This window comes from Schistocerca gregaria, chromosome 3 (assembly GCF_023897955.1).
Source record: "Schistocerca gregaria isolate iqSchGreg1 chromosome 3, iqSchGreg1.2, whole genome shotgun sequence".
In the NCBI taxonomy this organism is placed as follows: Eukaryota; Metazoa; Arthropoda; class Insecta; order Orthoptera; family Acrididae; genus Schistocerca; species Schistocerca gregaria.
Window position 1 is genome coordinate 438,251,723 of NC_064922.1, and position 72,089 is coordinate 438,323,811.

The 72,089-nt window shown below is 41.7% G+C and overlaps 2 protein-coding genes across 2 annotated transcripts in view; both read left to right on the forward strand.

Annotated features, from left to right (window-relative positions):
* Positions 1-2,441: 2,441 nt before the first annotated feature.
* Positions 2,442-52,774, forward strand: LOC126355409 (phosphoglucomutase-1-like). Its single transcript, XM_050005713.1, has 4 exons — positions 2,442-2,903; positions 14,468-14,791; positions 29,833-30,065; positions 52,672-52,774. The coding sequence occupies exons 1-4, from the start codon at positions 2,442-2,444 to the stop codon at positions 52,772-52,774; spliced, it is 1,122 nt and encodes a 373-aa protein (XP_049861670.1).
* A 12,815-nt stretch (positions 52,775-65,589) lies between these two features.
* Positions 65,590-72,089, forward strand: part of LOC126354382 (uncharacterized) — a 10,343-nt gene continuing 3,843 nt past the window's right edge. The window contains exons 1-2 of the mRNA XM_050003983.1: positions 65,590-65,639; positions 68,280-68,457. Coding sequence (XP_049859940.1) covers positions 65,611-65,639; positions 68,280-68,457 — 207 coding nt within the window. The 5' untranslated portion in view covers positions 65,590-65,610. The remainder of the gene's footprint in view (positions 65,640-68,279; positions 68,458-72,089) is intronic.

Genomic DNA, 72,089 nt, shown 5'->3' on the forward strand with positions numbered 1-72,089 from the left:
GCCCTTTGAAATCAAAACAAGTTTGAGACAAGTTATCAGGGAATGGTGAAAAAAAAAAAAGAGTTAGTTCAACTTCTGGGTTACGGAAGAACTCACCATACGACCACCTACATTTCGCCCACGTTCGAATTCACTTAGCTCCGACGTAATGCATTCACAATTACACAGAATACTGTACTGACCACGACTAACTCTTGCAAGATATAGGGAACTTTGCACAGGTGCCGTTCGTGGTCAAATACAACAGCGCAACCTGCTGGCTTGGCTAGCATCCGCTTTTATGTTCGAGCAAGCATTTATCGCGGTGTTTCTACATTTTGCCCAATCCCAGTATCATCATGAAACTTCCTGACAGATTAAAACTGTGTACCGGACCGAGACTCGAACTCGGGACCTTTGCCTTTGGCGGGCAAGTGCCTTACCAACTGAGCTACCCAAACACAACTCACGCTCCTTCCTCACAGCTTAACTTCTGCTAGTATCTCGTCTCCTACATTCCCAACTTTTCAGAAGCTCTCTTGCGAACCTTGCAGAACTAGCACTCCTGAAAGAAAAGACATTGCGGAGACATCGCTTAACCGCAGCCTAGGGGATGTTTCCAGAATGAGATTTTCACTCTGCAGCGGAGTGTGTGCTGATATGAAACTTCCTGGCAGATTTAAACTGTGTGCTGGACCGAGACATGAACTCGGGACCTTTGCCTTTCGCGGTCAAGTGCCCTACCAACTGAGCTACCCAAGCACGACTCACGCCCCGTCCTCACAGCTTAACTTCTGCCAGTATCTCGTCTCCTACCTTCCAAACTTTACAGAAGCTCTCCTGCGAATCTTGCAGAACTAACACAGTTTTAATCTGCCAGGAAGTTTCATATCAGGGCACACTCCACTTGAGTGTGAAAATCTCATTCTGGAAACATCCCCTAGGCTGTTGCTAAGCAATGTCTCCGCAATATCCTTTCTTTCAGGAGTGCTATTTCTAAAAGATTCGCAGGAGAGCTTCTGTAAAGTTTGGAAGGTAGGAGACGAGATACTGGCAAAAGTAAAGCTGTGAGGAGCGGGCGTGAGTCGTACTTGGGTGGCTCAGTTGATGTGGTAAATAGGAAGTTCGAAACGAATCAACGGCGGCGCGCGATTCATTTGGCAGACACTCCACTACGTTTAGCCTGCGCAACTGTGGACACCGATGAACATCGTTTAACATGTAGTGGGACGGCTCCAGTGTTGCACTTGACGCAACAGATATTGGCGTTCCTGTTACGCTCCGCCCCTCACACAATTTCATCAGACACACTTTCCCCCCCCCCCCCCCCCCCCCCCAAGAATCTTATTTTCTGGTCCAAAAAACCAATGCAGTGACATGGTTACGGGGAATGGTGGTGGGCTACGTGTATAACGAATCGGAAAAGGACAACATTTATTTTTGGCATTTTCTCCTGGATGGACACACGAAGCAGCAGCAGCATAAGAAATATGGGCAAGACTTCGATAATTACTTGCGACTTACATTTACCGACCCGCCGGCCAGTGTGACGGGTGAGAGATGAGATAGACGAAGAAGCCGAGATAGACATCGATCACACTTACGGACCCTTAGTTAATTTCGAGAAGACGACCCAGTCTTACACAAACGTCTGGTGAACGAGTCGATAGATGGCTCTCTTGCTCTATCGAACGTCGGGTCGTGAGCAGGTGTCGCCCCCGACACGAATTTCATTTCATTGCTGCAGGAGCATGTTTGTTTTGTATTTGTACTATCCGCAATGTTTTCATGTCTTTCATTTAGTCATTTCCAGTTTTATTCATTTCCTTAAGTAATTAGTTTTCTAATTAGCCACTATTTGTCAACATATGGACATTGTAGACACTATTTATGTGGTAGTACAACAAAATGTATGTCACAAAGGTGGTAAGCCTGACATAGGAAATAAAAAAAAATAAAAAGATGGATAGAGCGTCAAAAAAATAAAAGAAAAAAAGAAAAAAAACGAAAAAAGTTGGTAGTGCACTTGCCCGCGACAGGCAAAGGTCCCGAGTTCGAGTCTCGGTCCAGCACACAGTTTTAATCTGCCAGGAAGTTTCATATCAGCGCACACTCCGCTGCAGAGTGAAAATCTCATTCCGGTATCATCATGTCTGCGCTATAATTACGTGAAATCGTTTTACAGGACTGTGCGGCATATCGTGTCGGTGGATACGACGCCGTACCTTGACCAGAATCCGGGCACCAGCGGCCTCCGAAGACCTACGCTGATATATCGCCAGGAAAACTATGCGGAGAACTATATAGAATGCATCCTGAAGGTCCTCGGCGACGCCGTGCTTGGGAGTACTATAGTCGTGGGAGGGGACGGTAGGTACCTGTGCGAGGAGGTGGCCCAGAAGGTGATCAGGCAGTGTGCGGCGAACGGAGTGTACAAGGTGATCGCGGCGCACAACGCGCTGATGACGACGCCGGCGATATCTGCGGTGATCCGCAAATACGGCGCGCTGGGCGGCTTCGTACTCACGGCCAGCCACAATCCTGCCGGCCTGCTTGGCGACTTCGGCATCAAGTTCAACGGCTCCAACGGCGGTCCGGCGCCGCTTCCCTTCACCAAAACTGTTCACATCACCTCGCGGCACATAAAGAGCTACAAGACCCTGAGCAACCTGACTGTCGATCTCTCAGACATTGCGACCCACTGGTTCAACGTCGAGGGGCGAGAATTCCTAGTGCAGGTGATCGACTCGGTGGATGACTACGTGCAGCTGGTAAAGGATATATTTGATTTTCCGCATCTGAGCCGGCTGCTAACGGAAGGTCTTGGAGGAGAGCCTTTCCGCCTGCTCGTGGATTGCATGCACGGATCTAGCGGACCGTACGCGCACAGAATATTCTGCGATGAAATGGGAGCGCCACCTGAGGTAAGTTGTACCTCCCGTAATTTCTTGTAGATTAGTATACACTGACTTTCCTGACGCGAACAACCACTCAGTGATCAGTTAGCAGTCGAAACCAATTAAGAAATCCTCAATCTTTCTTGTGTATGTCGATCTGCTGCCACGACAGATTGTATGAAATGCATACTCTTGTAATGATAGTCTACCAGAACTACTTTTTAAACATTTTTTTATTTACTGCTATCGATTTTGAGCATGGCTCATTTTCAGGCTGTACCTAGATATAATCAAGCTTTTATCAGTACATATACAGTAGCTATATAATTTTTTCTTACGCTGTAATTAATACTTTTCGATTACACTGACGGAAAATATGGCAACACCCCAGAATAATTATGTAGTGGAACGAATTTTCGGATGTACATTTGTCTAGGTAACATATTTAAGTGATTAACATTGCAAGATCACAGGTTAGTGAAAGCGGGAGATAAACAATTGGAAATGTGAAATGCTGGTACATTAACAACGGGTGTAACTACCAGAAAGTTGACAGCAAGCGTGCAAAAATGCGTATATTGTGTTGTACAGGTATAGGATGTCAGTTTGTGGGATGAAATTCCACGCCTGTTTCAATAAATCGGTCAATACAGGGACGGCTAATGCTGATTGATCCGCTGCTAGTGGTCTCGCGGTAGCGTTGTCGCTTCCCGAGCACGGGGTCCCGGGTTCGATTCCCGGAGGGGTCAGGGATTTTCACCTGCCTCGAGATGACTGGATGTTGTTGTGTCGGCTTCATCATCATCATTCATCTCCATTACGGTCGGAGGAAGACAATGGAAAACCACCTCCACTAGGACCTTGCCTTGTACAGCAGTGCGTGCCTCCCGCATCGTCCCCTACGCTCTGTCAAAGAGTATAGGACTTCTACATCTACATTTATACTCCGCAAGCTACCTAACGATGTGTGGCGGAGGGCACTTTACGTGCCACTGTCTTTACCTCCCTTTCCTGTTCCAGTCGCGTATGGTTCGCGGGAAGAACGACCGCCGGAAAGCCTTCGTGCGCGCTCGAATCTCTCTAATTTTACATTCGTGATCTCCTCGGGAGGTATAAGTAGGGGGAAGCAATATATTCGATACCTCATCCAGAAACGCATCCTCTCGAAACCTCGACAGCAAGCTACACCGCGATGCAGAGCGCCTCTCTTGCAGAGTCTGCCACTTGAGTTTGCTAAACATCTCCGTCACGCTATCATGCTTACCAAATAACCCTGTGACGAAACGCGCCGCTCTTCTTTGGATCTTCTCTTTCTCCTCTGTCAACCCGACCTGGTACGGATCCCACACTGATGAGCAATACTCAAGTATAGGTCGAACGAGTGTTTTGTAAGCCACCTCCTACGTTGATGGACTTAACCATCATATCAGTGCTGTTTGTGGACGACGATGAAGTTATCGTCCGATTATGTCTCATATGAGCTCTATTGGGAACAGATCTTGTGATCGAACAGGTCAAGGCAACATTTCGACACTCTGTAGAGCACGTTGAGTTACACCAAAGGTATGTGAGCGAACGTTATCCTGTTGAAACATACAATGCTTTTGTTGAAACATACAATGCTTTTCATGAATGGCAGCGTATCTTGTCGAATAACCAGACTGACGTACGAATTTGCGGTCAGGGTGTGTGGGATAACCACGAGGGTTCTTCTGTCATACGAAGTTGCACCCCAGATCATAACATCAAGTATATGTCCAGAGCGTCTACCACGCAGACAAGTTGGTCGCAGGCCGTCCATTGTCCTCCTTCTAACCAACACACGGCCATCACTGACACCTAGGCAGAATCAGCTTTCACCAGAACACGCAATAGACCTCCACCTTGTGCTCCAATGAGTTCTCGCTTGATACCACTGAAGTCGCATATGGCGGTGGTTTGGGGTGAATGGAGTGCACGCTGCAGGACGTCTGGCTCGGAGTTGTCCTTGAAATAACCGATTTGTAACAGTTCGTTGTATGACTGTGATGCCAACTGCTGCTCACATTGCTCCTGCAGATGCAGCACGATGCTCCAGAGCCATACACTGAACACAATAGTCTGACCTCTCGGTAGTGCCACGTGGTCGTCCGGAGCCCAGTCTTCCTGAAACCGTACATTCTCGTGACCATCGCTGTCAGTAATCATGTACAATGGCTACATTCCTGCCAGGTATTCCTGCAGTATCGCAGAAGGAACATCCAGCTTCTCGTAGCGCTGTTACACTAACTCGTTCAAACGCATTGAGCTGTTGATAATGGCGGTTTTGTCGCCTTAAAGGTATTCTTGACCAACATCCACTCAACACGCTCGACCTCAAAGGTAATTAACGCTCATGACCATTACAACATGTATTTACTGAAAACTTGATTTGCTTCCCCATAGAGGCGCAACTAGCGCCACTCTTCTGCGACTGGCGCGAAATTTGAGTAGACATCATATTTCACGTGTAGAAATACGTCTACCAACTTTCGTTTATGTCGCACGTCTTCTTCTTAGTGCTTCTATCAGCGTTTGCTCATAGAGGTAAAAATAAGGGGAGATGGCGCTGCAGACTTACGCTGTACGTGTTTTCAAGCCGGTGGCGCCGTGTTACATGCCCCAAAACTTTAGCAGACTATTGTTTACAAGGAGAATACGACTGCATTTTGTTCGTAGTTTCTGTCGTGTGCACGCGACGGTCGTTTTAAATAGTAAATATTATAGTGCTTGCGTTAATAACGTAGTGTCATGACAGCATTTTAAAACGTTTTTTAGTCTTAAATGTGTATTAGATCAACTAATACGACGCATTTGCCATATTAAATGTAATTTTTTTTCTTTATGCTGTTCAGATAACTAAGAAGAGAAGTATGTGATCTGAAAAGTATGCCTTCGTAATCCCATTAAACACTCTTTTACTGTATTTGCTACTGAAGCTTTTCCGAAAGCAATGCTTGTTAGCTTACTGGTACTGATCCTTATTCATTACATTTTCAACTTTCAAATCATACACACAACATTTTTATATGCATTTACGTCACATTCCTTCACGGTAAGATGTCACATATCAGTAACACATAGGTGGAGGCAGAGAACTGCTTAGGGAAGAAGCTGCATTTAGCCAGGTGGACAAAAAGACCAAGGAAATGACTGCACTGTCGAAGTGCTAATCTGACACAATTTAAACTCACTTGTGTGTTTTGACATTCTTTTCACTAGAACATGGCCTGCAAATAAAAATTTCTACAAATGCATATGTATGTGAAACTCATATCAGAGAATGATAGAATTTTCTGAAATCTTCCAAAAATAAATACGTAGAACATAATCAAATATCAGTTCTTCACTATGTTATTCAGCACCAGAAATGAAGCTTGTTACAATGACAGAAATATTTTATATCGCAATTTTAAAGGAGCTGAATTAAAAATTAATATTCAATATGTTACATGCCTTTTCTATGTGATACGCAGAAAAAATCGATGGCGCAGCACTTCCCCTAATACGGACTGAGGAAACTGATGTTTGGTCTGTATCCACTTCTCTAAAATCTTCTCTTCTTACAGCATTCGCCCAGAGAGCTTAGCGAGTTGCACTGACAGGAAAGTTGCACAGGTCACACAAGAAAGGAAATCGCAGTAATCCGCCGAATTAAAGACCCATATCACCGACGACGTTTAGCAGTAGGATTTTGAAATACGAATTGTGTTCTAGAATATTGACACACTGATGCAGAAAATATTGTGCTTGTGAAACACAACTAGCTCTTCATTCACACGAAGTAATTAGTGATATCGACAGGGGATCTGAAATTGATGCACATTTATAGATTCACGAAAGGCTTTTGACACCGTCCCTCTCAAGTGACAACTGCGCGCCTATGGAGCATTTTCTCAGTTGTGCGACTGATTTCCTGTCAGAAAGGTGGCATTTCGTAATAATTGACGGAAAGTCATCATGTGACATCGTGCGTTCCCCAAGGAAGTTTTATGTGCTCTTTGTTGTTCCTAATCTATATAAACTATTTAGGATGCAGTCTGAGCGGTCCTCTGATTGTGTGAGGGTGATGCTTTTGTTTGCAGTCTAGTAAAGTCATCAGAAGACCAAAACCAATTGCAAAATGGTTTAGATAAGATGCCTCTATGGTGTGAAAAAAGAAAATTGTTTCCAAGCAATAAAAAGTGTGAGGTCACCTTCATGAGAGCTAAAGGGAATCCGTTAAATAACGTTTACACGATAATTCACACAAATCTACATGTTTTCAATTTTTGGCACCTCAGGGTTACTATTACGAATAACTTCAACTGTAACAGTCACACAGAAAACATTATGGGAGATGCGATGGGCGGCGCTCCAGAGCCAGGTCTTGAAATTAAATCGACGATACATCAGTGAAAGCATCTTCGGATTCGCCATCAGAAACAATAGAACAGTCACAGATGGAAGCCACTGAGTCCTCTGGTAGTGAAAAGCTGATTCAAGTTTCGACCTAAAAGCTTAGGAGGAAAATTTCTGCAAGTAATAACGATGGGGGGCGAGAAGATGCAGACAAAGAGTCCACAACACCTTCCGTTAGTAACCAGCGGAAAGCGAGATGGAAGATATGGCAATATCTGACTCAGAAGCGATCTCCTATGCCAAACATCAATTGCTTATGGACAACAGTAAGAGAGGCAAGAAAGTACAGGAACTGCGGATTATGGAGTCAAGTAGAACAAAGCGGGAATATAGGGAAAGAGAGGCGAATCTTAATCTCAGTCCAAAATTACATCAATTACAAAATCAGGAACAACAAATGGGACACTGGAACTGAGAAAAAGTAATATACAGCAACAAAACACATTTATTTTTCTATTCCGCGGCCCATGGGTCTGCTCCTGTGAACTGCTTCTGTAATATAGGCCGAAAGCGAAGGAAGCGAGTAGGAGCAGGAGAAGTGAAGCTTTTCGGTACTGCATATAACTTTAACACTTTTAATAGAGTCAAAAAGACAAGTAAATATGAAATGCATACATAACTTTGGCTAGGATGAGCACGTAGGTGTGAAGCCATAGTCCATGTCTAATCCTGTGAAGCTAGGACGACTGTTCTATAAAATCTCAAAACTAACAATTACTCGTTGCTGTCCAAACTTTAACTGAACATAACTAATACAAAGTCTCAGTAGCAAGCTAGCCCACTCGGTAGTAGAAGCGGTATTTCCAGGCCGTCTGCCGTCAAGACGGCACTCCCTCAGCTCCACAGCGTCGGCCAGAGGGCGGTGTCGTCGGCGTAGTTAGTCATCTCTCGCAATGCCAACTAACGAGAGTGTGCACCTACGTTGTGGTATCGTAACTATCGACGCCACATTTATGACCTATCAAAATTATAAAATTTTTAATTTAAATATCAACAGAATATCACCCGAGTTCAAACTGACATGTATCCCACGGTTCTCACACGCGGCTGAAGTCGATATAGCATTATTGCAGGAAGTAGAAACCAACAATCCAGATGAAATTGCAAGGCACAACGTAATTCCCGACTGTTCTCAAAGTGCAAGAACGGGGATATTAGCAAAAGACGGAAATCAATTGCTTGATACCATGAGGCTGTCAAGTGATTGAGGAATATCAGCACAAATACAATATAGACTGTGGTGATAAAGGTCAAGAGATACCACTTAATATTGTCTCGGACCTCCTTTTGCAGGGCGTAGTGCAGCAGCTCGACGTGGGTTGGACTCAACAAGTCGTTGGAAGTTCTCTACAGAAATAATGAGCCATGCTGACTCAATAGTCAACCATAATTGCGAAAGTGTTACCGGTGCAGGATTTTGTGCCTGTACTGACCTGTCAATTATGTCCCATAAATATTCGACGAGACTCGTGTCGGACGATCTAGGTGGCGTTCGAACTGTCCAGAATGTTCTTCAAACCAATCGCGAACAACTGTGGGACGGTGACATGGCACACTGTCGTCCGTAAAAATCCCGACGTTATTTGGGAATATTAAGTCTATGAATGGCTGCAAATGGTCTCCAAGTAGCCGAACATAAATAATTCCAGTCAATGATCAGTTCAGTTGGACCAGAGGATCCAGTGCACTCCATGTAAACACTGTTCATACCATTATGGAGCCACCACCAGCTTGCAGAGTTCCTTGTTGACAAGATGGGTCTTTGTATTTGTGGGGTCGGCATCACACTCGAACCTTACCATCAGTTCTTACGAACTGAATGCGGGACTCATGTGACCAGACCACGATTTTCCAGTCTTATAGGGTCCAACCGATATGGTAATGAGCCCAGGAAAGGGGATGCAGGCGATGTCGTGCTGTTAGCTAAGGCACTCGCGTCAGTCGTCTGCTGCAGTAAACCAATAAATTCATATACCGCCGCACTATCTTAACGGATACTTTCGTTGTACGTCCCACACTGATTTTCGGCTATTTCACGCAGTGTTGCTTGTCTTTTCCCAAATGAAGCTGCTCTCAATCGTTAAGTGAAGGCCTTCGACCACTGTGTTGTCTGTGGTGAGAGATAATACATGGCATTTGGTATTCTCCGCACACTCTTGACACTGTTGATCTCAGAATATTAAAGTCTCTAACGATTTCCCAAATGGAACATCCCGGGCGTCTAGCACCAACTATCATTCCGCGTGCAAAGACTGTTAATTCTCGTCGTGCTGTCATAATCACGTCGGAAACCTTTTCACATGAATCACCTGAGTACAAATGACAGCTCTACCAATGCATTGTCTTTTATAGCTTGTGTACGCGATACCACCGCTATCTTTATATGTGTAGATCACTATCCCATCACTTTTGTCACCACAGTTTACAATTTTTGTAAATGTGCGTATTCGCCGGCCGCGGTGGTCTCGCGGTTCTAGGCGCGCAGTCCGGAACCGTGCGACTGCTACGGTCGCAGGTTCGAATCCTGCCTCTTGCAAGGATGTGTGTGATGTCCTTAGGTTAGTTAGGTTTAAGTAGTTCTAAGTTCTAGGGGACTGATGACCACAGCAGTTGAGTCCCATAGTGCTCAGAGCCATTTGAACCATTTTGTGCGTATTCCGTCTGGGAGAAGCTGTGAAGAGTTGAGGGCCGAGTTTTGCAAAAAGTTATATCTGTTTTATCAGCAACATGCAGCAGAGTAATATTTGGTGATGATTTTAACTCTGTTGTTTAAAAAAAGACAAAAAAGACCAAAAGCCAAACAGCAACAGATGCGTGAAATTTGACTACATGGTTGGAAATTTAAATATGGTCGACACACGGGAGGCAACAAAGCAGAATAGACCGGATTTACATATAACCAGATTTAGCATGTAAATTTTTCCGATCATTGTGATTATATTAGCAGAATCAATTTACAGAGGCAAATGGAAAAGAATATTGGAAATTAAATACTACCTGACTGAGACACGTGGAATTAAGAATTATGGCTCTGGAAACATGGAACGCCTGCGTCACTAACACAAGGAAATACCCCAACAAATTAAATTGCTAGATGAAGCATGAGAAACCCAAACTACTGAGATTGCTTGGACAGTGTGGTTACAACAAAAGTGACAGGGAAAAAAGTACAAAGAAATTTTACGTCATGTGTCCCAAATTAATCGAGAAATTCAGGGTAGTAAACGGACAATACAACGGTAGGCTTATATGAAAGGCGGAGTGCTGTATGCTGCAGTAGACGTAGACGAGAACCTCGAATCGGTTTCCGTGGATCATATCGACATTGTGCTGACAGAAGTAGACAACAGTTCCCTCAGCAAAATTAACAGAAGAGGTAGTACATGAATCTCTATTGTGAAGCACGAAAGTCATTAGGTATAGACGGCATCCCAACCAGATTTTGCCGCACTTGTTGGGATGTATTGAAAGAAGAGTTAGTTAACGTACGCTTTTGATGGCCCTAAACACAGTTGCGGTCGAACCTCTTAACCTCTTAACAACTCGCTCCAACGGTTGATCTTAGGATGATAGAAAATAGCATGCCGATTTGCAGATGATCTGAGCATGTTTGCGTCGGCACAAGACCCGATACCACATGCATAACATTTACTGACCATACATTGTGCAGCGACAGGACCCATGGTCAACTGTACCAGATAATGAACTTTGCGAAAGGTTTACTGCTGGAGGAATAACAATTGTTATCCATAGGAACGAAGATTCGGGGTCTGGGGCTAGATATGATGTAAGATATACAAAGGATGCAGACTAATAACTGGCGCTCGATGATGAATAAAGTTGACGCCAGCGTACAATTACATTCCCAGTGAAGTCCCGATATAATTCAGAACGTAAAGCTAGTGAACGAGTACATCTTATCAAATGTGTATTACATAGCGTCAATTTTGCCAGTACCAACACCAATAGCCAAAATTCTATCTGTCAGCGATTTCATATACCGTGGAAACATTTTCAAAATAATGTAAGGCATACTAACATTACTCTTTGAAGAAGATGGGATCGGATAAATATATAATGCAAAGCATTACTGGTACACAGAGACCTAAGACGATCAAAATTCGGCCCTACCAGTCACGGAAGCATACTTCTTCAAGTTGTTCAAGGACAGAGCTAAGTAGTACCTGTTAGTATTGGCAAAGGCATTCAAAGTTTGGCTACCTCAGGACGGTTACGTAACCCAGGAAGACAAAATGTGCAATGCAATGAAATGGTACCGCGATACTAAGAAACGTTCAGGTCCTAACAGAATGGACGCTAAATAACCTCATGTCACTTGTCTTAGCTGTGGAAGAACATTCATAACACAGTCATAACAAACAGCTTACGTCTGGCTTAGGACAGAATAGTATAAAGTCGTCATTGAAATAATTTCAGTGCGCACAAAGCTATACTCTATTCATCCTGCGGATTCACAGAACTATGAAAAGTGTAATGAAGCGGATACACATATACACTGGTTCACATGCCACCATGCACATGGAATCTGGGAATGGAGTCAGGATAAATTTGCAACACTACTGCGTACTTCACTGCAGTATGTCAGCAATCAAGAATCACATAAGATACAAAAGGTTGAGGTGACACCAGACCAAAAGCGATAACTCGGTCAGAAAAACAATATGGTAATCTGGCTGTTGGGTCGATTCGTACACTACGTGATAACACCAGAAATGCCGAATTGAATGATATTTAAGTTTAAACTGACAACATTACTCCATAACTGCGGAAGAAACTAAATTATCGAAACAATTTCGCAAACTACACAAGAGCATGGTATCCCTGCAAAAATGGCTCTGAGCACTATGGGACTTAACATCTAAGGTCATCAGTCCCCTAGAACTTAGAACTACTTAAACCAAACTAACTTAAGGACATGACACACATCCATGCCCGAGGCAGGATTCGAACCTGCAACCGAAGCGGTTGTGCGGTTCCAGACTGAAGCGCCTAGAACCACTCGGCCACACTGGCCAGCCGTGGTATCCCTGCATCTGAGATATTAAGACCAAGTGTATAGATCGCCGAATCGGAGATTTCGCGCATAAGTTTACCGTCTATGGGGCTCTATTCATTTTGTCCGCTTTTTACCGTAGACGACTTACGGGATTGCGAGGCCTTGTTGTTGTGTTGTAAATAGTCTTCACGGGTTTACCGCCGGATCCAGGATGTCCTACAACAAATTTCGCATTTTCCAATCGAAGTTGCCCAAGAAATAATATGTTGCATTACTTATTGAACGGCCGTCGTAGTTACCTTACTGTGCTAAACCTGTAACATAATAGTATCTGTTAATGAGTAGATTGTGAGAGCGTTTCAAAATTTTAAATTCTGTCCTTCACGATACGAAAAATTGAATATAAAGTTGCCTTTGGTCCTGGAAGTAGTTAGATATGTAACCTGTAATTGGGACCGGGTTACGTACCCTCTGCCAGTTGCTTAGCAATATCGACTTTGTGACTCTCTCATCCCGGCGGATGTGTTGTAAATAATCTTCACGGGTTTGCCGTCGGATCACGTTGTGCAAATTCCACAATATTTCCTCGGAGCAAGTGTTCAACATCTTCAGGTGGTTCAACCTTGCTGATGGCTAGGTACGACTGACGGTATGCGCACGTCGACGCCCCGCGAGAGCCGCTCTGCATTTTTCCGCAGAGGGAGTTTAAATATGGAAAATCATTGCGCATGCGCGATTTCCGCAGTTGCGCATTCCTCGCGCGCGTGTTCTATAAGCGGGGCGTCGACGTGCGGATACCGATCCTCTGCGACCTCATTCCTTTCCCCCATCTGCTCCTGTTCGTCGAACATAACATATCCGCATACTCTACACCTCCCGCCGCCTTGATACCCCTCACCCCCTGGTTGCCCCTCTCCTCTCCAGTCCCCGCCCCCTGCGACGCCTTCACTGTTGTGTCCGCCCTACCCTCCATCTCTACACCCTTCATCTCCTTTCCCAAGGTGGCTTCCATCAACTCCCCCTCCCGGATGATGCCCTTTCTTCCTCCATCTATCCCTCCTATCAACTCTGATCCCCACCCCCTCCTTTCCTCCGTCCTTTCCCTGGGCTCCCTCTTCCCCCCCTACCATCCTGTTTTCTCCCCACCAAACCTCTCCCTACCTCCCTTCTCTCCTCCCACCCCAAGTCCTTTTGTATTCCCCTCCTCTGCCTTCCCCACTCCCTGTCACATCTGCCCAGCACTCCCCACCCCTCTTATTGGTCCTCATCCTCAATCGGCTCCTTTCCCACCTCCCCCCCCCCCTTCGCTTTTCCTCTCCTTCCCCCTTTTTTTATTTTCCCATCATCTGTCCAGTTCCCCCCCCCCCCCCCCCCCCCACCTATTCTCGACTGTGGTATGTCACATTTGCCAACTTTGCAATGTTCCAGTGACTGTTCAGTGTTGTTAGTCTTTCTCGTGTTGCGCACAGAAACCATGCTGTCACTAGGTGTGAATTTTATGTCTTTTGGGAACAGAAACCAGACTCTCGCCGTGTTTTTACTTCTCTGTCTATTGTTTTACCTGTCTGCTTCGTATGTATTTTATTAGCATCATCATCGGTCTGTTCTATGTTTTACGTTCCACGATGTTTTTTCGCCATATTACTCTTTAAGTCTCCGATTTTATCGCCTGTTTTTTATTATTTATTTTCTTCATCTTTTTAACGAAGTCTGTAGGCTGAAGAGCGGCATACTAAGTTGCTGCCAGCCTGCCCCCTTTGGGGGGAATCGAAATTCAATAAAGAAAAAAAAAAGAAAGAAAGCGGATACCATCAGTCGTGCCTAGCCATCAGCAAGGTTGAACCACCTGAAGATGTTGGACAGTTGCTCCGAGGAAATATTGTGCAATTTGCACAACGTGATCCGGCAGCAAACTTGTGAAGACTATACAGGGTGTTACAAAAAGGTACGGCCAAACTTTCAGGAAACATTCCTCACACACAAAGAAAGGAAATATGTTATGTAGACATGTGTCCACATAACATCTTTTCTTTATTTGTGCGTGAGGAATGTTTCCTGAAAGTTTGGCCGTACCTTTTTGTAACACCCTGTATACGACATCGGCGTTATTCAGCGCTAGTGCTCTAGGCTGTCGTTTGTTGCGGGGCCGCTGCAGACGGTGATGAACGCGAAGCCGGTGGAGGACTTCGGTAACCACCCGGCGGACCCGAACATGACGCGCGCCAGCCAGCTGCTGGAGCGAGCGCGGGCCGGCGCCTGCGACCTGGGCGCCGCGCTGGACGGCGACGGCGACCGCTGCCTGCTCGTGGGCCGCGGCGGGCTGTTCGTGCCGCCCGCCGACTCGCTGGCCGTGCTGGCCGCGCACCTCTGCTGCATCCCCTACTTCTACAGCCGCACCACGCCCGGCTTCGCCAGGAGCATGCCCACCGCCGCCGCCGTCGACCGCGTCGCCAAGGAGCTCGGCCTCGAGTGCTACGAGGTGCGTCTCTCATGTCATTTTTAAGCTAGTACCGCAGGAACCGGTCAAATGTTTCGAAATTTCGCCTGTCCATAACGTCTATATTTTGACACGTTTTTATCAGATCGTAATCTTCTCTGTTTCCTCGGCGCAAATTTTACAATTCATTTTTATACTACTGGCCATTAAAATTGCTACACCAAGAAGAAATCCATATGATAAACGGATATTCACTGAACATATATATTATACTAGCACTGACATGTGATTACATTTTCACGCAATTTGGGTGCATAAATCCTGAGAAATCAGTACCCAGAACAACCTTCTTTGGCCCTAATAACGGCATTGATACGCCTGGGCATTTAGTCAAACAGAGCTTAGACGGCGTGTACAGATACAGCTGCCCATGCAGCTTCAACACGATACCACAGTTCATCAAGAGTAGTGACTGGCGTATTGTGACGAGCCAGTTGCTCGTCCACCATTAACCAGACGTTTTCAATTGGTGAAAGACCTGGAGAATGTGCTGGCCAGGGCAGCAGTCGAACAGGACCTGCAATATGCGGTCATGCATTATCCTGCTGAAATGTAGGGTTTCGCAGCGATAGGATGAAGGGTAGAGCCACGGGTCGTAACACGTCTGAAATCTAACGTACACTGTTCAAAGTTCCGTCAATGCGAACAAGAGGTGACCGCGACGGTAACCAATGGCACCCCATACCATCACGCCGGGTGATACGCCAGTACGGCGGTGACGAATACACGCTTCCAAAGTGCGTTCACCGCGATGTCGCCAAACACGGATGCGACCATCGTGATGCTGTAAACAGAACATGGATTCATCCGAAAAAATGACGTTTTTGCAACGTTAGTCGTTGAGTACACCATCGCAGGAGCTCCTGTCTGTGTTGCAACGTCAAGGGTAACCGCAGCCATGATCTCCGAGCTGATAGTCCATGCTGCTGCAAACGTCGCCAAACTGTTCATGCAGATGGTTGTTGTCTTGCAAACGTCCCCATCTGTTGACTCAGGCATCGAGAAGTGGCTGCACGATCCGTTACAGCCATGCGGATAACATGCCTTTCATCTCGATTGCTAGTGATACGAAGCCGTTGGGATCCAGCACGGCGTTCGGTATAACCCTCCTGAACCCACCGATTCCATACTCTGCTAACAGTCATTGGTTCTCGACCAACGCGAGCAGCAATGTCGCGATACGATAAACCGCAATCGCGATAGGCTACAATGCGACCTTTATCAAAGTCGGAAACGTGATGGCCTCCTTACAGGAGGCATCAAAACAACTTTTCACCAGGCAACTCCGGTCAGCTGCTGTTTGTGTATGAGAAATCGGTTGGAAACTTTCCTCATGTCAGCACGTTGTAGGTGTCGCCACCGGCGCCAACCTAATGTGAATCCTTTGAAAAGGCAATCATTTGCATATCACAGCATCTTCTTCCTGTCGGTTACATTTCGCGTCTAGCACGTCATATTCGTAGTGTAGCAATTTTAATGGCCTCTACTGTAACTAACTTCCCGATGAGCTAGAGAACGTAGCTCAGAATTGGATTACAATGCAGTATTACATGAATGCTTGGCGTCTGTTCTTTTGGACATGTCCGAAAGAACGGGCACCACCCATTCATATCACTGAGTCACTTCGATGTGCTCTGAATCCGCGACCTTCAGTGCAAATGCACGGTCACGTTCGACCTCCTGTGGGAATCTCAAACTAGCGAGCAAGAGGTACGGCGATGGGGGCTGCAGATACATGGCGCTATGGGGAATGTGGGTCAGCCGGGGGGGTACCGAGATGGTCCATGTAACTGCGATGTGTCGCAGTGGTTAGGGCAACTACCAAGAAAGCAGGAGACCCATACTCTAATCCCGATCCGCCACACAATTTCACTCACTGCCACTGACTTTGCCGAAAGTCCCAACGCAGCTGACATGATGAATACCTTCCCTTTCTCCTCCCCTCCATCTGCATACAATGCGGTAAACTCGCTTTCTTGTGTCGTATTTGGCGGAGGGTACTTGGTGTACCACTGCCGTTTCCTCATTTTCCTGTTCCAATCACAAATGGTTCGTGGTAATAACATTTGCTGGTATCCCTCCGCATGATTCTGTCTAGTTTTTGGATTCACCATCTTTTTTCGAGATGACATAGGAGGAAGGAATATGATTCACGTGCCCCTAACACGGGATTTTATGCAGCCCGCAACGCCTTCTAGAACCAGTTGTTATATATTCATATTCTCTCGCCCACTGCGTGCAAACTATTATGCTGAAAAATTAGGGGGACATTGAAGGAAATTTAACATACTTAAATTTTGTAGTGGGATACGTTATAGCTAGAGGTAATTGTTTTCGAGTTATTCAAGATAAATGCATTTAAAGGTCACATTTCTATGTTTTTCTTCCATAATTCGAAAACTGTGGCCTCTGGCAGAAAAGCATGCTGGTATACCCAAACCTAGCTGCATTAAACACGCCGTTCGGAAATTTACCATATGCATCTGTTCTAATCTCGTCAAAATGTTTGAAATCGATTGAAAAATTTCGCACACAGAAAACTAAAAAGCAGAATGTAGTTATTTCAATAATAATTTGTAATATAACATTTTGTCTAACGGACTGAAAGGTATAAAATAATTTCTCCTAGCCGCATACTGATCCCCAGTCTCATACCGATAATTCTGAAAATTTGTGCTTGTGAATTTTTAATTGCTATGACAATACTAGTAATTTTTTTAAAAAAAAATGCAATGCAATAGATAATAGTAAGGAGTGTGGAGAAGAGCGGTCGTTGAGAACAAATTACAAATGAATTCCTCTCATTTACAGTGAAACTAAAGTGTTAGTGATTTACTTAGGCCACTCATGCATCAGTTATCTATTACCTGCGCCCCACGTTTCTCGTTTTAAATTTTCATGTATTGTGATAGTAACTAAAAATTCAAAAGTCCAAATTTTTAGGACTATCTGTATTTGGTTAGGAATCAGTAAGAGGAATTTTATACTTTTTAGTCCGTTTTAGAAACGTGTAATATTAAAAAGGTTTTCATTTAAATGGAGACTTTTTCGTAAACCTTTGAAGTTTTATGCCTTTGATTTCTTTCCAAACAAGACTGCACAGCAGAAGGTATCTAGTTGTTGCTATGATCACTGCTTTTTTGGTCATTATATACCTAGAACTGTCCACATCCGTAACTCAGAGGTCAACGTCTCTGGCTGCTAAGTAGTAAGTGGAGAACTCTGGTTCGATTCCCGGCACTGCCAGGAAATGTTCCTTGCTAACACTGCCACATGTGCACTCACCCTCGTGATGGCAATTGAGGCGCTACTCGACAGATTAGTGGCGGCTCCAGGGTCACTGTAGGGACTGTGGTGTGCTGACTCCATGCTTCTCCATACCGCATCCATTGGCAGAGGATGGCAGGGAGGACGGTCCCTACCGACTGGACCATCAGGGATAGGACACGGAGCTTTGGATCTAATTGGATATAACTAGAAACACAGAACCAGTAATTTTGACCAGTTACGAGAGCTGTTCGGAAAGCAAGGTCTGATTGGTTGTAAAATGCAAACCACAGTGCAAATAAAAAATGTTTTATTTGAAACAGTTATAACTTCCAGCTACTCCTCTAATAATCACCGCTCCGACTTAAACGTTTGTTGTAGCGCAGTAGCAACTTTCCAATACTTTCGTCATAGAAGGCAGCCGCTTGTGGTCTCTAACACCTCTCTGCTTTGGTCTGCAGCTCGTCTTCTGTGCCAGAATGTTGTCTTCATATCTGTCGGTTCATGTGTGCGGAGATGAACATCAGAGACAGCCAAGTTAGGGTTGCATGACGGGTAATCAAACCTTGCCATCGGAAACGCTGCAGGGACGTCCTCGTTGCCCCTGCAATGTGCGGCCGAAAATTTTCGTGAAGGAGGAAACGCTTGACAGCTACGTTATGTGGGCTGTATGGAGTCAGGCGAAAACTCTCAGCGGGCACCCATGTGTGGCTGGAGACATTATTGTACTAGGCATCTCTATGTGCTCACTGCATTCTCATAGCTGAAAAGAGCCAAGTAAGAAGATTTACAGGCATACTAGAGACACTGCCCGACCACCTCCGTGCCGCGCTTCATCGGATTTTCACTGCGTTTTCATTTAGTGACTTATCGGACCTTACTTTGCGAATATCTCTCTATATCCACCTATGTTGCTTGAGAGCACAAAAATGCAACGTTGCGTTGCCTGTCAGTACAGTGGATGTGAAAGCTTATGATGTTTATTGCTTTGCGATATACTTAAAGTGTCAAGTTTTGTGTTAAGTAGTGATAAAAGACAGGGTGCTTCAGTTGAGCTGTTCATCTCAAATATTTCCGGAACCACTTGACATATTGTAATTATGTTTCACTCAAATAAATTATTAAAAAGTCCTCAGTTAACGACGTATACTCTCTCTTCATATCTACATTAATTACAGAAACAGAGGAAAGTGGGGTAATGTGACAAGGCTGGAAAAACTGGGCACTGCATGATTTTTTATCTGAACGGAGCTAGTGTCTGCGTAGAATTGGTCAAACTAGTTCTAATGTACACAGTCAGTGAGTCTGAAAAAGCAAGCTTCTTCTCTTAACTTTTCTGATTTTCAGTCTTCTTATGCGAAATTAGCCATTAATTTCGTACCTAACTTATAATTAACAATATCAATCTTTAAACAACGCCTTTTGACTTACAAATGTAGTTAGTTTTGTTTCTTTCGGGTGATAGTTGCACTTGCGAACCACTAATGCCGACATGGCGTTTGACAGGGAGAAGTGTGCACACTTTTAGTCGAGAAAAGTGGCAACGTGTTTACCACAATAAGACCTACTTACTTCCACGTATCATGCATAATACTACGCACTAGATTGGCTTCTAAACCATTTTATAAACGAAGCTATCATCCGCTATTCTATCCCTTTGTGACGATTTTGAATTGATACATTTATTTTACTTAAAACCTCTCTGTACTGTTATGGTCATCCTAATACGGAAATACGTTTGAAAATGTTCTGCTCAATCCGTTAGGTATTGTTCCAAATACTGGAGCATCTAGATGCTTAGAAAATATATCTGTGAATCAGAACAACAAACATGGGATACTGTCGCGATGCCTCTGGCCGTATTACCCTCTTTGAGTGGAGAAAACAAGTCACTATGTAAGCCTTCAGGAGAGTGCATACAGGTTATGTATAATATTTTATTTTTCACTAGAAAATATTTGGTGTGATATTTTATAATACAGAGATACAAAACGTGTTAGCGGCAAGCTTGTACCAATATCCATGATTTCATGAAAGTTTTCCTTATGGATTCCACTTCATGCTACCTTCCCCTATCTGTCTCAGCTTCGCTTTTTCAAATGGAACTCTAGTAATTTCTGTTGCTTGTGTTGTGGTTCTAAAAGAAACAAAAACCGATTACTAGTTTCGGAGTCATTACAATATTCAGAACTTAGGTGACACCTAAGTTAGAATGAACGGTCAAAATCGCCTTAAATTCGTTTATTAGCGGGTTTCGGCTTATGTAAAAGCCATCTGACTGAGTCAGTCTACGATCGTGGTATCACGAGACAACCGAGGACTCGCCATCACCAGCCATAGGGGGCCAAAAATTTTGAAGATGGCTTTTACGTAAGCCAAACCTGGTTAACAAACGAATGTTGTTGCGATCTTGACTGTTCATAGTATCTTAAATATAGCATCAGATCGCTGTTTCTCCATTGACTTTGTTGTCTAAATTTATTAGGTGTCATCTGTTCAGAATGGGACTGTTGCGTCAGGTGCGTGAAGTGTGCCAGCCTGACAAATCTAAGAGAATCTGCTTACGAAAGCAGAATGGTGGAGAAATGTTTAATTTACAATTGATCCTTAGCACGCTTGGCTGCGTGTAGTTGGATCGACAAACCAAGGCATTTTCTTGATTATCACTACAGCTTAGTATGTTTTTTTTATCACGCTTCCACTTCCTACTTCCCGTTGACACTTAACTGGCGTTTATAATCTCAATATTCAAATCAGAGTTATTCACAACTACCATCGGGGTTTCAAAACAAACTGCACAAAAACTGCATTAGGTAAGAAAGATACACATCCATATACCATCTCACGCGCCGTGATATAATTACACTAAGGGGAAATTGTTACGACAAGTAGACGAATCAACCGCTCCGTATTGTCACACCGAATTATGCTGAGGTGGCAAAAACTGATGAGATACCTCCTAATGTCGTGTCGGACATCTTTTTTCCCGGTGTAGTGCAGCAACTCGACATGACATGGTCTCAACAAGTCGTTGGTGGTCACTGCAGAAATATTGAGCCATGCTGTCTCTGTAGCCGTCCACAACTGCTTAGGTATTGCCAATGCAGGAGTTTGTGCACGAACTGACTTTTCGAGTATGCTCCATAACCTTTCAGGGGCATTCCTGTCGGGCGACTTAGGTGGCCAAATCATTCGCTCGAATTGTCCAGAATGTTTCTCAAACCAATAGCGGACAATTGTGGCCCAGTGGCATGGGGCATTGTCATCTATAAAAATTCCATCATTGTTTGGGAACATGAAATCCATGAATGGCTGCAAATGGTGTCCAAGTAGCGGAACATAACCATTTCCAGTCAATGTTCGGTTCAGCTTGACTAGGGGATCTAGTCCACTCCTTATAAGCACTTAACACTATTATGGAGACGCCACCAGCTTGCACAGTGTCTTGTTGACAACTATGGTCTATGGCTTAGTGGCGCGTGTGCCACACTCGAACCCTACTATCAGCTCTTACGAACTGAAATCACTTAAATCGGGACTCATCTCACCAGGCCACGATTTTCCAGTCGTCTAGGGCCAACCAATATGATAGCGAGGTCACGTGAGGCACTGCAGGCGATGTCACGCTGTTAGTAAAGGCTTTAGCGTCAGTGGTCTGCTGCCATAGCCCATTAACGCCAAATTTCGCCGCACTTTCCAAACGGATACGTTCGTCGTACGTTCCACACTGATTTCTGCGGTTATTTCACGTAATGTTGCTTGTCTGCTAGTACTGACAACTTTACTCAAACGCCGCTGCTTTCGGTAGTTTAGTGAAAGCCGTCGGCCATTCCGTTTTCTGTGGTGAGAGGTAATGTATCAGTTTTGATATTCTCAGCACTCTTTCGACACTGTGGGTCTTGGAATATTGAATCCCGCAACGGTTTCCGAAGCAGAATGTCCCATACGTTTAGCTCCAACTAGCTTTCCGCGTTCAAAGTCTGTTTATTCCCATCATGCAGCCATAATCACGTCGACACTTTTTCATAAGAATCACCTGAGTTCAAATGACAGCTCCACCAATGCACTGCCGTTTATACCTTGTGTACGCGATACTACCGTCATCTCTGTGTGTGGCATTTCGCTATTCCATGACTATAACCCCCTTTGTGTACGATTTCAGTATTCAATACAGGGTTATTCAGAAGTACCTCAGGGGTTCGAAAAGACACTGCACGAAAACTGCAAGTGAACATAAACCTGACATACATTAGTGGATACAGCTTGTCTCCAAATTTTGTCTCCAAATTTCAATTCATAATATGCGTCGTGGATTAGTTGTACCAATTGGCAGGTGTGTCAGAACATGTGTCGAATCAACCGCTCCGTATTCTGTTATCAAATTAATTCATGCCCACAGGTAGGCAACCCAGTGAATAGATTTCCAAAATGGTGTGCTGCTGCTCCTTCCCAGACATTCGTATTAGCCACTTCTACATCTACATAGATACCCTGCAATCCATCTTACGATGCGCGGCAGAGTGTACCCCGTACCACCACTAGTCATCCCCTTTCCTTTTCCACTCGCAAAAAGAACGAGAGAAAAACGACGGTCTATATGCCTCCGTATGAGCCCTAATTTGTTGTATCTTATCTTCGTAGTCCTTACGCACAGTGTATGTTGGAGACAACAGAATCGTTCTGCAGTCAGCTTCAAATGCCTCGAAAAGAATGTTGCCTTCCCTCCACGTGTTGCCATTTAAGGTCTTGAAGCATGTCCGTAGCTCTTCCGTGCTGTTCGAACCTACCAGTAACGAATCTAGCAGCCCCCCCCCCCCCCTCTCTCTGAATTGCTTTAATCTGACCTGGTACGGATTCCAAACACTGAGCAGTACTCAAAAATAGGTTGGACTAGTGTCCTTCATGCGGTCTTCTTTACAGATAAAGCATACATTTTTAGAATTCCCCCGATGTACTGATGTCCAATCGCCTTTCTCAACACAATCCTCAAAATCTCGTTCGGTTAAGCCCAGATATTTAAACGACGTGGCTATGTGAAACAAGACACTACTAATGTTATATCCGAACGTTACAGGTTTGTTTCTCCCACTCATCCGCATTAATTTACATTTTTCTACATTTAGCTACCATTCATCATACCAGGTAGAAACTTTGTTTAAGTCCTCTTGTATCTACCTGCCGTCGACGACAACATACTGGGTTCCATAACTTAAGACGTCTTTGAGCCACTCACATATCTGTGAACCTATTTCAAATGCTCGTACCTTCTTCAACAGCCTGCAATGTGCACCATGCCAAACACTTTCCGGAAATGTAGAAATACACAATCTACCTGTTGCCCTTCATCCATAGTTCTCAGTATATTATGTGAGAAAAGAGCGAGTTGAGTTTCATATGAGTGATGCTTACTAAAATCATGCTGATTCATGGACATAAGCTTCTCGGTCTCAAGAAATTTATTATATTCGAACTGAGAATATGTTCAAGAATTCCGTAGCTAACCAGTGTTAGCGATATTGGGCTGTAATTTTGCTGTCAGTTCTTTTTCCCTTCTAATACGCACGAGTCACGTATGCTTTATTCCGGTCGCTTGGGACTTTGCCCTGGCGAGAGATTCGCGATAAAGCTATGTAATGGGCCAATGCCGCAGAGCAATCTTGAAAAAACCGAATTGGGGTTCCATCAGGATCTGGTGACTTATTTGTTTTCAACTCCTTGTAGTTTCTCTATGCCAGGGACTTTAATGAATTGCGTGCACATATTGATGTTTTCCAGGTCGGAAACGGTGCCCATATTGAGCACCTGTAATGTTAGTTGAAACTTGGAGAAATAGTCTATCTATTGATAAGCGTCTATTTTTGTAAGTCTTGCAGTTTTTGCACGGTAGTCTTCTGAAACCCTAGAACTGCGATACATATGAATAACCTATGTACCTTTGTGTCCCTCGAAGTTATCTCTACCCGCTCACATACCACGCTTCCGTTCTCGACTCTCGGCTGCTGTACTGTGTTCATTGTAAGCTTAACAGGGAACTAAGCATTGTGCTAAGTATTCCTCCACGTTTGTTTTTACATCGTTGGAGTCTCCTTCCTATGTGTTAAGTACAGTTGATTGAGCATTGCGTTCTGTGCGTATTGTCAGCATTACACTGAGAGTGTCACGTGATCTCGGGAACTGCTGTATGCATGCGCTTTTCGCTGAGGTCAAAACTGTCATATGAGACGTATTCACTGCGTTTTTGTCATTTGTTTATTCGCAATATCAGCAGTGAATTACTGTTGTTGTTTGTAACAGATGCAAAAGACAAAGGTGATAGGAGAAAATCTTAGTGTTTTAAGACTGTTAAATGTAGTTTCAATCAGTCGGGAAGCTAACTGATTGGCCGTTGTCGATGGATAGAACCTTCTCCTAATGTTTCATCTCAGACTGCCGAAGACATCTTCAGAGGTAAAGTGGCGAACTACAACCAGAACACCGGGGAGCGCCGAATATATGGGCTGTGTTGAGAGCACCACAGTTCATTGAGAGCACCACAGTTCATCACATGACGTCGGCTGCGAGATTATCTCCGGTATTGCCAACATTATCGATTGAAAGTAATCGATCGTCGTTCTCACGTTGCAACGATGACATTCAAATTTTATCTAATTACAACCTTTCTCTTTCTGTAAAAATTATTACGATGTTTATAAATCTCAACAGCGCTCAATACATGCGCCCATGATAATGCGGTGTTTTTAGTATGACGCTCGTATCACTGAGTCTTATTTCATGATCACCCTCTTGGTAAACATATTCTTCAATGGCCGATTTATCTGTATGTCCCAGACGGCAATTCGTCTTGTGTTCAACCAGACGGGTTTTAACACTTCTTTTCGTGCTACCAGTATAAAACGGTCCATAACTACAAGGAATTTTACATACACCGGGCGTAGCCAAAGGATATCGTAGATCATTTGCCGATCTTAAACATTCTTTCATCTTACCGCTGGGTCTGAAGATCGTTTCCACACCATATTTTCTCAACACTTTTTCACGGCGACCTGCAGGCTTACTAATGATCTGAAGGAAAACTTACCCCTTGGATGGCCGTTGTTTCTCGTTGATTCTGATTCCATTCCTAGCGCGAACTGCTCGCTCTATATCCTTGGTAGCGTAACCATTCGTCTTGACTGTCGACTGAAGATAGTCAACCACCTCTTTTAAATAAGTCGGTTCACTAACTTTGTACGCCCTGTCTACCAAGTTTAAATCACACCTCTTTTTTGTCTGGGGTGGCGGTTAGAATTTTTATGAAGGTAACGGTCAGTATATGTAACTTTTCTATATATCCTATGGCCCATATCCTATGGCCCACATTGGGTGTCAACACTACACGGTAAGAGTGATATGATCGATTATTTTCACTCGAGAATGTTGGTATTACCAGAGATAATCTCACAGCTGACGTCATGTGATGGTCTGTTTGCTTTTTACACCGGCTACATGTTGGCGCTCCCTCGAATTCTGGTTGCAGTTAGTCGCTTTGCGTCTGACGAAGTCTTCCGCAGTCGGAGATGAAACATTAGGAGAAAGTTTTATACATCCACCAAGGCCTATAAGCCCAGAAGTTTCATGTAAAGTCTGTTCTGAACGTGGAAGCCTACATTGTATGGTTAGTTTTAGTTCTGTCAATATACATGTTATATGTGTAGTGTTGCTGAGCAATGCGTTTGGCACCTGCAGCAGTCATTTCTAATAAAGAATTCCACTTTGGTGTTCATGTGCATAAAAGTCAATGATTATCCACAACTTGAAAAATCACTATTTCTGTCGTTAGTGGTGAAGCTCAAAAGAGACTCTGTGGGAGGTTCGCTTTTTCCCTCTTGGTACATTTCTAATAGTTCACACCTGCATTATTTATGGTCAGATATGTTGCTAAACTAGACTGTACTTATTATACTGTATTGTGTAATAGTTATGTGCCTAATTCTAAAACAAATTATTTTTGAAAGAATAGGATGCGCAGATGAGAAGAAAAACCGAGTCTGTGGGGGGAGGGAGGTTGCAATTAGCATCAACTGATTACAGTACAGAAAACTGAAAGCAAATAAAAAGTTAAATATGTACCAGTAACAAAGTACAATGGAGACTTGTGAAGTAATTAAAAACTGTAAAGTTCAAAATGTTGTATTGGATGAAATTTATGTATTTTAAATTTATTATTTGTCCACCTTGATACAGAACACCTCGTTTATTTTTATAACACTAGTATCCTCAGATCTAGGTTGTATATTCCGCGTTGAACATAAATCAATAAAAAATTAAAATGTTGGATTTATATTGCAATAATGAGAAACTGATATCGAACAAACAAAAAAGAGCAATAGATACACATGTAATCATTTTAGTACAAATTCAACTGCTCTGATGAAGTCTGCCTTCAGCTTACTGTCATGGCCATTGGCTGACAGGCATGAAATGTTATTACATGTGAATGCCAGCTAACTCCTTCATGTTTGTCGTATTATCCACCTTCTCGATGCTCTTGTAATGGTCTATGACTCAACGGATGACACCAAAAGACTAAAATAACTTTTTCATGGGGTATCTGAGCTACAGTGCGATGTTGAACCCCCTGAAATCGTGACTGTAGTGGCAAAGTATTTTTTTCAGAAACTGCATGAGTATTATCAACTAGGAAAAATAATTAAACAGTTTTTAATTAGAAATAGCTGTGTAGAGATTTGGGGCGGCAATCTTAGCACATTTTGTTTATTCATACCATATAATGTATGAAGTATAAATTTTATTGGGAAACTCGATGTGGGAATGTCGATCTAAGTTGGGATATTAGACTAGTAGATTCAGATTGCCTGTGTTGGCAGCCTGATGTTGACTTCCTTCCAACGGCTAACTAAAGAGACCTTGCTCAGGACTTTGTGAGCTAGCTATATGTATAGTCTGTGACTCTTGAGAACTCATGCGCAGTCAGCTCAAAAAACTCGTATTGTCCAGAGGACAATGCCCAACTACTGTTTGTCTCCAGAAGAACTTGTCACAACCGTATATATGGTACCCGTACACCGTCCACTTTCTAAGCCCAGCTTCTTCTTCGTCAAAGAGAAAGTTTAGATACCTCACCTCTGTAGAAGATCTGTAACACATCATAAAGGCTTTCTGTTTTGCAGCCATGTGAATTTGCGGAAACGGCAGGACGTTTCCATGAGTGTCACTCTAATCATATTCTGGCGAAGAGAGAAGACAGAAGATGATTAGAGTGACAGTCGTCGAAACGTCTCACTGCTCAGACGAATCCGTTCGGCTGGTTTTTTATTGCTATTTCATCCCTCTTGCGCCATATGGGCGTGGAGTGGGCTGCCAGAGGCACCATCAACCGCCAATCAGCAAGAAGCAACAGTAAGTTGAAAGGTGAAATAATTAGAAAAAATTTATGACATTTGTAAAAAGATTAATTTAATGAAGGTTTATATATAAAAGAAACTTGAGCTCCTTCACTTAAAGAAATTAAAATAGGAAGAAGTAAAATGTAAAAATAAAAGCAAAAAAAAAAACACTGTTTCAAACATGAAGTAGAAATGGTATTCTTAAAAAAGATAGCACAGCACTTTCAGTAAAGTTGAAGGACCTTCACTGTGAAAAATGTCTGTTTTTGGAGAGAAAAAACGTTAGTAGGGTAGTAGAGGGTGGGTATAAGTGCAGAGATCTGATGAGTAGTATCTATGGAGCGGATGTTGGAGTGGTTGTTGGGAACACAGGAAGGAGTAGTAGTTTGGGGTGTGGGTTGGGCCGTAATATGAAAGAGAAAAGTGGTAGGTAGAGATGGTGATGGATGAGGAAAAGGGAAAGGCAAACAATGGGGAGGTAGGGAGAAATAGTGGAGCCATGATGAGGTGGGATAGGCGTGAAGGAGCTGCAGTTGATGGAATGAATAGATATCAGGTGGTATTTCATTGTCTAGGAGAGGGAGACAGGTCCTGCATGAAAACTAGAGAGTTATACAGGGAGTTTCGAAGTCTTTACATGAAACAACTAGGCCTGATAGGAAACATGGGGAATAACTTTCATCAGAGGCGGTATCGTCAGTAGTGTCCCAGGGAAGTGTGATAGAATTGCTGTTGTTCCCGGTATGCATAAATAATTTAGCTGACAGTATGGGCAGCAATCTGCGATTGTTTGCTGATTATGCCGCAGCGTACGGTAAGGTGTCGAAGTTGAGTGACTGTAGGAAGATACAAGACGACTTAGACAAAATTTGTAGTTGGTGTGATGAATGGCAGCTAGTCCTAAATGTGGAGAGATGTAAGTTAATGCGGATAAATAGGAAGATCAAACCTGTAATGTTCGGATACAGTATTACTACTGCCCTTTTTGACACAGCCAAGTCGCTTAAATGTCTGGGCGTTGCGTTGCAAAGCGATATGAGGTGGAACGAGCATGTGAGAACTTGGGTGGGGAAGGTGAATGGTCTACTTCGGTTCTTTAGGAGAATCCACTTGTAAAGGAGACCGCATATAGGACGCTGATGCGACCCATTGTTGAGTACTGGTCGAGTGTTTGGGGTCTGTACCAGGTCGAATTGGATGAAGACATCGAAGCAATTCACAGGCGAGCTGATACATTTGTTACCGGTGGGTTCTAACAACACGGAAGTGTTACGGAAATGCTTCGGGAACTCACAGGGGAATCCGTGGAGGGAAGGCAACATTCTTTTCGAGAAACCTATTGAGGAAATTTAGAGAACCGACATTTGAAGCTGACTGCCGAAAGTTTCTACTGCCGCCAACATACAAGGAGCGTAAGGACCACGAAGATAAGATACGAAAAATTAGGGCTCATACAGAGGCATACAGACAATCATTTTTTTCTCGCTGTATCTGCGAGTGGAACAGGAAAGGCAATGGCAAGTAGTGGTACAGGGTATCCTCTGCCATGCACCGTACTTTGGTTTGCGGAGTATCTATGTAGATGCAGATGTAAATGTAGAACTTTGGTTAGAGACAAAATGTCCACTGAGGCTTTTGGCGGCAGTAGTTGTTCTTTTGTATCGGTTATGCCCCTGAGAGGCTGCAGGGCATAGGCACTTTGCTGCGCGCTTATGAAATGCGCGTTGCGTATAATGCAGACATCGGCTCCACATGAAAGATGCTGGGCTGAGCAAAATTAAAATTATTCATTCGATTTCAAGATATCTTTCTTCGCGTAGAGATACTCGTTCTTAAAATTTTCTTGTTGAAAATCGCTCTATCAGTTTTCTGATGTAAGTAGTATGCAGCACACCTGCTTGGCAGACCTGCATCACAGGACCGGTGAAGAGTAAAGGAGGCCTAGCGTCTACGGAAAGTGTCAGTGAATGTTGTGTCTCTAACAAATGGCATTCCTCAAGACGTGATGTATCAGCTCTAGACGTTTGACGGAAAAGACTTTGAAATATCCAGTATATTAGTTCAACTGCCGGCCGGCGTGGCCGAGCGGTTCTAGGCGCTAGAGTCTGGAACTACGCGACTGCTACGGTCGCAGGTTCGAATCCTGCCTCGGGCATGGATGTGTGTGATGTCCGTAGGTTAGTTAGGTTTAAATAGTTCTACGTTCTAGGGGACTGATGACCTCAGATGTTAAGTCCCATAGTGCTCAGAGCCATTTGAACCATTTTTTATTAGTTCAACTCGTCGAGAAAAACAACGAAATAATATCCGTAATAGACGTTCCTCTAATGTTAAGGTTTTACTTGCATCTGTGGCTCGCCCGTGTGACAGAGAGGTGGTGGACAGGTGCCGACAGGCTGGAAGTACTTCGGGAACCTGATGGACGCGGGCCTGGTGTGCCTGTGCGGCGAGGAGAGCTTCGGCACGGGCTCGGACCACATCCGCGAGAAGGACGCGCTCTGGGCCGTGCTGGCCTGGCTCTCCGTCGTGGCCGACCTGCGCCTGCACGTCCACCAGATACTCGCCGACCACTGGAAGCACTTCGGCCGCCACTACTTCCAGAGGTGCGTTCGCCTGCAAGCGTCGAGGAACCCCTTCACAGTGCTGTGTTGCTGCCGTATTCAGCCCGAAGACGGTTTCGATGTAGCTCTCCACGCTAGTCTTGAAAGGCGTCGACCAATCCGCCTCTCGTTTTATTTTGTGGTTTTTCTTTATCATGTTTGGGAAAGTGTCACATTCTCTGACTGCGTTTGCTCATATGTTACATGTTCACACTGTTCGTGCCAGGGAGGTAGATCACGCTGGAAAACTAAATTTAATGTAAATGATAACTAATTGAAAGCCTCAGCTGCCGGCAATTGTTGTTGATATACCTCGATGGGGACAGCTGAAAATGTGTGGCCCCACCGGGACTCGAACCCGGGATCTCCCGCTTACATGGCAGACGCTGTATCCATCTGAGCCACCGAGGACACAAATGAATAGCGCGACTGCAGGGACTTATCCCTTGCACGCTTCCCGTGAGACCTACATTTCCAACTGTCCACAATCTACATACGTAATGCACCTAGTAGATATTCGCCCATCCACGCATTACTTGTGCACACTAACGTGACGATTCCCCTAAGAGTTCAGGCAACCTGTGGGCATTCGCACAGACGAAGGTCAATGGCTGGACCTCCTTTAACTGTATATGAAGATAGTAACTGCTCTCGAAAGAACAGATACCATTGATGACCGTGCAGCTTCTCTAGAATAAATGATAATTAATTGAAGCCCTCAGCTGCCGAGAGGTTCGAGTCCCGGCCAGGGCACACATTTTCAGCTGTCCCCATCGAGGTGTATCAACAACACCTGTTGGCAGCTGAGAGTATCAATTAATTATCATTTATTCTAGAGAAGCTGCACGGTCATCAATGGCACCTGTTCTTTCGAGAGCAGTTACTATCTTCATATGTAAATTTAATGTGTTTATTCTCATCTTAATTACAGTTGATAGCACAATATGTACCTATAACCACCAGGCACAAACAATGATTATCACTAATTTGAATGAATGTGATCGTAGTTACAAACGCATGAAACTAGGCAAATTCAGGCAAGAGTTCTTGGTTTAGCTTTGCAGTAGCAACCTGGTAAGACAGTTAATCTTTAAAGCTTCGGTGGCGACTGTCTACCACGACACTGTGTCATCAGACTCGGCTGTGCGTCCCGCGATGTGAACCCACCCAAATGGGCCTTTAGAATCCAAAGTAGGGATGCCGTATTCAAAATTCCAGCTCCACAATGCAGTGAAAAATTTTATAAAACCTTTCCCAACTCGTAGCGGGGTTTGTACCGCAACTAGTAATATACGACGAAGAAACAATCAGCCTTGGTTGCAGGGTTGTAATTATTATTTATTTTTCAATGGTGTGTTTCGCTTGATTCGGTCATATTCAGATAGGCTGATATTAGATTGTGTTAGACAAATAGTATACTAAGCATACAAAACATCCCAGCAAATAATTACTCGGAAACATTGGGCGGCGTCCTTGGCGAGACCGTAGTTCAATGAATGTTGGATCAGGCCTACATGGATCTGTCACCAGGCCTGATCCTTTATTCGTTGGACTACGGTGCATGTCTCGCCAAGCAAACCACCCAATGTATTCGAATAATTAATGAGGGCAGTTATCTGCTCGGACATTTTGTGTGCTCGGTATCTCATGTGCCTAACACCATCTGATACCAGGCTGTCTGAAGATGCCTGAATCAGGCGAAACGCGTCATAGGTAAATAAATAATAATTACAGACCTGCAACTAAGACTGTTTGTTTCATTATGGAAAATTTTTAGGCTGAAAGAACAAGGTGTTGCTTCTCCCGCCTTCTGATTGCATGAGACGCCTGCTCTCACTGGCAAACTGATCTTGTTAATTGCTCAGTGCGCCCTCACCTGTACGCAGAGGCGAGACAGTTGCACAGAGAAATTACTGGGGATCGGAAGAGTCGAGTCCCGGAGCTTTAGTCACTATTCGGTGGTCAAGTAAGTATGACATTTGTTTCTGTACACTTGTAAACAGTGGTTTTTGAGTGGGAGTTCAGTTCTGAGTTAGGATTCATAAGGATTAAACTTTATTGTTGGGAGCAGTGCGGTATTCTCGCAAGTGATAGTTCCAGTATCATCATCATCATCATCCTGAACAGTTTCCAGCCCCAGGGTGGGTCTATTCGGAACATAAGCCTTGCCATCTAGTCTTGTTTTCCCACCATATTCCTGTATTCACTCTGGTCCAGTCTTCACCTATTTTTTCAGCACACTCTTCCACACCTCTCAGCCATCTATCCTTTGGTCTTCCTTTTGGTCGTTTCCTTCGCATCTCCATTTCGTGTATCTTCTTGGGAATCCTTTTGTTTTCCACTTTCATAATGCCCATATCATCTTAGCCTTGATGTTACCATCCTTCTCTGCAAGGGTTCCGCTTTCTCTGTTTTCCTTACCCTTTAATTCCTCATCCACTTTCTTCTTCTTGTTACTCCTGTCCTACTTCTGAGGAACTTTATCACACATGCCTGGAATCTGCTTACATCTCTTTTCTTCATTACCCATGTTTCAGATGCAAAAGGTTCATATGCAGCATCATTCTACGTAAATTCAAATGGAACTGAACTCGGTCCTTAATTGCTCACGATTCACTTCATGTACTGTGTGCTCAATTAACTTTCATGGTTCTACTCGCTGTGAGTCACGATCCACCTTTAACAGTTCATTTATTATTGGGAAGTGGTGACTTTTGATTACTCGGTGAGTTTGAATCTTTGTGTGCGACCAGTCGGGTGCTCATCTTGCGTTCCCTTAGTCCACAAATCCTTGGTGACTAGTAATGATTGGTGCGTTTTTCTCGTTTGCTCGCATGCAACCATAGGATTAGTATTTTAATGTGTGTTCCACGTAAATGTAATTTCAGGAGTACACTACATCTTTAAATAATTGCTCATTGTGCAATTCTGTAGTTCATTCAACTGCGTCGCAATGTGCACATAAGGATGCTTTGCCTACTCCTGTAATCTATAACCTCATGTACTCTGTGACAGAAAATTACTTGAAGTGTTTAGTAACGAGCAAACCCTGATCGGTCGTTCTGAACTTCACTGATTAAATTTCCGTTGCACACCGTTCTCCTTAGCATAGAGGATATGACTAATAATCAATATTCATGGAACTTCAGACGATTCGGCACTCAATGCCAAATAAATTTTTTTGGACACAACCTACGACCAGCTTAGAGACAGAAGTGATGACACTTCTGCAGGGCCTGACCATCATTTTGCAGGACAATGCTCAAGCACGTTGAGTGCAAGCTGTAACTGATTTGTTTGATTGATGGGGCTGCTAAGTGCTGTACCACCTACTGTACTCCCCTGACTTAAGTCCTCGTGAGTTCAACTCGATTTCTTAGCTGAAGGAAACACTTCACGGCATTCGCTTCAGAACTGCTACAAATCCGTCGGACAATAGACCGCACCGCTCGAACTGTCAACACAACTGGCACTGCTAAGAGTATCCTATGACTTCCACATCGCTGGAAACGGGTTATACACGATGCTGGTGACTACTTTGAGGGTCAGTAAAACTTTGAAAACGTATGTATTTTGCACGAGCTGTAAATAAATAGTTGCCACTGTTAATGTTCCAACCCTCGTAGATTTAAGTATTAGGAAGTATTTCCTGAATATATTTCTCTGGAGTGTAACCATGTATGGAAGTGAAACACGGACGACAACAGTGTGGAAAGGAAGAAAATAGAACCTTTTGAAGTGTGGTGCTACAGAAGAATGCTGAAGATGAGATGGGTAGATCACGTATATAATGAGAAGGGACTTAATAGAATTGGGGAGACAAGAAATTTGTGGCATAGCTTGACTAAAAAAAGGGATCCGTTGATAGGCCACATTCTGAGACAATAGGGGATCACCACTTTAGTACTGGAGGGAATCATGAATTGTAAAAATCATAGAGGGAGACCAAGAGATGAATAAGCTAAGCAGATTCAGGAGGATGTATCTTGCAGTAGTTATTTGTTGATGAAGAGTCTTGCACGAAATAGAGTAGCATGAAGAGCTGCATCAAACTAGTCTGCGGACTGAAGACCACAATAACAACAACCTCCTCATTACATATCCGTTCTACCATAATCTGATCTTGAGTGCGCCACTGTAGCACCACATTTCAAAAGCTACGTTTCTTGTCTTGTCGGAATTGTTTATGGACCACGTTTCACTTCCGTATAAGGTTACACTCCGGACAAATAACTTCAAAGAAGACTTCCTAACAACTAAATTTGTATTTAACGTCAACAAATTTCTCTCTTCCAGAAACGTTTCTCTTGGTATTGCTTGTCTGCATTTTATATCTTTACTTCTTCGGCCATCGTCTGTTATTTTGCTGCCCAGGTAACAAAACTCGTCTTGTTAGCGTCTCATTTCGTAATCTAATCCCTTCAGCGTCCCCTGATTTAACTCGGCAACCTTCATTTACCCTTATTTTATTTTTGTTGATCACTTATAACTTCTTTTCAAGACACTGTCCATTCCTCAACAGCTCTTCCAAGTCCTTTGCTCTGTCTGATAAAATTTGCTCTGTCTGATAAAATTACAATGTCCTCATCAAATCACGAAGTTATTATTTCTTCTCCTGAAGTTTAAACCCCTTCCCTAATTTCTCCTTAATTTTCTTAGTAGATTGCTCAGTCTAAAGACTGAATATAATTGTGGACAGGCAACATCCCTGCCACACTCTTTTCGTAACTACTGCTTTACTTTCGTGTCCTTTGACTCGTATGAGTGCAGTCAGATTTTTTTTACAAGCTGTAGTTAACTTTTCGATTAGATTAGGTTAAATTAGATTCTGTTTTAGTTCGATAGACCCAAAAAATGAGATGATTCTCGTGGGTGTGGAACATGTCACAAGGAATAAGATAAAAAACTTAAACCATCTGAATACAGTACTTACTATTCTCGTCATTTGTCAGGAGATTGTCAAAATAGACGAATACATTCAGTAAGCTGGAAATGCTAATATTTACAGAATTAATACACTGTCAGAATGAAAGACAGTTATGCACTTTTAATACATTTATCATACACAAAATACCTAATCTTAGCTGTTATGACCAAGTGCTGTCGAAACTGAAATCTAACAGACATTTTTGCTTAAGCTGGTCTAACAGTTCCTGTTAAGATATTCGTCTGCAGAGTAGGAGAAGTTGCCTATCAACAAGTCTTTCAAACTATGTTCATACCGTGCTTTACCTGAAACGAAGTTTTGATGGTTCTGGCAATTTATTAAAAATGTGTGTTGCTGAATATTGGATCCTTTTTGGACCAAGGTAAGTGATTTTAGGTCTTTATGTAGATTGATCTTATTCCTAGTACTGATACTATGTATTGAGCTATTGGTTGGAAATAGAGACATATTACTTGCAACAAATTTCATTAAGGAATAAATATACTAAGGAGCAGTGGTTAGAATAGAAAGTTCCGTGAACAGGTTTCTACAATATGTTCTTGGATTTACACCACAAATGATTCTTATTACACGCTAAAAGCTTTGCTCGTTTGATGAGTTACCCCAGAATATGATCCCGTATGATATAATAGAATGCAAGTAAGCAAAGTATGCAAGTTTTTTATATTTATATCTCCTACAACTGACATCATTCTCAGTGCAAATACAGACTTGTTTAGGCGCTTAAGCAATTCTGTGGTATGCTCTTCCCAAGTGTGTTTCACCTCTGCTACCTTAAAACTTTTGAAGAGTATTCCAGTTAACACTATCAAAGGCTTCTCTAAATTTACAAATGCTGTAAACGTAGGTTTCCATTTCCTGAGTGTATCTTCTAACAAGGGGACCGCATCTACTCGTCATCACCGATTTCGCCCAGCATTATGGCATAGACAAGATTTGTCCAGAAACGAAAGTGACGGAAGTTGTAGCTCCAGATGGCTAAGCATTTAAGGATGGTAGAATTTTTGCTCGGGTCGGGAGAGGCATGGACCATTTATGTTCGCGTAGTTTCCAGGCAGGCGCTGGCACTGTGTAAAGAATACAGAACGGTAATCCGAGGGTAGTGGGATCGAGTCCCTCTGCAGAAACGTTTTTCAATTGTTGTCTTACTTATGCTACAAATAAACCGAAATAATGTCCAGTATTTTTTATTTATTAATGTTTTCGTGAAAAGGCTAAGGAAAAATTTGGAATTACAAATAAATTTTCAGGACGAGATTATAAGCCGTACACGAAAACTTGGTGTATAAAATTAGATATCTATATTATTTTGCAGTTGTTGATTTACATTTGCTGAGGTAACATTCGTCGCTTGAATAGTAACTTTCTGGACATATTGTACACTTTATAACCGTTGAATTATTACAATTACATGGTAGTTTTAAAGTTTGTGTAGATAAACAAATTTGGTCTACGTTCATAAAAGTTTCCATTTCACTGCCTTGTTCGACAGCAAACCAAGCGTCACGCATCATTCCGCCAAATTTTGACGATGTTAGCTGGAATGCATTTTGATCCAGTCTTCTCGGGGCTTGATTTCTTTCTCTTTCTCGATGAGATAAGAGCGGTTTCTGAACTTTTTTGTTCAAATTATTTACCTGAGGATAAAAACATACACCGCAGGGTTGCGATGGAGTGCCTTTGGAGAAAATTACTTTAATACTGCACGGTGGCAATCCATCTTAGTCTTGAAAAATCTCGTCCTGTAATTGTAGATTTGTTTATCTTCTCCGTGAGTAAATTAGGAGAAAGTCGAGATTCAACACATCACTCAAAAATTATTTGTGTAAGTCTGTCTTCAATCCTCCAGACCAGATTTTGACAAGTATTGATGACATTCCTATACTTTGCCGCATACTCGTCCACCGTTTTTTCATCCCTCGCTAAAAAAGAACCAGTGCTCCCTTGTAGTCATACGTAGACTGTTGGCATGAATTTTCCATGAAGGGTTATAGCATATTGCGCAGCATACGAGTGGATTTCTGTGTTCACATTTCGCATTATTAGCAGTGTAAGTTAAGTAAGAATTACAAATAAAAAAAAATTTTATGGAAGGGGAATCAAACCCACGACACTAGGACAACCGTTCTGTACTCTTTCCGCTGCACTACCGCTGCTTGGAAGCTACGCTAACATAGTGACAATTATTGAACTATATGAAAAAAAAACGTAAGTTACTTACAAACTACGGCGTGCACACACTTCATTCGACATGTAAACGTCATTACAGATATTTGGATTTAGGTTACGACATGTTCGATATGCCTGCCATCATTGGCAGAATAGCGAAATTCTGCATGACCCGTTGAAGTGTCGGAACATCGATGCTGTGGATGGCCTCCTGAATGGCTGTTGTCAGCTTAGCAGTAGTTTTGGGGTTATTGTTGTACTCCTTGTCTTTAATATAGCCCCACAAAAAGGAGTCGCATGTGTTGAGATCTGGAGAGTATGGCGGCCAATCGAAGCCCATGCCAGTGGCTTATGGGTACCCCAGAGCCAGAATGCGGTCCCCAAAGTGCTCTCCTATTTCAATGGGGTCGAGCTCCGTCTTGCATGAAGCACATCTTGTCGAAATCAGGGTCACTTTGGATAATGGAGATGAAATCATCTACCAAAACCTTCACGTACCATCGTGAAATATCGCACCGATTATTCCGTGACTGGAAATTGCATACCACATTGTCACTCGTTGAGGGTGAAGAGCCTTTTCGATCGCGAAATGCGGATCTCAGTCCCCCAAGTGTGCAATTTTTACTTATTGACGAACACATCCAAATGAAAGTGAACTTCGTCGTTAAACCAAACCGTACTAATTCCCATTGTGCCCCGCGGCCAACTGTACAGTTTGAACGTCTTAGCGCAAACCGAGTTTATTTCATACACTTCAATAATTGTAACCCTGTAAATGGCTCAGGTCGCACCAGACACAGGCCAAAACATTATTATTATTATTATTTATTTATTTTTACGCTTGGTCATCTGGTGCTCTCACTGCTGCCATTTTCATTTCTGGCAGAGCCCTGCGTATAGGTTACCATAAAACCTGGAAGATATTGGTAATGATGAATAGGCGCGGTGCCCTTGAAAGATAATTATTGCCTCAACTCCTTGTAATAAAATTACTTGTTGAATATTGCCGAACTATCAGTTTTAGCTACGGTTGTAACACATTGACACAAATTATTTGCAGAAGAATCGAAAAATTGGTTGAAGCCGAGATGGTGGAAGATCAGTTTGACTTACAGAGAAATGTGAGGGTCACGCGAGGCAATACTGACTCTACGATTTGCTGAGGGAGATAGATTGAAAAAATTCAAACACGTTTATAGTATTTGTCGATTTAAAGCTTTTGACAATAAGGAATAAAATACAGGAGCGAAACATTATCTCCAGTTTTTACAGAAACCAGACTGTAGGCCGAAGGGCTACATGAAAACTAGGTGATAGTTCAGTTTAGGAAATGAAACAATAAAAATAGTAGATTAACTGACGACGGGGGAATTAAAGAGAATTTAAATGCAGATTGACAACAACAAGAAAATTTTTTCTGGAAAAGAAGATTATTTTAATATATAACATGAATTTAAATGTTTGAACGCCTTGTCTGAAATGCCCGGAGTGTAGCGTTATATGTATGTGAAACGTGAACGATAAACATTATCTACAAGAAGAGAACTTTTGAAACATGTTGCTTCAGAAAGGTATTATAGGTTATTTGGGTAAAGCAGATAACTTACGAAAAGGTGCTAATTTGAATCAGGGAAAAAATGGCACAACTTGACTAAAAGAAATCATTGGTTGAAAGAACACATCCAGGGACATCAGGGAATAGTTAATTTGGTAATCAATGGAAGTGTAAGCAAAGGTTTAACTGCAGCATGCAGAAGTTATACACATATGAAGAGACTTCCTCAGGATTGACTTACTTGAACAACTGTACCAAACTATCTTGGGACTCAACACGAAACAGCAATAACAACTGCATTAGATTTTTGCAGAATGTATATCTCACTCAGCAGTGGAGTTTGCGCTGTTTTGGAACGTCCTGGCACTTTAAAACCGTGCTCCAGACTGGGACGCGAACCCAAAACCTTGTCTTTTGGCGGCAGTGCGAGGGAGGTACTAGTGGAAGTAAAGCTGCCACGTTGAGTCGTGAGTCGTGACGGATAGCTCACTTGGTAAGAGTATCTGCCCCTAAAGGTAAGGTTGCATATTTGAATTCAAATATTCATAGAGTTTTAATGTGCCAGGAAGTTTGAATAGATTTTCAAAAAAATGGCTCTGAGCACTATGGGACTCAACTGCTGTGGTCATTAGTCCCCTAGAACTTAGAACTACTTAAACCTAACTAACGTAACGACATCACAAACATCCATGCCCGAGGCAGGATTCGAACCGGTGACCGTAGCAGTCGCACGGTTCCGGACTGCGCACCTAGAACCGCGAGACCAATAGATTTTCAGTTTCCATTTTCTTTCACGTAACTAAATGTAAGTTTTGTTCTCTACGCTACACAGTAATTTGAGACACCAGCTAGAAAAAATCGTAGGACGCTATTGTGAAGTGTTATAAGGGGAAAATGACCGAGCGTCTCCAACTTCTAGAATCAAAATTATACAGAGGATAAACGAAATAATGGTTGGAAATCAATATTTAAAGGGGCACGAAGTTTTAAATGGCCAATAAACTTGAGGCAAGTGTTCGTAAGTTACACTGCCTGAAATAAGAAAAGTAAAGATTCCAGAAGAGGAGGATGAGACGAAAAGAAATTTGGCGGGTTGGGAGGGTATGTGACGTTGCTTCAGTGATTACAAAATCGAGTCAGATTTACAAAGAAATTGGTAATATGAATTTATTTAAGTGTGCGACGTTGCACCTCCTCTGGGCTGGATGTTTCGCTTGGGATTGTCGCGTAAAATTATTGTATACTCTCCTGACACAACCTGGACGACGACTGTTGTAATAGGTCCTTGATTTCCTGGACACTGGCTCTGGAGCAGAGTTGGCGTCCGGACTGGTCCCACACAGGGTCTATCGGGGACAGACTTCGGGATCTTGCTGACCACAGAAGTATCTCGACGCCATGTAGACGGTTAACAGAGACACCTATTATGTGTGGATGAGCATTGGCTTGTTGAAAAATGACATCACGGTACTATCGCATGGTAGGTAACAACTGAGTATCCAGGATGTACGTGATGTACCGTTGTGTCGTCCGAGAGTCTTCAATCACTATCAACCACGATCTGAAGTCATATCCAATCACTTCCCTCATCAAAACACCAGGAGTAACATGGCCGTGCCTCTCCAAAACAATAGAAGAAAGAGACTTCTCCTCAGTTCGATGATGATGGGTGTCAAGGGTATTTCAGAACTGCGATTCACCGGTGAACACAATGCAGCGCCATTCACCAGCAGTCCACGCTTCTCGGTCACGGCGCTACTCCAAACACAGCCTTTTGTGTTGTGGTGTTCATGGCAGCCTATGCATGAGACGGTAGTTCCCCATTCCAGCTGCTAATAGCTTCCGACCATTGGTGTAAGATATATTTATATGGACATCGTGTCTGTTCTTTATCATACGTCCGAAAGAAAAGACACCATTGATGACTTGCAGCCGTCTAGAATGAAATTAGAATTAATTTAATCCCTTCAACTGCTGACGGGCGTTGATATATATCAACGGCGACAGGAGAAAATGTGTGCCCTGACTGGGACTCGATCCCAGGATCTCCTGCTTACATGGCAGACGCTTCTGTGCTGATGCACACATATTCCCCAAACTCTTACGGGACTTGGTAAGAATGTCTTCCACGAGTAATGAGTGTGTTGGGGTGGGACACTACGAATGTAGTGTGTGGACATACAAGGTGAGAATGTGGGTCTCGCGGGAGACGTGCGCGAGTTAGTCCCTGCAGTCGCACTATCCACTGTGCCCTAGGTGGCTCAGATGGATAGAGCGCCTGCCATGTAAGCAGGACATCCCGAGTTCGACTCCCGCTTGGGGCACACCTTTCCCCGTTGATATATATCAACGCCCGTCAGCAGCTGAAGGTATTAAATTAATTCTAATTTCATTGGTGCAGAATGTCAGAGAAACTTGCAGGAAAACCATTATTTGTTTCCAACTGGTAGACGCTTAAGTGGAGGTGTTATAGTGTGCCAGGTGCGCAATAAGGCGGTCAGTGGTCATCCATTATGGTTATCAGACGTGTTCGACCAGAATCTTGACGACGAGTATGCCTGTCTTCATTTTCGCAAGCAGTCCAAAATCAGACCACTATCACATTCGAATGCCCACAGATCTGGATATTGCACGGTTCAATTAGCTAACTAAATGGAGACTCACAATGTGGCTCCTTCAAAACTCTGTCAGGTGCTGATAACGTCACGGCTCCATGGTCAACACAGTTACCACTCAATATTTGGCTCTGTTCACACTCAATATATATCCTACCTAGCCTGGTAACAACACTAACTAGGAACACTACTGTTGTACTCTTGCAGCCGTTCCACCTGGCACAGAGAATTACAGCTCCAATCATTTATATACACGCCGATGGTGTGCACGCGTACTAAGTGACACTGATATCCGATACTGTCTTGTGCATGCTTAATTATTTTGTCAGGCTGCAATACAAACGAGTGGATGCCGCATCGACGTTGGTGAAACTACTTTGGTAAATAATACCAATCGTCCTGATGTCTTCACGACGGAGTTAAAAACTATGTAAGTCTGCAGGCTTTCGTGGACGTGGTCATTGAAGTTAAAATCTTGTGGGTTATTAGCCCACGTCATGTTTCTTCTAAAATGATCGACGTTTCGACCCCTCAGCTGGGATCTTCCTCAGGATCTTCTGGTGTCCACTACTGCTGTTCTATCAGTAGCGGACACCAGAAGATCCTGAGGAAGATCTCAGCAGAGGGGTCGAAACGTCGATCATTTTAGAAGAAACATGACGCGGCCTAATAACCCAGAAGATTTTAACTTCAGAGTTAAAAATGGGTTGTATTTCGTGACCTGTTGTCGAAAATGGAGCGTTACTCATCACAGGAACTTGCAGGGATGAATTTTATGGTGAGGTGAGAAGTACTGGCCGGATGCCGAACGAATATGTAGAGAAAGTTTCCAATACAGTGTGATTGCAACTAGAAGGAATTTATTGCAGTGGGCACAGACGTATGAGTCGTTCCAGCGGTAAGGAGCTGGACGAAGTTGTCGACAAGTAACTGTTCACATAGTCGAATTAAAGAAGATGATGTTGCATCGTGTGGGGCAAAATTCAACAAGCGTGCGTCAACGTCTCTGTGAATGCCCACATCGTATAATTTGCTATTGGAATAGCAGTTACGCTCCTACCATAAGCAAAGCGTGTAAGGGATGTCGGAAATGTTTCTGAAGCCAGAGTTCACTTCTGTAAATGGATTACGTAACGCGGTACTGCAGGATAGAGGTTCGCACAGTTTTCTTTTTGCTCGAGGCTGAAACCTTATTCAGCCATGGTGTTGTTTTCAACTCTGCATTAGCAATGTGTGGAGCATTGAAAATTCATAGACCACGCTCAAGTCACCAGCAACGTTTTTCTATAAACTTGAGGACTGAAAATATAGATCAGTTAACTGGACACTGTTTAATTCCATCCCGTTTGAAAGGTGAACAATGCCAGAAGACTTTACTCTTTATTTTCCACAAGAGACTATGGTTTCATGACGACGGTGCATCACACCACTTCAGAATTAATGTCCGTGAGGGCCTCAACAACGAGTATACTCATTGGTAGATTGGAAGGAGAGGTTCTTTCCTAAGGCTAGGACGGTTGCCGTTTCTCGCTCATATAGATTTTTTTTCTGTGGGCTTAGTTGAAATCGCAAGTGTATGCTGCCTCAGCAGAAACTGAAGATGACGTGATTGGTAGGTCGTAGCTGGCTAATTCATTGTTCAACAGATTACAGAAATATTTGAGGGAGTGTGTCCAGACCGTTGTTATCCATACACTGACACTGGTGGTCTTAACTTTTGACAGTTGCTATGATCTTTAAACGCCGCTATAAACCGTATGTTCTTGCGTTATTAAAAATCTAGATGTTAGTTTACAACCAGTAGTTACTTATCTCATAGTGTACAGTTTATGGTCTTCTATAATTTGTGTAGTTTTGACCCTACTGTTTGGGACACTATGTGTATACCCCGTCCACATGGAAATATTATCATACAAGGAATATCCACAAATTATCTTCCGCTAACAAATGGAAAGAACACAAAATGTTGTTAAACAAAACACTTTATTGTAACGAAAAGTACAAGCTTTGTAAACGTAAAAAAGCACCCCGTCTTCACGCCACAAGTGGCCCATCGGGACCATCTGACCGCCGTGTCATCCTCATTGAGGATGCGGATAGGAGGGGCATGGGGTCAGTACGCCGCTCTCCCCGTCGTTACGATGGTTTTCTTTGACCGGAGCTGCTACTATTCGGCCGAGTAGCTCCTCAATGGGCATCACGAGGCTGAGTGCACTCCGAAAAATGGCAACGGCGCATGGCGGCCTGGATGGTCACCTATCCAAGCGCCGGCCACACTCGACAGCGCTTCACTTTGGTGATCTCACGGGAAACGGTGTATCCACTGCGGCAAGGCCGTTGCCCTTTGCAAACGTAAAATGAGACGATAATAAGACGGAGACCAGTCACAGCTGTAGCAGAGAAGGTAAAATGTTTTACAACTAGAATCTTTAGCTAGTCATTTGGTTAATTCTTTATTTGTATTTTCTGCTGCTAGTCAGTTTTATTTATTTCATGTTTGATCTAACATATTGCAACGCGTTTCAAGCATGTTCCGCCCATTTTCAGGTATTCTCTTTCCTGATACAGCTAACTTGTTTATTGATGAGACATCGTTTTGCACAAATCTGTGCGTGGCGTCAGCTGTTTTCTTTGGGAGGTTAGAGATCTGTCTCCGAAGCTTCTTTGGTGGTTTTACCATTTCCTCTACTAAATCTCTTACGAACAAACTCCTTCTATCGGTTTTTCCCCTATGGTATGTCAAGTGTTTGATAGAAAATAAAATTTGACTGTTTAATTCTGCGACGCCCATCATATTCGTACACAATGCATATTGCCATCTCCTTGTTTATCTCTTTCAGGTGTAATATCTAACCTTCTGGTCCACTTGATCTATCTCACCCTTTGTGGAGCTATAGAACTTTATTATATCTGGTTTCTTTTTTGCGTTAGTTTGATAGATGACTTTGACGTGACGCGTTGTCCTAATGAGAACTATTGGTTTATTCTTTTTTAAAATCATAACTGACCATCGCAATTTCACCTCTAAAGGCAAATAACGAGGAATGCATTGCTCTTGAGGCGGACTTTTCATCCCATTGGGGATTACTGGTTTGTTTTGTTTGCTCGTCTGAAACATCTCTTTTCCCAGCTGAATACTAGTGAAGAAATTGTCAACAGTAATATTTCTGGATTATCATTCAATGCTTTCACCACATTGAATCTAAAATTTTTCTGAATAGGTTCATACGAATTCGTTCTTGTGCACACTCGAATCCTGCCTCGGGCATGGATGTGTGTGATGTCCTTAGGTTAGTTAGGTTTAAGTAGTTCTAAGTTCTAGGGGACTGATGACCACAGGAATTAAGTCCCATACTGCTCAGAGCCATTTGAACCTTTTTTTGTGTAGTGGTCATATGGTCATATAATGGATAAAGCCGCATCATGGGAGTAAGTGTTCGCTAACTAACAGTGAATCATTAGGACTCATTCTGTTTCCACTCTTGTCAAGAAACAGTTCCCATACCTAGCAAACAGCTGCAAGTTTGTCATCTACAGATCGATTTTCAAATGTGTGCTACCCATCCAATCTTTTTATTTTCCTTCTATCCTCGAATCTGTTTACTGAAATTGCGGCCTGATATATGAGATTTTCCTTTCCGTACAAGGACAATTCTCTTACAGGATATCCCAACTCTTCTCAATGCCAGCAAGTAGTAGCATTGCAAAATGGTTCAAATGGCTCTGAGCACTATGGGGCTTAACGTCTGTGGTCATCAGTCCCCTAGAACTTAGAACTACTTAAACCTAAGTAACCTAAGGACATCACACGCATCCATGCCCGAGGCAGGATTCGAACCTGCGACCGTAGCAGTCACGCGGTTCCGGACTGAGCGCCTTAACCGCGAGACAACCGCGGCCGGCAGTAACATTGCAAGGAGACCTATATTTGTGCAGATGAAGATTTCATCTAGTATTTTTTTTTGGAAATGAAATATCCCAGGCATCCTTAGGCTTGCACGTTTACAGTCCACAAGCCGGACTGTGTGACGACTTTATGATATTGTGATACGAAAAGTTTCAAATGGTTCTATTACGACTAATGTATGCGCTGACATTTCTTAGTTGTTGATATAGAACTCTCTGATGAAGTAAAACTACTTGAAGCACTGTTATCTTCCAGAACATACGTGTCAGCAGGTTCAAAGATTTATTATTCACTGCTTCTATCTTAAAAAATACGTCCATATTCGCATTAATCAGCTTCTTCAAACCAATGCGTGACAACGCTTTCAAAATTAGCTGCGGTTGTACGTACTGACTCGTTTCTCTTGATGGAACCGTAACAAAATACAAAAATGATTCAAATGGCTCGGAGCACTATGGGTCCCAACTTCTGAAGTCATCAGTCCCCTAGAACTTTGAACTACTTAAAACTAACTGACCTAAGGACATCACACACATTCATGCCCGAGGCAGGATTCGAACCTGCGACCGTAGCTGTCGCGCGGTTCTAGACTGTAGCGCCTTGAACCACTCGACCACTCCGGCCGGCTACAAAATACATGTCACTCGAACGACAGCTGAGGCAAAATAAACGAGTCACAATGGTATCAATACCGGGAATGGTACAACAAACAAACTACACTAACTATGGTGGTGGCAACAGCAGCATAAAACAACAATACTGTCCAACAATAAAGCATATGATTGGAAAATGCTCAAAGATATACAGTCATCTACAATAAATAAAGGTAATTTCTATAGTTTTTCTCTTATACTAGTATTACATTTGCTACTATTATTACTACTAGTAGTAGTACAGTAGTTAGCACACTGGACTCGCTTTGGGAGGAGGACGGTTCATACATGCGTCCGGCCATCCTGGTTTAGGTTTTTTGTGATTTCCCTAATTATCTTCAGGCAAATGCCGGGATGGTTCCTTCGAAAGGGCACAGTCTACTTCCTTCCCAGATCTGATTGGACCGGTGACCTCACTGCTTGTTCCCCTCTCCCAAATCAACCACTCAACCAACTACTACTACTACAACTACTACTAGTAGCAGTGGTACTGCACCTGCTAATATGACCACTGAGTCTACTGCAGTTACTGCTGAATTAATAACTACTCCTAAACAAATTGTAATGTTGATGCATTAAGTTGTTCTGAAAGTGGTGCTGATATTCAAGATAATAAAAGCGGGTTGAAAGCTGTGAGGTATCAGGGGACGTTATCCTTAACTGTTTCACCAGGTATCCAGTCTAGTTTACCAGTTTGCTAACTAGACTAAAATTAATTATAATCTTTTAATAGTCATCTTACAACAATCGGTGGTATATATATAAAAATAGAATTTAAATAAAAAGCAATAAATCATTTTATATTTAGACATCTATTTTAACATTTGTCATTTCAGCATATTAAACTTGATTCATAACTAAACTGTTGCCTTATTTAGGATTGTGAAAATGTGAGTTTGTAACCTTATGGAACACATCAAATATGGAGCCAAGATTGGGAGGCTGCATAAGCACTGCATTCATAAAATAACACACGAAGATTGTTGAAACATATGCAAGAAGAAATTAACCACAACCAACCAATTCAATTTCCATCCAAAGAAGTTACGGTCGTAGCGCAATCCTGTCCATCATGAAATTACCACACACTGGTATACTAAATTCGTACTAACTCTTTGTGAAATCTTCCCGAAAAGAATAGCTGAGGGCTACTTTGATGATTACACCACATGTTTCACGTGGTCAACTTGGTTTACACAAAGAGTGTAGCTCCACAATAATTTTGAGAATCAAAATAAATTACATGGAACAGAAAAACCTCGAACTGGCTACTATCGTCACACTATTAACCTGATGGGTTAAACAATTATATAAGCACGTGGTACCGGTCTCACAGAGTACACTCCACGTGGGTTGAAAATAGAGAGAAGTTGCTATATTGAAAAATATTGTCAAGACGAGACATTATAATCTCACGCACATTCGCATTTAAGATTGATGATCTTAGAGTTACTGATCAACACGTGGTTCCACTTTGCTCACAAAGTAGTGACTAAGCAACTATTGGAAGATATTCTGAACTTCACACTCGAATTATACTGCGTTGCAATTTAAGATAACATAAGATATTTTAGATCTAAACCTGAAACAAAGGTGATTAAATTTCCAGTTAGGCTGAACTTAAGAAATCCATTGTCCTACAGACTTAGCAGAGACGTGCTTAGCCAGAGATCTTACCACTTCAGACGCTCGCCGTGGACAGACTGGCGTGGGCCCATACCAATGGTACCTCAAAGATACAAACGGAAGTGACCAGAGGGGCAGCTTCCTATACCAACATGGCAAGGGACGGACAGGAACATACCAAGAATAGAAACCTCTTTGCTTTTAGAAATCGTAGCTACCTGTTCTGACGTTGGTCCTACTGTTTTCTAGCAGACCGGCTTGTCTGCTAGCATCGAGCATGCAACTAGAAATACATTTGCTCATTCATCCTTCCACACAGAAGGGAAGGGGGATGACAGTATCTTATCATATACAGTATATAAAAGAAAGCAGATGTAGGTTCCGTATGAGATTGTGTGACGTGAATTACATATAAACTGTGTTTTAAAGTGTAGTAGTGTGACAGATCGTTCTTGATTATGTGTAAAAGTAACACGTCCCACTGCTCAGTCTCCTCCCAGATAGAGTCAGAAACACCATAGTAAATTTAGAAGTGAAATGAATGCCGTAAATGACAACAGATTTAAGAAACTAACGTGAAAGGAATCCAACAGAGACCTTTCAAAATGTAGAAGTCAATATAGAATGACTTACAAGTACATAATGTCCTACATAAAACCAGTATGCAGCATGCCCGAGGCTGATGATGTTACCAGCAACATGCTGAAAACCTGCAACCGTAATGTTGTTCATTTCTCTAATAACGTTCCGTTTAAGATCATCTATTCTGCGACGATTTTCAGCATACTCTTTACTTTTTAATGTGACCTTAAATAAAAATCACACGATGTTAAGTCCAGGGACTTTGGCCACCAGAGGCCACTACTGTCAAGTGTGTCTTCAGGGAACACGTTGGTGATTGGTTGGATGTCTGCGTGGTTGATCCATTTTTTTTTAATACTGCATACAGTTTGTCTGCATCCGTTAACTGCCCATAGAATCAAAAATCTCGAGATATGTGCCGCTGTTTAAGGTGTAACTGAAAAATATGTGTCCAATAATGTGCATGCCGGACAATGCAACCAAACACTTATCTTCTCTGAGGTGAGGTTTTTCATGCAGAACATGTGGGTTGTCCTGCGACCAGTGTCTTCAATTCTGGAAGTCTGCGTAATCTGGCAAATGATACCAGACCTTATTTGCTGATTCTCCAATTCCAACTCTTGCACCACCCGGAAACGTTAGGCGTTTAAATGTCATATCTTTTAGTGCACGGTGATGCGATGTATGGGATACGCCAACCTGCTGTGATAACCTCCTTACCGACTTGTGGGGAATTCTCGTAATGTCCATGCAAATTCAGTCTACAGTTCTAATGGCTCTCGCTGTCGGTCGCCTATTCCTCTGCACATTCTGAATGGATCCTATAGCCCTCCACATCTAGTATAGATCTTCAATAATGCTGGTCGTTGGACCAGGATAACTTGCTTGAAACATTTCTTTACATTCCTTGATGGAGCCTGTCTTTACGTAACCCTCCACAATATCAATTCGCTGTTCTAATGCAAACTACCCCAAATCAACGATATGAGTTTCTCACTACAATTGACACACGAACATACGGCTACTCTCAACCTTCCAATAAGATGCAATGTACCCAACTTTCGAGTGTTGCCGCTTCATAAGCAATTTGAGATGATTAACCAGTTCGTGAGGCGTTTCGGTTTTATGTGGACCACCATGTGTAACTGTAAGGGGGCATCTGAAGTCTCGGATGTGCATTAATGGTTTTTGCGGCGAATATTTTGAATTATATAAAAAGCTGAAAATCAGTTTAGCTCAAACTTTATAAGAGGGATACCAAAGGGTAAGCGGAAACATACTGGAGAGGAGTTTGAAATCAAATAAAGAATACCATTAAAATTTAAAAAGTAAGACCTTCAGGGGCCTCTGAGGCCTGTATATGCATTATAGTGTTAAGGCTCGTTTATCGGTGACATTTTATTCTGTGATTTTTTTTTTTTTGTTCCTGGAGCCATCTTAACCCAAATGTCGAAACGACGGCGTGGTGCCACCCCTGTGTTCTTTGCTGTCGCTGAGTGCAGGACAGTCGGCTTGACTCTTTTCTGCTACCGTTTTCATGGAAGTCGCAACAATGGACGCAGTTCTAACGATCTGTGGTCCTCAAGATTCCCAATGTCCGTGTGGGCAGTTGTCTTGGTGCCAACAAGCCCGTTTCCTGACTCTCGAGTATGTGACGCGGCTGTACAATTCTGCACGGCTGGGCGAACAAAGAGGTTGTCCTCTTAGACGGCGATAGCATGGATACGGTGAGATCGTGTATGGCGTTGGGTCTATCGATTCCATACTTGCATAGCAGTCGTGGGATCCTGACCACCGCTGGCAACAACACTGTGGAACGATAAACCACAGCTTCGTAAGTTCACGATTTTGCCGTATCAGATTCCCACATGTCCTGGTAGATGTTTCTCCTCCTTAAACGATCTTCTCATAAACAGTCAGTATTCAAATGCGATTTCTAAAAGCGAAAGCTGGTGCGTTGTCTTTCCTTATGTACAAATTGTAGCTGGCGTTACTGCCAACTGCTTCGTGCGGTTGTTCTCAAATGCTAATCATCTGCACATCACATGTGGTTCTCTTCCTTGCGATCACTGCAGGGCGACTTCCATTATCTCAGACAGCATCCATCTCGACACTATACAGGGCACTTGTATTTGCCCCTACTGTTCTTTCTGTATAGTGTGGGGTGTCGGTTGTGCTGTTTTGCTTACCCATATGATGTTATAGGCCGATCTCTGGTGCCCTATGGAGAAGGGAAGCATCCCATATGATCATGCAAATTGATGAAAGCGAATAAGAATTTCATGCAATGGAAACGCCTTACTGATTGGTAAGTAATGTGTGCCCCACTCAAGCATGAAAAGATGGGTGTCATACCAAACATACAGAGATATTAATGTGACAAGGATTCTCTCCATCCACAATATGCAAGTGGAGACATCGTTCTGTGCGACCACAAGGCTCACCTCATCATTCATGCAGCAACAAGTCCGTACTCCACAACTTCCTAGCAGTCTCTCTATTTACTCCTCCTTCTCCTAGTACTCTGTCAGAACTGGAAACTTGCCAGCCACTCATGGCAGACATTGTGACTGCCATCTATTGAAACTCGAGCAAAGAGTTTATGTGTGTAGACTTCTCTTTGTGGTGTGTGAACACCCGTCTTGTTGAACATAAGAGGAATTGCCGCCTGGGTCACACGGATAAATCGGCCGTGGCGCAACATGTTTACCAGGAAGGTGATCATGAAATAAAATTCAGCGAGACGAGCGTCATATCAAAAACCTCGCATTATTATGCACGCTTGTATAGAGAGGCTATCGAGATTGATGAACATCGTAATAATTTTAACAGGAAAGACGAAGGTGTTAAACTGGATAAAATTTGGATGTCAGCGTTGCACCGCAAGAGTGACGATCGATTACTTCCAATCGAGAATGTTGGCGTTACCAGAGACAATCTCATAGCCGACGCCACGTGATCAATAGTGGCGCCCTCTGTACTGCTTATGTAATCAGCGCTTCCTCGAGTTCTATTCGCAGTTCGCCGCTTTACCTCCGAGGATGTCTCCCGCAGTCGGAGACGAAACGTCAGGAGAGAGTTTTATACTTCGACCACGGCCTATCAGCCCGGAAGTTTTAAGTGAAGACAATACCGGCCGTGAAAGCTTACACTGTATGATCATTCCTTGCATTTGTTGGGAGCCCACGACTGTCATGCGAATACAAGGATGATGGGTGAGACTCGATGCCATTCTTCATCTCAACAACCCCACACGTCTAGCGCCCGAGAGGGCAGTCATATTGCTTGCTCAGTCATCCACATCACGTACCTTAAGACCTTGGTTATTTTCGGCAAAACAACTATCCAAACGAGCAGGGCGACGAAGATTGGTGCACTGCACAACTGACTGTAGAATGGCTATCATAGTTTGGCTTCCTGTGACATAGCAGTAGAGGGAGAGACGCTCTGTCATTTGACTGCCCAACGACAGTACTGGGCATAGGTGTGGCCCCGTGTCGTATTTCCAGACAAGTCCTTGTTCTCTGTACAGCATCATGGTAACTTACCTGTGTATGGAGACTCCAAGTAATGTCTCCAAATTGTATGCATCATATCATACAGGCTCAGCACTGGCCATAATAGTGTGGGGTGCCACCGGATGCCCAACATGGTGACGTATGGCACAGGTAGCTGGTTATTCGAAAACACGGATTAAAATGGTTCAAATGGCTCTGAGCACTATGCGAATTAACTTCTGAGGTTATCAGTCGCCTAGACTTAGAACTAATTAAACTTAACTAACCTAAGGAAATCACACACATCCATGCCCGAGGCAGGATTCGAACCTGCTACCGGAGCGGTCGCTCGGTTCCAGACTGTAGCGCCTAGAACTGCACGGCCACTCCGGCCGGCAAATACGGATTAAACCTCCAAAGTGTTAACGTCAGCGCCTGCAACCTATATTCGATGTTTCTGTGTCATTTTCAACAAGATAACTCAAGAACACATGTTTCCCGAGTCTTCATGAATTACCTCAATACAGAAATACTTTTGCTCTGTCTAGAACGTTTTCCATATACTGACCCATGGAAAACATTTGGTCATTGATTTCTCAGTGACTGGGATGGCACAACTCGATTAGCAACTACACAGAAAAAGTGAGAGGGGGAGCGGTTGGGAAGCGTGATGCACCGCTGACTAAAGATACCCGCCTGGGCACTGGAAGCCGTCTTGTTTGTGACGTAGACAGAGTAGATCTGTTGTTTGTAAGCTGTGCGCTTCGTGATGTGTTGTTCAGCATGTTGAACGTAGTATTGACTTGTAGATTAAGTACTGGCTGCTAAAATCTTCTCTTACCAAAGTGAAGTTTGTGTATTTGCAGTTCTTTGAACAGTAAGTACTTTATAAATGATAATATAATTACTTTTTGTGATTACTTAATAAGCAGAGAACACTTGTGTTCGATTGAGAGCTTATACCAAAAGTTGCATTGTATACTAACTAAATGTGTACAAATACGTTTTAAATGTGTATATCTACATTTCAAAAGCTACACTGAATTTCTGTTTTCAGATACTGGTGCTATAAATGCCAAGGTGTTGCAGTGTGGCTAGCTGTAAAAGGAATTACAGATCTGAAAACGAAGCTGTTATCACTTTTCTTTAAGAAACGATGAAGAACAAAAGAAAAGGTGGCTAAGAAAAGATCCCCACCGATTTCTCAAAGCTTCTTGCAGCTGTGTACCGTAGGTCTCTAGAAGAGCTTAGCGTTCCAAAAGATTGGAAAAGGGTCCAGGTCATCCCCGTTTACAAGAAGGGACGTTGAACAGATATGAAGAACTGTAGATTTATATCTCTAACGTCAATGAGTTGTAGAATTTTGGAATACGTGTTATGTTCGAGTGTAATGACTTTTCTGGAGACTAGAAATCTACTCTGTAGGAATCAGCACGGGTTTCGAAAAAGACGATCGTGTGAAACCCAACTCGCGCTATTCGTCCACGAGACTCAGATGGCCATAAACACGGGTTCCCATGTAGATGCCGTGTTTCCTGACTTCCGCAAGGCGTTTGATACAGTTCCCCACAGTAGTTTAGCGAACAGAGTAAGAACATATGGACTGTCAGACCAGTTGTGTGATTGAACTGAAGAGTTCCTAGATAACAGAACGCAGCATGTCATTCTCAATGGAGAGAAATCATCCGAAGTAAGAGTGATTTCAGGTGTGCCGCAGGGGAGTGCCGTAGTACCGTTGCTATTCACAATATATATATATATATATATATATATATATATATATATATATATATATATATATATATATATATATATATATATATATGACCTTGTGGATAACATCGGAAGTTCACTGAGGCTTTTTGCGGATGATGCTGTAGTATATCGACATCGGAAGTTCACTGAGGCTTTTTGCGGATGATGCTGTAGTATATCGAGACATTGAAATAATGGAAAATTGTACTGAAATGCAGGAGGATCTGCAACGAATTGACGTATGGTGCAGGGAATGGCAATTGAATCTCAATGTAGACAAGTGTAATTTGCTGCGAATACACAGAAAGCAAGATCCTTTATCATTTAGCTACAATATAGCAGGTCAGCAACTGGAAGCAGTTAATTCCATAAATTATCTGGGCGTAGGCATTAGGAGTGATTTAAAATTGAATGACCATTAAAATCAATCGTCGGTAAAGCAAATGCCAGACTGAGATTCATTGTAAGAATGCTAAGGAAATGCAGTCTAAAAACAAAGGAAGTAGGTTAAAGTACACTTGTTCGCCCACTGCTTGAATACTGCTGCTCACCGGTGTGAGATCCGTACCAGATAGGGTTGATAGAAGAGATAGAGAAGATCCAACGGAGGGCAGCGCGCTTCGTTACAGGATCATTTAATAATCGCGAAAGCGTTACAGAGAAGACAGATAAACTCCAGTGGAAGACTCTGCAAGACAGACGCTCAGTATCTCGGTATGGGCTTTTGTTAAATTTTCGAGAAGATTGCTCCACCGAGGAGTCAAGCTGTATATTGCTCCCTCCTACGTATATCTCGCGAAGAGACAATGAGGATAAAATTAGAGATTAGCGCCCACACAGAGGCATACCGATAATCTTTCTTTCCACGAACAATACGAGACTGGAATAGAAGGGAGAACCGATAGAGGTACTTAAGGTACCCTCCGCCACACACCGTCAGGTGGCTTGAGGAGTATGGATGTAGATGTAGAACATTCGATAAATGTTTGAATGTTGACAAATATCCTGCAGTGTTATGGGAGGATTTTAAAGTATCACAGATATCAGAAAATTTCGTGGCAGTGCTGATGTACATTTCTGGTTATGCTGTAAAGAGGGAGCTTTTTCTAAAAAAAAAATGTGAGATTTGCTCCTCTTGGGCGCTCTTTGACAAGGAAGTTGAAATATCCATCCCAAATTACTTCATAACAGAGTATGACCATGGAAAGTTGACAGTTTCCACTGAAACTGCTGTTAGAGTGACTGGCCTCGCTTAGTTCATGCTGAAAGAAATATTAGATTTGTATTCAGGAAGTTTCATTGGTGAATCACAGCAAGTTTCTGTCGTGTTCAAAATATGTTGCTTAAAGGTGGACAGCTATGATTTTACTGAGGCTGACTTAAGTGATGTTTGCAAGTGCCAGAGAACTTTGAAGGACATACAGCCAAATATTAATCTCACTAAAAGTGTCAATGATTCTATAAGCAGTAACAAATATGGCAGGCAATTAAAGAAACTGAGGACAACATAGAATATTTTTGTGTACAATTTTTTTAATTTGTTAACTTACTCTACGAGTGGAGAAGTGTCAGCTGTTAATCAGTAATTGGAAAAATAAATACAATTTTCTAACACAGTCACTATACTTTCCACCGTCCGCAGCTCTTGGTCGTGCGGTAGCGTTCTCGTTTCCCGCGCACGGGTTCCCGGGTTCGATTCCCGGTGGGGTCAGGGATTTTCTGTGCCTCGTGATGTGATGTGTTGTGTGATGTCCTTAGGTTAGTTAGGTTTAAGTAGTTCTAAGTTCTAGGGGACTGATGACCGTAGGTGTTAAGTCCCATAGTGCTCAGAGCCATTTGAACCATTTTGAACTTTCCACCACAAAATTATTTTTGTAGTTTGTAAGAGGTCCGTAATTAAAGAATTTGTTGCTAGCGCACTCGAGCTGATGTAATTTCGATGTATTGCTCACGCGCTTCCTGCGATATGTAAGCTATAAGAGAATCTGAGACCAAAGAGCAGTATTGACTGCAGTAGTAACTGTGTAGCAGTAGGAGTAAGTTGTTGCTACCGAGCAGTCTGGTCTGGTGTATCGTGTTGACTGGGCCGGTCGTGTGCAGCGATGGCGGAGCCTGAGCGTTGTAGGATAAGGTAAAAGCATATGTAGTATTGTTACATCAAGTCCCATGTAAATGTTTTAAAAAAATCTGTTAATAATAATCTTTCTCATAAAAAGTAACTTTTGACATTTATCTCAATTTAAAGAATTCACTAATTTCTGGAATCCTTGGCAATCCCGATTATTGAAAAGAAAAGTCAGTTCTTTCCTCTTTTATAAGACAAATCTATCGCCCACCATAGCACTTAGTTGCGCCAGGAAAATTTCTTATAGGAGCAGATATATACGCGTTATCCGGCGATCTAATTAAGGTAAGATTTTTCAGTTTATTCAGAATGATGTATTTGGGCCATGACGCAGCATTGCTGACGTCCAAAATTTACCAGGTTAAATTGACTGTCAATTATTGAAAGGTTATAGGTTTGTCACATTGTATTATATTTTCACTGTTGGGTAGTTACGCTAAATGAGAGTATTATTCATATTATTTCATATTTTGTGGGGAACTTGCACTTGGCGACAACCGGCCAGGATCGTATTTTTGTGAATTTCTGAGAAGTGGTCAGCTATATATCTGCTCTTATTTACTTGATATTAAAAGTAGTTTGCATCTGGCGCAACGCATTTACTAATTTGTCACGTTTTCTTTCACAGATCATCGGCAATTTATTGCTCTTTGTTGTAACTGTATTTGTTCCATTTTTGGTTTGTCTTTGTTTGATTTTGTGCTTAACTTTGAGTTGTGAAAATGCCGCGAAAAACTGCTAATAGTACATCGCGAGTCGTAATGAGTGAAAAAGCCGACTTTAATAATTTGACTGATAATACTAGCGACACTCAGTGTCTTGATGATAATCCTCCAGTTACAGACAATCTGTGCGTACCGACCACCAGTAATGATTCTAATCTAAATGATGAACAAACAAATTCAATTGTGTCCAATGTAAATTTAACGACAATTGATGACGCGGCACTTTCCGTTACAATGAACGCTGTCCAGTTTGACACGCCTGATTTGCAAAATTTACGTAGCGAACAGATAATTGTTTGTAACGAAGGTGAACAACATACACAAAGCACGTCAGATTTATTTGATTCCGCTCTAGTGGCCGACAGTGCACATCCGATTAGCGAACCTTTTCGTGGATCAGGCAATGACCAAATGGTTATTCAAAACGTGTCACATGCAAATACACCATCACACATCATAGAAAATAGAGTCGCTACTTTTGGCATGGATCAAGTTATGGCAGTATTGCTACAACTTGATGAAAAACTCAGACAGTCGAATGAAAAACAAGACGTCAATTTCAAACGACTTAATGAATCGAACACACAACTTAATGAAACTTTCAAACAGTCGAATGAAAAACACGACAGGTCGATCAAACAAATTAATGAGAACTTTAAACAGATTAATGAACAGATTGCAGCCGTTGCCGTGCAATGTCATAATACTAAAGAACAATTACGTGAGGAAATTAAGGCTTGTGCTAGGAATAGTAGTGAAGAAATTAGATCCGTTGCACAAGAATTAAGTAATACACATGCAGCCACAACTATATTACTTAGAGATGAAAATAGTGCAGTCGCTAAACAATGTTCTGAAAACGCAACACAGTTACGCGACGAGTTTAAATTAATGTCATCAGAACTTTCACACACGCTGGACGCGAAAGTCGACAAGAAATTTGAACAACAAAACAGCCTAATTGACGAACGTTTTAATCACCACCTACAAAACAGTGAAACGCGTTACCGTAAATTCATACAGGAACAGAACAAAGTAAAGAAACAAGTCATGGATACAATTACTGCACAGAGACAGGAAGATAAGCGTAAATTATTTACGAAGGCGAAAACATACGTAGACAACAATATTGCAACAGTATCAGACGAAATCAAACAGTTGAACACCGAATTGCGTGATGAAATCTCCGATCTTAAAACAAAAAAACACACACACACAGTAGACTTTCAGACAATGACCAACAGACTTGAACAAATAGAATTAATACAGGATCCCGATGCCATTAAAGCAGACGTTAAGAAATTGAACAAAACTACCCGTAAAAACCAAAAACAAATTCATGCTTGTGACACTAAAAATGATGATCAGGTTAAAGCATTGACTGAAAAATTTGATGAATTGGCCAGTCGTATTGACGTTATCGAAAATAACAATGACAAACAATGACACCAAATCAGACGATATGTCACCAGTTTCGTTTAATCAAACACCCGAATTCCAAAATTTACAGCAGACGATTAGTGAGATAGTTTCATCCAATAATACATTGCGTAGAAAAGTGTCGTCTTTACAGCAAGAAGTGACAGAGATGAAAAATATTTCAGCCTCTAACACGGCACAGCATACGCCACATTCCGAACATTTCTCACACTCACACAGCCAGTATAATTTAGGTAATTTACAGAGAGTACTTGACTTGGATTCCGGGCAGACACAGACAAACGGATTATCATACAATCCTGAACCAGTTCACACGTTCAGAGACGATAACGTTGATTATAAGCAATTTTTATCCGTGGAAAATTCTAAGGTATCTAAAAATGACAGAACACAAATACATCCTTTGGACTGGATACGACAATTTGCTTTTGTATTTTCATCAGCTTGGCGTGTAATGCAGAAACTAGAATTGGCCTGGATACGACAATTTGCTTCTGAATTTTCACCGACATTGCCTGTAACGCAGAAACTAAAATTTATTTGCAGCGCGTAAGTGACCTCAGGGGATTCATTACACTTCGATGAATATGTGCCGTAGCGTGCACAGGGCCCCGAGCCGTAGTAGTGCTATTTCATCTTTAGTTTTCTGCACTGCTGCCTTCTCTTCTACTATCCTTTATATCTATCAAAAAAGCTCTTCAACTATCCATCTATCTAGGATAATAATGAGTAAAGAAAACCTGATATGACAAGTTTTACCGAAAGTGACAGTTTTCGTTAGACACTCCTGAAATGACAAGAAATACCAGCATAATTTTAATAACAGTCAGAAGTGTAATCATCAGTATGTACAAAATTTTCAGCTATCGCAAACACATTTTGGCAACAATAGAGGGTTTTCTCCGCAACAGCATCAAAACCAGCCCGTTAGCATACCAAACCAACAATGTAGTCTGCAAGGTCAACCAAGCTTTAATGTTTCGCCGCCTACACGTATAGCGTCGGCTCAACCAAATAGTAACGCACAGCAACAAGGAAATCAGTACGTACAGAAAACACACCATTTCAACTCATATCGCAACGATTATTACGACAGACGTAAAAGTAATGAGCACAGTTTTCAGCATAACAGTCGGTCTTACCAGCAGCAGAATCATCGGCAACAACAGATTATCATGAATGAACCAGACAGTCGGTATCATCCCGAACGTAATACGTCAGGAAGAATTAACAGAACAAAACAAATAGTCGAAATACCACAGCATCCTCCCGCAAATAACAGTACGTCAAAAAGAATTTAACTAGATACAGTACAGACTGAATCTTTCAGCAACGTAAGCAATACTTTTGACACACAGACTCTCGTTCACGAAAATGTTATTACTTTTGACGACATCCGAGACACTCTTTTGCAGGAAAAACCAGTTATTCAAATTGCATCTTCCAGCGACGTAAGCAATACTTTTGACACACAGAATCTTCTTCGCGAAAATGTTATTACTTTTGACGACATCCGAGACACTCTTTTGCATGAAAAACCAGTTATTCAAAAAACCATTTCCCACCCTGTCATTGAAGTAAAGATTGGATCATCCACATTTTCGGCAGTAATCGACTCTGGATCACCTATGTCAGTTATAAATGAGGAAACTTTCAACGCTTGTAACAAAGAGAATACTTATCCTACATTACCATTAGGCAAAACTAAAGTAAAAGGAGCAGTATCTGGTAAAGGAGTAGATGTAAAGTTACAGACACACTTATCATTTTGTATTGCAGGTCATACGTTCCACTCAAATTTTTGGATTGTTCCCTTATTGACAACAGACGTTATTTTAGGTACGAATTTTTTGATACAATACGACGTAATTATTGACTTTCAAAATTCCTATTTAATGTTAAAGGATGGAAATGTACAACTGGCATTAGATTTTCAGCACTCTTTATCTGCAGAAGAACAAACAATTAATCGGACAGAGGTCATTTCTGCATCACGTAACATAGACTGTCATTCCACATTGTTCACAGATACGTTTGTACACAACTACAATACACCAGACGAAGCCGACTACGTCGTTATGCAAATGATTTCTGAGAAAGTAAAACAAAGCAGTGCAAATACAGACGTTGAACGTACTCAACTACGCAAAATTCTTTTACAGCTAGCTCCAGTTTTTGACAACATCCCTGGTACTATGTCCGGTTTCATGTATGAATTTCAAGTTAAACAGCACGACACATTTAAAGCTAAACATTATCCCATTCCGTATATTCACAGAGAACAAGTTAAGAAAGAACTGCAAGCTATGCTTGACCAAGGTATTATTGAACCAGCAGTTAGTCCGTACTTGTACCCGCTCCATATTGTTAAGAAAAAGGATGGATCACTTCGGCTCGTACTTGATTCGCGTCACATCAATGACATTATTATTAATGAAACAGATCGCCCTCAAACACTAGAAGAACTTCTACAGAAATTTCATGGTACTGCTGGCTGTTTATTCCACATGAGATTTGAAATCGGGATTTTGGCAAATTCAGCTCCATCCGAACTGCAGAAAGTACACAGCATTTCTCTGTTTTGGTGACTGTTACCAATTTTGCAAATCACTGTTCGGTTTAACAATTTCTTCAGCAGCGTTTATTCGCGGTTTGAATAGTATACTTCCGACAGAACTTAAAGACAGAATCACAACGTATGTAGACGAGATTCTTACTGCAGAAGCTAACTGGTCTGAACACAATTTGATTCTGGAACAACTGTTGCAAACTTTTCGTGCACAAGGACTCACACTTAATCTTAACAAATCGCACTTTCGCAGAACTTCCATAAAATTTCTTACACATGTAATTTCAGCAGAAGGCATTGCGCCTGACCCGGAAAAACTTCAAGCTTTGCGTGACATTACTGTTCCAACGACGAAGAAACAACTACGCAGCTTTCTGCGATTAATTAACTTTTTCCGTAAATTTATTCATTACTCTGCTTTAGACACCCTAGATTATGCCAACTGACGGGTAAAAACACTATTTGGTCCTGGGATAGCCAAGCGCAGTCTGAATTTGTCGATCTGAAACAAGCTTTGTTGAATGCACCACTTTTATCACACCCAGATCTCACTAGAATTTTTTTCATTGCCACCGACAGTTGTAACACAGCTTTAGGCGTACATATTTTTCAGGAAATTGAAGAAGACAGTAATACAGTAATTAAAAACATCGCTTTTGCAAGTCGCGTTCTGTCACCTGCTGAACGCAATTACTCTGTTACAGAACTTGAAACATTATGTGTTGTATGGGCATTTACCCGATTTAGGCATTTTCTTTATGGAAGACATACTACCGTTTACACAGACCATAGAGCTATCCAGTTTTTACTTTCCGCTAAATTTACACATGACATATTAAGCAGATGGAAACTGTATTTACAGGAATTTAATTTTACAATTGTTCACATTCCCGGTACACAAAATATTGTAGCAGACGCACTATCCCGTTCTCTCTGCAACAATCAGCAAGACATCGCAACCAACTTCTGCCAAGCAAATTCTAGCGTCATGTATATTCAACAAGTCGCATTTGAAAACTTCATTTCATCGCCATTACGAGACATAGCACAAGAGCAGAGTAAAGACAACGTATGGAAAGAAATTAAACACCTTTGGCAAGATAAGAATAACGTTACCATTAGAAACCATTACACGGTACGCAATGACATTCTGTTTAGCCTCTTTCACCCTGACGGCAACAACTGGTTATTATGCGTTCCTGACGAACTTGTTAACAAATTAATTTGGTATACTCATTTAAGTTAAGCACATTATGGAGACAGAAAATGTTTTCTTATACTGAGACAAAACTGTTATTTTGCCAACATGGAGAAACGTATTCGACGAGTTTTAGCGTCATGTAAAATCTGCCAGAAAGCTAAATCAGACACGACTTCACATATTTCTCCGTTACATCCCATTGTACCTGTTAAATTGAGACACATGGCCGCTGTAGACATTTTTGGACCGATTCTCAGAACTAATAGAGGTTTTTGCTACATCTTTGTCGCTGTTGAACTCACTTCGAAATTTGTTACCTTCACTCCATTGCGCAAAGCTACTGCTAAATCTATTTCGAATGCATTTGTAAAACATTTTTTATTACATGTAGGGCATGTATTGAAAGTAATTTCCGACAATGGACCACAATTTCGTACTGCGATATGGACACGTATGTTACGAGCTAGAAACATTTCTCCGATCTATATATTCAAGTATCACGCTTCTTCGAACCCTTGTGAACGACTGATGAAAGAAATTGGTAAACTGTGTAGAATGTACTGCCATAAAAGACATATTGATTGGGATACACACATACTCTCATTCCAGGATGTAATTAACTCCATACCAAATGAATCCACTATGCTATCTCCGACTGTTATATTAAAAAATGTTGAACCACCTAACAAAATTAAAGAATTAGTATCCTTTGCTACATCTCGTCGACTACGCCACCATGAAATAATAGAGATTGCGCTCAACAACATCAAACGTGCCGCAGAGCGCCGGAGAAGGCAGCAAAAACAGGTTTGTACATGCCGTGACTTTCACATAGGACAGAAGATATTAGTACGTACACACTATTTATCCAATAGAGGAAAGAGTAGATGCAGTAAATTTGAACTTCTGTACGCAGGTCCATACAGAATTCGCAGCATTCCTCATCCCAATGTGGTACATGTTGAAACTTTGAGAACCCGAAAAAGCAGGCAATCACCATATTTCCAATATTAAACCCTTTATTGAATGAACATACTTTACGATTTATCACAATGTACCGCCATTTCCTGATATTTATATGACCACTCACGCAATTATATTTATGTGACTATTTACTCCTGATTATCATATTTTTTCCTGACAAGTGTCCGGCAAGATAAGGTTAGCAGGTCGCTTTTCTTGTCGTTATATATCAGACCGTGCACATTTTCGATTTTTTTATGTATGTATGATTGTTTTCCTATCGAAAGTAGAATTTTTGTCTGTATGCATTATCAAATGTTGAAGATGTAACAAACACCAGTTGACTTTGACGTTTTTCCTTATGATATCTCAATATCTTGACTATTTTACATTTTTTGCTACTACATTATGATACTGCGTGCACATTTTTGCACTTGGAAACTGACTATGTTTTTGACCTAATGTTTTCTGTCATGTTATGCTGTATGCTTAATTATATTACTAGAAACAAGTTTTCATTTAATGAGTATATGAATTAAATACAAGATATTAATCCTTATTCATCATTTTTCAGAAAGCAATACCGTGTAAAAGAAATGAATTAAACAACCACAGTGGTTTACTATGAAACGGAAGTTTTACCATCGGAATGAAGGAAAGAAAATGCAATATCTTGTCATGAAGAGTAAATGGATCAGAATTAACAAGCATTAACCAGAATATACTGTACACATCGTATGATAGCAGTCTTGACTAATTATTTTTCTTTCAGAATACAAGGCGATTGATGCATGCTGTCAGATAGAACTACAGATGTTAATTTTAGTGATGAAATATGCTAGAAGTAAGAAACTCTACACTATATGAAGTAATGAATGATAATGAATAGTTGTATGAAGTAAATGGTAATATGAATATGCATAATGAAGTGTCTATTTTTTGCAGATGATAATAAATGATGATGAATAGTTATATGAAGAATATGCTAATATGAATAATGAAGTTTTTCTTTGCAGATGATGATAATGATGAAGTTTATATATTTACTGTTACTTAATAAATGCTATGTAGTTATTTAACTATTTGTTGCAGTTCCTTTTGGCAGTATGTCTTATGTCGCATAGTATAATGACTGAATGTTTTGGAAAAGACAGCTCGAGTACATACATATTAAGTACACGTTTCATTAACTGTTAATTGGAAGTTCACTATGTTTCAGCATAATATGCATTTCTTCTTTCAGCTCAATAATCCATTTTGTATTTTTTCCAGGAGAAGCTTTTCATGATATTAATATGCTATAAGCAGTTCGTTATTAAACCTGTTCTAGTACTTGCATTTTTTACCCAGATGTGTCTATCATTTATGAATGTGATCACATATACTGTACTTGTTTCATAACGTTGCTACAGCTGACTGATGACTCATTACGTTAATAACCCTTATTTCCAGCAATAAGTCAAAAGCAAATATTTTCATGCCCCAGCAATTAATTATCGATCCCAGTGCAATGCATTGCTAGCAAAAAAAAAAAAAAAAATTACAAGTCCGAACTATTACCAGTATACAACTAAATAATGCTACCAGTTTAAGATATATTTTTAGACCTAAAGATACTGCAAATTTTCTGTGTATTGATTCCATTATGTCTATGTATTATTGGACTACCGACCTTGAGTAATAATTCCGATGTCTTACATTTTAAATATGTTTTATGTCACTTACATGATATCATATATAAACACCAGTAGCTTGATGCTACACTCAATAACTCCTGTTTAAATGATGACTTGTGAATAACACTGAATAATGTTTTGTAACACTACAGGTATATGAATACTTTGTAAGTGGCCAATGAGTGCCAATACACTATATGAATACTTTGTAACTAGCCAATGATTGTCAATAATCCAATAACTCCTGTTTTAAATGATGACTTGTGAATAACACTGAATAAGTTTTTTGTAACACTATATTAATTCTTTGTAACTAGCCAATGAATGCCAATAATTATTCAGATCGGTTGATACATTAGTGTAATTCTATGATGACTAGCATAAGACTTAATGTGTCCTTCACCTTCTGACCTAATTACTGCAATATCCGTTTATCCTGTCCATCCTCATGATCATGGAGCACTATATTGGTTTTTGCACTAATTCTACGTTGCTGTAAGAGTATGGATTCTACAAGAATATGGTGTTGACATATCAAGCTGTCCACAACCTTGAACGATGGAGATGTTATTATGGTCCCACTGTTTGATGTACCTAATGTACAACCAAAATGATAACATTGAATATTAATAAAACATTTCAGTGTCTTGGCTACACTGATAAATACTTCAGGGAAGAGAACTTCAGATTGTCTCACTTGGTGTTGTGCTTCTGCAGAAAGATATGGACTTGCAGTGCAGCTACGTGCAACCTACTGTGCTACAACCATGATGCAATCCTTCCCATTCCTTTCCTAGTTCCTGTAAAATAGTAAAGGCTTATATAGTGCATTTAAATTCTTGTAAAATTATAAAGACATATATATAGTGTGTGTGCACTTTATTTCTTTTCTTAACGAATTCAGCACTTACAAAATGTTTAAAACTTTTATCGTGCATGTGCACTTTATTTCTTTTCTTAATCAATTCAGCACTTACAAAATGTTAAAACTTTTTATGGTGCGTGTGCACTTTATTTCATTTGTTAATGTGATCAGTTAGTGTAAAAATGCTAAACATGTATACAGTGTGTGTGCACTTTGTCATTTGTTAATATATTTTGTACTCATTGCGTATATACTTTGTCATTTCTGAATATGTTTTGTACTCAGTGCGTGTGGACTTTATTTAATTTCTTAATATGTTCTGCACTTATCAATGATGTATATACTCTGTGATTGTAGCCTTAGTAAACTAAATAGATTATAGAAAAATTTGTTGCTCATGGCAAGTCCAATTGACTTACCATCGCTGCCAAATTTTTTCCCCCAGTGGAGGGTCATGTAAGAGGTCCGTAATTAAAGAATTTGTTGCTAGTGCACTCGAGCTGGTGTAATTTCGATGTATTGCTCACGCGCTGCCTGCGATATGTAAGCTATAAGAGAATCTGAGAGCAAAGAGCAGTATTGAATGCAGTAGTAACTGTGTAGCACTAGGAGTAAGTTGTTGCTACCGAGCAGTCTGGTCTGGTGTATCGCGTTGGCTGGGCCGGTCGTGTGCAGCGATGGCGGAGCCTGAGCGTTGTTGGATAAGGTAAAAGGAGCCTCGCGCATATGTAGTATTGTTACATCAAGTCCCACGTAAATGTTTTTAAAAAAATTTGTTAGTAATAATCTTTCTCATAAAAAGTAACTTTTGACATTTATCTCAATTTAAAGAATTCACTAATTTCTCCAATCCTTGGCAATCCTGATTATTGAAAAGAAAAGTCAGTTCTTTCCTATTTTATAAGACAAATCTATCGCCCAGCATTGCACTTAGCTGCGCGAGGAAAATTTCTTATAGGAGCAGATATATACGCGTTATCCGGCGATCTAATTAAGGTAAGATTTTTCAGTTTATTCAGAATGATGTATTTGGGCCATGACGCAGCATTGCTGACGTCCAAAATTTACCAGTTTAAATTGACTGTCAATTATTGAAAGGTTATAGGTTTGTCACATTGTATTATATTTTCACTGTTGGGTAGTTACGCTAAATGAGAGTATTATTCATAATATTTCATATTTTGTGGGGAGGTTACAAGTTAGCAAAATAATACTGAACACACAAAGTAAAAAAATGTCAATGACAGGCGTAAATAATGTATTATACTACTTTAAAAATTGTGAGGTGTAAGTTTATTACACTAATTTACAAATCACAGAATGTGTAGTTTTCAATAAATTACTGTGTAAATACTAAATAAATTTCTTTTTAAAAAAGTAATTCATTTCCTCTTTCCCTTACGATAAGTTTTAACTCAAATTTAGATGAAGTGTCTGCTAAGGAAATACAGACGTTTCCACTTTAAGGGTTGTATGTTTGATTTGTATAGTTCTGGGGGTAGGTCGTTTAATATTTGGAGCTGAACACTGCATTTCATCAGTGTATAAGTGAAATTTAGAGATGAGACAGAATGTGAAGTAAAATGTTTTACATTAAATATGCTATAGTGAGATATAAAACAAAAAAACGTTTATGAACATGTGGATATAAGAATTTTTTTTGCACTGTTATCTAATACGTGTGTGTGTTTGCGTGTGTGCGAGATGGAGGGAAAGAGAGAGAGAGAGATATTGGATAGCATTTATTCAGTAAACGAATATGCAAATACAAGTGCCTTTTATGACATATTTTAGCTGTAAAGTTTGAAACATCTGCTAAGGAAAGACAGAAGATTTATTTAAGGTTTGTGTGTATGTTCGAGCTGTACACTTTTTGGGAGCTGTTCAGTAGATGTTTTTGAAATGAACATTCTATATATGTCGTGGTATTTAGTGGTGATGCACAATCTGAAGTTCAATATATCACATAAATTTTGAAGCAATGAGGTATAAAACAAATATTTATGAGCAAAGGTGTGTGTGTGTCCTGAATTTGTGAGTTTGGGGTAAAAGTGTAGATTAGGTGTTGGTAATTTTTAGAAGACATGTTGATGTTGGTAACATCACGATGAATACGGTCCGTCAGGAGCAAGACGCATATAGGGAACGAGATTCTACTTTCTTAATAAATGTGAGTGCTGTTCATTTAAGTTGTGCCATTAGGTTCCTGCCTAATGGCAACCTCGGAAACCAACGTATATTCTTAGAAAATAGTGAAGCATTTGTGACAAGGAAGACCAGAAATATGATTGACCATCTTCATTTCTCATCACTTTGTCACATTACAAACATGTAATGTCTTGTACATTATACAGTACAGTTCTCTTGTAACGAAATATGTAAGAATTATGTATGAACACATATTCACAGCTTCTCTCTCTCTCTCTCTCTCTCTCTCTCTCTCTCTCTCTCTCTCTCTCTCTCTCTCTCTGACACACACACACACAGAGGGAGAGAGAGAGAGAGAGAGTGGGAAGGAGACTTACTGGAAACGAATAGGGCCGATCTTATATAAATACTAGATACGTATTTCTCAATCTTGCAGCGCCCACCCCTTCCATTTGCTACAACCACTTAACTGCAGATTCAGAGAGTGAATTTGAAGTACAATGATTGACTTAAACAGGCTTTACTGAACTAGAAAACGTTTACAAATATCTGCATGTGTCAAGATATTTAATGGCGAGACTGAACAGCGCTATTTGATAAACAAAATGCAGTAGTGAAATGTAATTAAAACAATTATTTATGAGTATCATTGTGAGTGAGTGTCACGCCTTTTCTTTTTACATGACCTGAAGCAGAGCCAGGCATGGATCGAGCGATTAGATTCTGGGTTGGTCACAGTTCCTCACGGTCTTCCCCCCCCCCTCCCCCCTCCAACACCAAATATAATTTGTTATTATCCCTGCAATCAACGTGCCGCACATGCTAGGATTCTAATAATAATAGCAATAAAATTGTAAAATGTTTTAGTATATTCATAATAACTTGTTTACATCGCTCGTTAGTACAGTGCTTTTGTTTTTTGGTGGGGGATGGCCTCCAACCCACTCTCCACCCCCCCCCCCCCCCACCCCCCCCCGTTCCGCCTTCGATCCACACCTGAGCTGAGCGCAGCTCAGTAGTTAGAACATTGGTGGGGTGCCGAAGTGCCAAGGCAGCAGGAGCCGCGATCACCAGCATAGGCCGGCACTATGATCACTGGTAAATACTCTCCAGACAACAATAACGGAACGCAGCCTGAAGAGCAACCTTTCCTCGTGCCTATAATGTTGACGGAGTGCTGTCTGCTTTCTTTACGCAGATACGACTTCGAGAAGTGCAACCGGGATAGCTGCAAGCGAATGATGTTCGCGCTGGAGCAGTTGGTGGCCAGTGGGACCATGGTTGGCGAATGCTTCGGCGACGCCGACTTGATAGTCGAGGCCGCCGAGAAGTACCGCTACGTCGACCCTATTGACGGAACCGTAACCAAAGACCAGGTGAGCATGCATTCAGAGTTTCAATAGTAAGTTGTACTCTCAGGACCTTAAGATGCAAATAGTTCATTCTTCTCATCTGAATGAGAAAAGCATGTACTTAATGAAGTAATGAAACTCCTGAGTAATAAATACGAGGAAGTGTACCAAAAAAAAAACAGCAACTGCAAGGGCGTACCTAGTGAGAGACTCCCCACCCCTGGCTACCCACCCCCCTTCGCCTCTCCCACCTCCGAATACAACCGAACTTGCAGATGGTCTCGCCATGCAGGCATACCAATTCAGTATCAGTCTGAAGAATGCAGGAACATGAAATGGGTGCTGACTAGCAGCAAGTGTACCAAGAATCATTTGTCGTGAACTCTCAAAACCAATGCGCCATTCGCGTGAAATTACGAGCAACTTTAGTCAATCTCTATGAATGCTGTTTATGCTTTGTTTCAGCCGGGTCGAAGCTGTTTTTCGCTAGGGAAATGGGCGTTAGTGTTGTTCTAATCATTTCATCTCATCTTCATCGACACGCGAGTCGCCGAAGTAGCGTCAGATAGAAAAACTTGACCAGGCTTCCAAACGATTCTGTACGTGGTCTTCCGACCATAAATACTATATACGATCATTTCGTTTCACTTTTCCGGGACGTCTTCCTTGGCGCCTTCGTTCACTCGGCTTAATTTCCTAATAATTCCTTTTATGGGAGGGCCGAGAAACAAAAGTCTTTCACCCCGTTGCATCAATAACAATGAAATGCCTAAATACCAATCAATATATTACGAAAGGTTATGCTAACGTCAGGCAAGACTCAAACCACGCCTTACTTTCAATGGAGGACATTTGCCAGACGTAGTATTCAGAATATAATTTTCGGAATACTGTACCGCTAAGGGCTATTTTTGTACCTTCAATTTACAGCGTATCTATCAAAACATTTAAAAATTATTTCATCAACAAGCAATTACTTTCTAAAATCTTCTCATTTGACTGTGTAAAATGTTTAATATTCATTTTCTTTAATAGTAGTCCTGCTTGGACGTGGCTTTTATCCGGTTTCCCACATCCCAGTAGGTTGTGCACTTAGCAATGCATGGAAACGTGCACTTGATAGAGAAAAAGCACAGATGAAGTCTTCTCGCAGTTTACCAGCTTATACGAGGGATAACGCTGTAAGTAGCCATAGATAGAGCGCGCAAACTAAATCTATGGAAGCAGAGGGCGCCACCTCTGTACGCACCATTTCCGTGTGGTCGTCGTGACGTAATACAGCCAAGATGCTGTCCTGTGGGCATAAAAGAGGGAGCCTCACCAGTTCACGGCAGCTTGTTTCAGCACCTGACGATGTTAATGGAAGCAGCCATCGAAAACTTGGAATTTTATCAGAATTTGAAGCTACAAGTAAACTGAGACCTTTCAGTGCAAGAATATTACTGCAATGGATCCTTAACCCATTATTTACCCATGTCCCATTTTGGGTTGCAAATATTTTATTTATTTCTACATAAGCAACGAAACTTCTAGCTTCGATTGTTGTACTAAAGGCTGAACTGACTGCTGCAATGTCTGCAAATTGAAAAGAAATAATTAGAAAGAAATAATAAGAATTGAAAAGAAATAATTTTTCTCTAGTTGGTTTATTTTTAGGAAAGGAATTAATTTGCTTATTTTCTGTTTTCATACTTGGCTGTACTATATGCCTGATGGTAGTTCCTGTACAATAATCAATTGTGATTTAGTTGTCTGAGTGTGTTTGTTATAAAAATATGTTTGTTATGAACGTACGTTCAGTATATTTAAGATTTCCTGTAGTAAGCGCAATACTTCCCAATTAAGGGGCAATTGCATGTTACATTATAACTCCTCTGGAGATGTGCATATTTGTACAATATCATATACAAAAATTATTATTTACATTACAGAGCTCTGCTTTATTATATGAGATTTTCTGCAGGGTTTGTTAGTAGAATGAAATATTCCGTTTCACATATCCAATTGGATAAAAGCATGCCGCGTGAACTTAAAACTGAAGAAGCTTTAGCAGAACTGGAGAGCTATGAAGTGAGTGAAGACGATGCTGATGGCTTAAAATTGGTGATTATTCCACCCAATGTTGATGAAATGACAGATGAAGTAGACGATGCAGAAAATTCACTGAACAATGACTATATTGTACAAGATGTAGCAGGCACTATAGAACTTGTAACCACAAGGGATGAAGCTAATGTTATTGATTTACCGGCAGAAGCTAAGCTAAGCGAAGAAAAGCTTTAGGACATGGACTGGGAAACGCAAAAGAAGAAAAACACAGAACGTAAATGTAAGCGGTGGAAATGTGAGCCAACGTCCAGAAACACTAATTAACCCGGTAACAGCAATGGAAATTATGTTGCAGAATGTCTAGCAAATGAGACAGAGCACGTGTTTGAGGAACTAGTGAATCATATTATAGAACAAAGTAAAATCTGTGCTTGTCAACAGAACAACATAAATTTGCTTCTAGTCAAAGAGGGGCTAAAATCCTTTATGGCACACTACTTGGGAATGGGCATCATAAGCTTCCTCGTGACACTACGTATTGGCAGCAGGCATAGAGCTACTGGACAAGCAGATATTACTTTATAGGACGAGTATGAGATCAATGAAGTGATGATGGCCATTATTCATCCAGGAGATTGATACCTACATAGTAAACACTTGGCGCGTGCATCGAATTGCTAACCTAAATGAGAAGCGCTCACTTTTGGATGTCCGAAGGAGAATAGTAACGCACCTTTCAAAGAAAACTGGATCAACAAAGTGATGGGAGGACGGATGAACGAAGGTGTATGACTGACTCCAGGAAAACACTTTATTGTGTCAAGTAAAACACAGTTGACAGTTGACTGCAAGGGCGAGGGGATCCTCATCAGGCGACACTATGAAATTTGTAAGATTATACAGGACATGTGGACATTGGTAAATTCCTTTTCAGAGAAAATTAGTATACTGGTATTACAAACAGTGTTTTTATTTTTTCACCACGTTTCTTATAGTTTTCTGCATTGACATTAATACTGTGCGTTTTGACAGCTAATTTGGCCAATGTTCTAAACATGGGACGGTCTTTAGTTATTGTATTAATGTACTGAACTTTTTTAAAACAGCTTTTCCTTTTCAGGTTATCACATTAATGTCGAAAACATGGTTAGGAAATGAAATAATAAGGTTCTGGAAAGTGGGGGAAAGAAGGGTAAAGTGCGCAGGTTGGGAAAAGTGGCCACTGCTTGTTTGACGGTGTTAACAGTGCTGCTTCCTATCAAGAAGTGGCCACATTAGCTGTAATCGACACCATTAGTGTTGTCAGTGACGCTGAAAAAAGAACCTTTCTCCTTTACCTTTCTGTGAAAACATTTAGGTTTTTCGATCGTTTCATGTTAATTGCTATTATGTAGAGCAATAGGTTTTTGCGATATCACGGTTTACGCCTTTTGATATATAAAAACAAGCCACTGTCGTTTCCCTCGGTTGTATTGTTTCGCGTGTGAGCGACTGATACTGACAGGGCGTTCGATCGGGGAAACAGGCCACGCTACACGTCGGATAAGTGGCCAAGGTGGCAACTTTTCCCGACACATGGCCACTATTCTCAACAATTAATTTTCAGT

What these genes read in the sequence shown, in the direction of transcription:
- LOC126355409 (XM_050005713.1), top strand. Translation starts at nt 2,442, where the DNA reads ATGACGACGCCGGCGATATCTGCGGTGATCCGCAAATACGGCGCGCTG. An exon ending in AAATGGGAGCGCCACCTGAG is followed by an intron (nt 2,904 to 14,467) that starts GTAAGTTGTACC and finishes GGGCCGCTGCAG; the next exon opens with ACGGTGATGAACGCGAAGCC. An exon ending in GGCCGCCACTACTTCCAGAG is followed by an intron (nt 30,066 to 52,671) that starts GTGCGTTCGCCT and finishes TTCTGTTTTCAG; the next exon opens with ATACTGGTGCTATAAATGCC.